This window comes from Neopelma chrysocephalum, unplaced genomic scaffold (genome assembly GCF_003984885.1).
Source record: "Neopelma chrysocephalum unplaced genomic scaffold, ASM398488v2 Primary Assembly neopelma1_63, whole genome shotgun sequence".
Taxonomy (NCBI): Eukaryota; Metazoa; Chordata; class Aves; order Passeriformes; family Pipridae; genus Neopelma; species Neopelma chrysocephalum.
In genome coordinates this window covers 3344343-3416431 of record NW_020897720.1, presented here as the reverse complement: position 1 = coordinate 3416431, position 72089 = coordinate 3344343, and positions in this window count along the sequence as shown.

Below are 72089 nucleotides of genomic sequence, written 5' to 3'. Positions count from 1 at the left end.
AGAAGTTTGCTTAATTGACACTTCTTTCTTTTCTTTTGCAAGAAAACTGCCTGTACATAAAGCACACTGTGAAGTGAGTGGATATGTAGGTATAAAGTCATTGATGCTCTCCCTCTGCTTCCACTGTGTGGGACTGAGTCTTCAGACTTGTGTCTGTGTGTCAGTTTAATTATTAAGGGTTTCTCAGTCCACAAAGCCAAATTATGCTCTTTGATATGCAAGGAGTCCCTCCTCTGAAGCTCTGAATCTCAAGCAACCATAGCTAGTCAACTGTATGTAGATGGCCTTCAGGGGCTGCAGTGTTCACAAGCCCAGGAGTGAAGGCAGCCCGTACCTTCAGAGTGGGTGGGCTTTGGGAATTGCAAGGCAACGTGTTCCTGCTAGAGGGAAGAGTGGCATTCCAAACCTGTCTGGAGAGCACAGGCGGCCAAGCCTTGCAGGCAGCTTTGAAAGGCACAGCCTCAAGCCCATGGATGTTGGGCATTGTCCGTGCTGGTCTCTGTGTGACTCAGGGCCAGAACACAGCACGTCACAGGAGGGACAGATGGTGAGAGGAGCCCTTTTCTCCTGCAGGATGTATGGAAGAGGGTTTGGGACCAGAGAGAGGAGATGCAGCTGCTGTCTTGCAGATCACTTATTTTGGTGTGATTCTGAATTTTATTCCTCTGTGTTTAAAAGTGGAAATAGATAATACTCAGTGTAAAAAGCAAGATATATATTGTCAGATAAGTGCATGAGCTGTGTGCAAGAGGAGGACAGGGAGCAGACATGCAGGTCAAGCATCTGAAGTAATATTCTCCATCACAGGAGTCTTTCTGATTTTTTTTTTAAACAAAATGGCACTTTTTGGACTCAAAGTTGAGTTAGAAACACTCAATTTATTGAAATTATGTTTAACAGGAAATATATACATATATATTTTAAAAGCTATTTTTCACTGGAACCAATTTGACAAGTGAGTACTGTGTGGAGAGAAAGGTTTCAGATCTGTATGGAAAGTAAAAATTGCTAGTGGAAAGAAATATTACTCATTCCATGAAAGGAGGTAGGAGATTTCTTTTCAACTTTAGGTAGAAAGCAAGTTGGCTTGGTAAAGTCATTATTTTCTTAAAAATGCATTCAAGATTAAATTATGAGTAAATGCTAGTTGAGTTTGTTGATTAGTTTCAGATTCATTAAGAAGGAACATTTTCAATGAATACAATGAAATTATGCTGCAAGCTGCATAAGGTCCCTTTATAGATCTTTCATTTCTAATGAAATATTTGAAAATTCTTAACCCTTTGCTGAAAATTTGCCTCCCAAACTGATTTTAGTTTGACTAAGAACAGTGTTTTTGTTATTTCATTTAAAAAAAAAAATCACGGTTTCAAATAAACAAATAAATAAAAGAAGGCCCTTTTCCCCTCCCCACCTCTAGAAGAAACCTGTGGTAGTTGTGTAGTTGATTGCATTAGCACACTCATACCCTTTTTTCCCACTATTTCTATGTCTGTACCTTCACATTTGCTCATGTCTGCTCTGGCTCGAGCTCCAATGTCGAGGTGGTTTCAGTACAGACAGTACTGTGAGCCCTTCTGCTGGAATTTCCAAAGAACAATTTCTCATGGAAGAGCTCTCAAGTAGCAGAGAGGGAATAGGGCAGATTAGTCCTGACAGTGTCACCACTATTTTATCACAGAAGAGCTAAGGACAGCGAGAGGGGTAACATGATGCCATGTGGAACAGCCCCACCACAATCCTGCAGCCTCTGCCATTCTTTCGAGGCAATTTGCAATGACACTGCTCTGGCCAGCACTTGCTGGATGTCTGCACATCCCACTCCCTGGAACAGCAGTTAGGGTTTGATCCCAGCTGGCTCACCCCGAGTGCCTGAGGTGTGTGCACATCACGACTCTGTTGTCTGAAGGCTGTGTGTTCTGTGCAGATCTGTTGGCAAAAGAGAAGTCTTTCTCATCTCATGCTAATTCCTACAGCTGCAACCACAGAGAAGCATCATGCTCTGAGCAGGCAAATCGATCTCTCAGAATGGAGGCAATTTCCTGTTTTCAAGAATCTGTAATAAGATTAAGAAAAAAAAGCCCCACACAAATTTAGTAAATTCGCAAAGGAGATTATTGAACTGAAGTCAGACAAGTTTGAAAGTGCCTTTCCTGTTTGCCACATAACTTTCAATTATTAGTTTGCCAGGCCTGACCTGGAGGAAGCTTTTCTGCATGTTTGGCACTTCCCTTCTTTAGACAAAAGGTACAAATGTTGACAAACGGAAAGTCATATAGAAATATACATACAGGTCAAATAGCTGTTTATCTCCTGGAGAAAACAAACTAATCTACTCAAGATAGACCAGATTCCTTAGGTGATGTAAAATATCCTGAATGTACCCAAGTCTGTGGAATTACACTCAGCTAAACCTCAACTGTGGCTTTGGTTCTGGCATACAGGCAAAGATTTTCCTATTAGAAGCCTGAAGTCTTCTGAGAAGTTGAGCTTCCCATTAGAGTGGCATCCATGGGGCTTTAATTTGAATTCTGAAAGGTTTTGAGGTTGTGGTGGAGCAACTCTGTACGGCATCACCTCATTCCCAGTTCTGAGCAACTCATAATTTCTTCCTTCAAAGCCAGTTCCTTTGTAGGTGACATTTTCAAACAACAGCTTTTGAATGATATTTGTATTTGCAGTTACCCAAGCTGAGAACGTGTAAAGAAGGAGTGAAGGTTTCAAAAATAATGTTGGAAATAGCTAAATAAATAAACAAAGTTCGGAAATAAAGTATTTGCATATGCTAAATGTTATGTCAAGTGAAATATATACTTTACATTTGGTTTTTTCACAAAGGAAAGCAAAAAAACCCCCCACAACACTATATATTGCATACATTTTTTTTCCTGTTAAATTATTTGTCCATTATAACATAAACCATACTTAAAATTGTGCACATGCTTATTCTTTTCTCCGTGGTTTGGTCAGAGCTGGTGTACAGTGAATCCATTCAGGTGTGGAAGCTTGTGGATAATGTGCCAGGTAAGTTGTTACCTGACACATATCATGGAGTTCACATGACACTTGGCCTTACATTCCACTGTGTTTCAGCTTCCTGAGAAAGCTGGAAGCACTCCTTCTGAGTGCTGAGAGGGCTTGGACTTTTCTGCCTGAGATGACCCTGCAGTACCTGTGGTCTACAGAAATGCTAAAGTCCCTTGAGATAAAAGCAGGCTGCTCACAAAACCTTGTCTTTCTTACAGATTTGTACTCAGCTTCTACTTTCTTTCTTGAAGTACTTGTAAGGCTTTTTTGCACTTTTCCAACTGCACTTGCAGAAGCTTTATGCTGCCTTGCTGGCAGGAATCTCAAAACAGCAGGTGCTTCCAGTGTGGGCTTTGCAGCGGGTGCTGACCTCTGTGCTCCTCTGCTCCTGGCTGAGCTGCCTTAAACCAAGTTTACAGCAAAATGTAAACCACAGAAGTAGATTTTAAATCCATCACACCCTTTCCAGCAAAGCAGTATTTGATTACAGCTTGCTGCAAGTGAGATGAGCCCAGAGCCCAAGTGGATTGGGAGTGTTTTTTCTGGCTCACTGTTTCTCTCCTGCGGTATGTGAGGGTTCTCCGAAGATGCTCGGATTGCTGCTGAACTCAACGGTGAATTCTAAGTCTAAAAAAAATCACCTCAGAAAGAGGCTACTGTTGTTTGGTTTTGTTTGTTTGAGTTTTTTTATTTTTTAATTTATTTCCTCTGGAATAAGGGAATCATTATATCTACTCAGCAGATGTATCCTGTTAGCTCTTATTTTCAACCTTCATTTTGCCATGCTGAAGCTAGGGAGAGTTTACCTTTGTCTTGAGAAGGTGGTGAGTTATTCATCAAACAATTATGCATTTCTACCAATACCAAGCATTCCAAGGTGCTAAAAGCCCTTTGGTACTAAGGACAAGCTCCTGTGTAAGGATGGCTGGGTAAATCGGTGGTAAGCCTTGTCTGCAGGTGCATCACTGCCTCACTCGACCCAATTTCTCACAATATCCAAGAATCTGTGATGGATCAGAATAATTGTTTAACATTATCTCGAGGTTTCACTGACTGGTGTGTGGCTGAGTCTAAGAGAAACATTTTTAGTGAACAATGTGAGAGCAGAGGGCTACTATTTCAATTTTGTTTACTGAGTTAGTACCCCAGCAAGTCAAAGTACTGTCAAGCCCCAACAAAGATCCAGCTGCTGAGCTCGCCTGGTAGGTTTTCTGTCTGTCACACAACTGTCAGTGTGTTCATTAGGCTTGTTTCAAAGAAAGGCTCTAAATGTAGAAAGAAAACCACACCACTGGGCTCAGTCAGTGTGAAAGGTTGGCTGTACTTTTACTAGCTACATGTTTTATTGTGTTACTGACCTACTTTAGTTTTCAGATTTTTTTTTTAATAGTAATTTTTAGTTGCCATTAATGCTGCAACTATCTTCCATGGGAGCATTTAACCATGAAAAATGCACATAGAAAATTGCTGGAATTTAAATGAAAGATACAGCATGCAGAAAAGTAATTTGATCAGGAAAATTTTTCATATCCTTTCATGGGTGAAGAATACTGAGTGCCAATTGGTATTTCAAAGTTCAGGTTAAATTCACATCACGATGGCAGAGGAATACAGTATATCACTTGAAAGGGAAGATGAGTTATAGCTCAAATGGTGATTGTGTCAGATAAATGGACAGTATCTTGAAGGTTGCTTATAAGTATTTGTAAGTATTTATTGCTATACTTTATCATTAAGAGAAAGTCTGAGTGAATATAGATCCATCTTTACATACTGTGCTCCAGTACCTTCCTATACATAGTACAGGCTGTAAGAAGATTTATTGGCAATAATGACTGGTCTGTTCATGGGAACAGGGGGAACTCTGAGAGATGAATGACTGAAAAAAATGTAAAAGGGGTATACTGCAGTCTGTCCAGTTATTAGCAAATGCATGCAGAGTTGCTCCATTTAATTCACTTTGCTCTAAGGGGGAGTCACTTCCAAGAAACAGCCCAAAACCTTGTTATAAACCCTTTTGGAACAGCTGCTCAGCCCCTGCAGAGCACGACGAGGCAGCCTCCCCTATTTACAGAGAACAGAGTCCTGCTAGACTCCAATTTGCTCTGCGGTAAGCGCTGACCTCAACACCCACTGGGAGAAGGGAATTTGAAACTCAGAGTCACTCAGCACTGTGGAGGATTAAAGGTTCCAGTTTCACTCCATTTAAATGCGTGCTCAAACTTTTTTTGGTACCTTGAATTAGATTATCAAAATGGAATTAAATTTGAGAACACCAAAATTTAATGTGCAACGGAACTCTTTTTTTCTTGCCTGCCTCAATTATACCAAAAAGACCCCTGTGCTTTTTGTACTTTCATGGCAAGTGCCCAATGTGAAGAAGAAAAGACTATAAGGAAAATTAAGAGCTTCCCTTTGCTGGACTCCCCAGTAGCTCTCTAACTTTGAACAAATTGGTATCCAGAGCTTCAGCTTCAAACCCTGAAAGAAAGTGGCTTTGTCTGATAGTTTTATTATATGTTTTTAAACTACGTGCAATGAAAGAAGTGGTGATTTAGTGGTTCTGCAGTGCTTTACTGACTCAAGTTCAGATTATAACAGACTGCTAACCCCTATTTCTCACCTGTAACTCCAACCTATAAATTATAAACACGTTGGCACAATCGTTAGATTATTATTTTTTTATAGCTCTCAATTTACAACTCGGGCTGTCCTTGAGCTGGTTCTTTGTATTTGTTACAGTCTCCTGAGGGAGGATTCATTGACTGGTGACTCCACATTTTAGCTCAGAGAAAATTCAGTCTCATTGCAGTGTCTTCAATTTTTCACAAGACCCTACTGTTCCTCATTGATTATGTACTGAGGATTAATTATGCTGTCACTTAATGTATTTACATGCTTGGACAATGTATTGGCTCACTTATTCTAGTATGGTCAGCATTTTCCCCTGGTTTGGGGCATGCTTGTGCTATTAATTGCTGGAGGAGCAACATGTTGCCATTAGAATGAATGGAAGGGGTTGGTTAGCAAAGTTGTATTTATTCCCTTCATAAATCTGTGAAGATATTTTTCTCTTATGACTCTGAGAACTGGGCTGCCTACATCTTTTGCCTTGAAGGCATCAGAAATATTGGAGTTTCATGAAAGAAGATTACTCTCCAGTAGATTGTTTTGCACAGGTCAATGCACTGTCCAGAGAAATGTGATATTGTGCAAATCTACTTTTTCAAATACACAATGAATGAAGTGGGATCAAATATGGGAAATGTGTGACATGGATTCTTACTTTTACTGGTTGGAAATCTCTATCCGTTCATCTGGCAGATCTTTAAAGATGGCAAGATAGGTGGATGTTAAATATATAGTTTAAAATGTTTGTCAAAGAAGTTCAGGAAGAGAAAGGAAGATTTAAAATAGTAAAGAACTAGGCATTTTGGTGTACTGAGAATACAGTTCAGAGTCTAACCATTCACTCTTCCAAGAAACCACAGAAGAGCTAAAAGAGAGGACATGCCAAGAGGTTTTCTCCATAAAATGCTGTGCCTTTGGAGGGAACAGAATTATTATTGTAGTTTCCTTCACTTGCTTCTCCAGAGGCTGTTTAGGATTAGCCCCAAAATTGGTGGGAAAATGCTTGAAAGCCAGTGGCATTTTGAAAGCCAGTGGCATTTACAGAAAAGGTGTCAATCCAGTTCCCCCCCAAAATGTGACATTTCCATACTCAGATGCATAAACTTCTTGCTGTTTATGCAGGATGCACCTTCTGTGAAAAAATGGTTCCTATCCATGATTGGAACCAGGAGGGAAGTGCTGGGATAAAATGTCATTGAGACATCACCTGACGTGATATATTGCCACCTGAAATCACAGAGGCACCTCGAGAGCCATATGGCCCAGAGGGCTGAGTAGCAATGTCAAGTTTTAACATTTATTTCTCTCAGTCCTTCCAGCTGGTCCCCTTTTGGGCCTCTGGACTTTTGAGATCCTAGGAAAAGGGAATTCTGCTACATGAAAAGTGTGAGCATGTGAGCAGATATTGCACAAATGTGTTCTGAACGTTGGCTTGTTAGCTTGGTAATAAATAAACATTGTATAGAGGCTGAAGTTAGAGGTCAGGAGGAGGCAGGCACAGCTTTTCTTCTACTGCAAAAAGCAGAAAATCCACCACTTATGGGTTTTTTCCTGATTTGGGTATATAATAGTTTCTTCTTGGGTGCTGCAGCAGATGGTTTCCATGTGTTTAAATTCCTTGTAGCCATAAATCCCAGACTAACAGAATCCCTAATCCTCCTCTTTGGTTCACCTAGTAAAAGATGAAGTTATGAGAGGAGAAAGCACTCTGAATTATCAAAATAATCCTAAAAGCTTCTAGGTCTGTGACATGCAGAAAGAGAAAAGGTTTTAATGTTATTCTTCCACTTCTTTTTTTTACACAGGTCTAGGGGAGTATTTTTAACTGACTCTATTGTTTGTTTTCTTGGTGTGATGCTGCTTGTGTCCAGTGGTGGCTGTGTTAGATATTTGAATGTTACAGGTGTCATGTTTCACACAGCATCAGTCAGTGAACAAGAGAAAATAGTCAGGGCTCCATTAAACAGTGAAAATAGTGCAGCTTGGGCTGGGTGTGCTCAGAATTGGCTGGTGTAGTCATTCCCACACTGATCTCATTTTCACAGGAATTCACTTTGAATGAGGTATTTCTTCTCATCCAATATTTGTTAAATATTTGAATCATTCCAAGACTGCGTTTTACAGTTAGAAATTACATGTGTTTAGCAGTGGTGTCTGCCAGCTGATTTTCTCCCACTTGTGGACAAACCTGTGGCTGGAGGCCTGGGGCAGTGTGTCTGTGCAGTGAAATAAAGCACAACTCCTCTGCACTCACATTTGGATTGTTCCCTTGGCTGTGGAGACCTAGTGTGCAAATACAGATCTCCAGGGACTTCTTATTTCCAGGTGTCAGTGATCTGATGGGTGTCTCAAACACACATTCTGTGAACTGAATGAGTTTTTCTAGGATCTAAGGCTGATGTCAAGGCATATAGTGCCAGACCAGATGATTAATTAATATTAGCCTAAATTTGGTATTCTTATTTTAAGGCACACATCTCTGTAACAACTGAGTAGCTTTTGCATGAAGATGTCATATCTGAGACTCTCACAGTGTGTTTGATACTGGACTCTCTCTGTGTTCAGTAGCTGCTCAGCTGTAGCTGGGTGGGTGCAGTGCCAACACTGTGGCTGTGAGCTCTGAGACACAGCACTCCAACCTGACTTCTTGTCTAGGCCATACTGTGCTGTGCTGCTCCTGGCTGGACATCTCTGGTTTGTGAGTCTTATACCAATAGACAGATCTGAGGTCAGTGTTCAGAACCTTTAAATTGCTGGCCTGATATCAAGGCAGAAATTTCCTGTGCTTGTATGAGGACACACCCTATTTTGACATCACGAAATTAAGATTTCTTATATTCAGAGAAATTCAGGATTTACGTCAAGGCACAGTTCTTTGAGAGCATTCTCCACCCTGTTACATGACTCCTGTGAACCATTGGACTTCTGAGGTCTCTGCCTCGCAATCTTTCATCCTAATTTGATATCGAGGTGCAAGCCACTTTTTGTTGTCATTTCTGTAGTAACTTTAGGACACTGTGCTGATATTAAACCACCAGCTTCAGTAAGAGTTACTGCTCTGTCTCTCCTGTTGCTGTGTGAGTATGAAGGCAGAAAACTGAGTCATCCTCTCATATAAGATGGGTTGGTGGCACAGTGTGAGTGCAGTGCCAGTCTGTCTCACATGAAAACACAAGTGTGTGTGAGGGAACAGCTTCAACAAAAAATTAACTATGTGATGGTACTAGTCTTACATAATTCCTGAGCTAGACCTAATGTGTGATCACACCAGTCACTTGAAGGGGACATTGCTGAAAAGGAGGATCTTGAATGAACTGCAAGAAAAATTCTTTTTCTTCTTATTTCTAGTGATGGCATTGTCACTGAATATGAGAGAATTCTGGTAGGTGAACAAGTTTTAAGGAGACATTATCATTTTACCAAGAGCGATACAGTCCAGTTAGAATAGTTCAGAACACTATGATACCTTAAGTATCACATGTGACAGTGTTCAAGAAAGAATTGATCTGGAAGAGGAAATGTTTATCCCCTGGAGAGACCTGAAAAAGGAGGAGGGGCAATCACTGTGAGTAAAAGAGGGAAACCCAGGGACACTGCATGCCTTAGAAGTTTGGGAGAAAGGTGAGAATGGGAAGAGTATTTAGATCTTTGTGTAGGAAAAGCAAAGGACAACTGCAGGAAGACAGCTGTAGCATTCTGAAAACTTATTCCACACAGTAGGATTAGCTCCATGCAGTTCACTGAACAAGAGCAATGCATTGACTGCACGACAAAAGCAGCCTGTGGTTATTCACTGTCTCATGTTTTTTATTCGTTCTTCCCTTTTCTTTTCCTTTTTTTCTTCTTTTTTTTTTTCTTCTTTTTTAGTACTTTTTCCCCCTTCGTGGCTTACATTATTTTACTTATCATGTGTGTCCTAAGGGATTTTTAAGGAGGATTGAGAGCTGTGTTTGTGTCAGATGGAGCCTGAATGCTAATTACCAGCTTGACAGGGTATAATAACAATACAAGAGCATCAGTGACAGAAAAAAAATGAGCAGAATATACAATTATTTTATAAAAGAGTTTCTTTCCTTGAGGGAAAAATCTGCACATTTACCATCTGTGACAAAGGAGATGTTGAACTGTGTAAGTGAATTACCCATAGCTCTGCGTACATGTGTGTATGGAACAGGATGAACTTGAAATGACATTAAGCAATTTTGTTATTGCAAGAAAAGACTAGAAAAGGTACTGAACTGCAAAGCTGCATTTTCCTCTTTCAAAAGCCTAATTCAGGTTGATAAATGAAACATGATGTAAAGCAGAAATACTATATAGACTATGGAAATGTTTATTAGACTGCACAAAGCTTTCATTTTTCTTCATGCCATGTTCTAGATGGAAACCTACAGTATGTTGGAAGAAAACTGTAGAAGACCTAAGTTGTGTCGCTATTAATGATATGTTTAGATGGAGTTTATTCATGTACAACAAAGGGCATTTTAGCAATAATAAGGAATGACTCCCAGCAACAAAATGCTCTTACTCTCAAATAAGTGTATTATCTAAAATTCTTCTCTCAGCTACCTTATAATATGTACTGCTCTCTGGTTTTCAGTCTGGTCTTCAGTTTTCACTTAAGTAGCATCAGAAAATTAGGCCATGTGACATTGCACAAAATAAATTCTGGATTTCCTCAGTTAACTTTTTCATGTCCAAGAGAAGGCTTCTTCTTACCTTTGTACCCCTTGTGTATTTGATTAGAAATAGTCCTTCAAAAAACTCTTAGCTCAAGCCCTGTATTATCAAATATGTTATCAAATGACAGCTGAATCTGGACCTTTCACTTGTGATGTTCTTCAGCTTGCAAAAGAAGGTACTTGGGTATGTTTGATGTCTAAACTGAGAGTCAGGAGGCATGTCACAGGCATACTTAGTACAGGCTCTGGAAAGCAGCAAAGGGTTGGGGTCTGGAGTGCATGAGAAAATAACTTCCCTTGGGAGCCTTCCAATAGGGAAGCACCTTTCCTCTTATTATTCTCAGGCCACAGGTAACAGCAGAGTCATGACTGTAGTACTAAACACTGATTTGTAATCAAAGGACATGAATCAGCCAAAAAAGAGTCTAATTTTAGAAGAAACCTGGAAGAAAACCTGGAGAAAAGAATCAAAGAAGAAGCTGTAGCCAGATGGTCTAACTATCAGTCCTGTGGCAAAACCATTCTAAAACAGAGTGGAAGATTTGAGACAACCATATACAAGAAGGCAGATGAAATTTCTGTGGATCAAAGGAGTGTGTGTACACTGCAGACTCAAGCACATTGATAATATCTAAATTTGTATGTAACTAGATATATAAAATAACATCTATGTGTTCACTTGTGTTATTTTCTGTTCTTCCTCAAGAAGAACATCATCAGAACTTTCCTGTACTTCTTGGAATAATTTAGGCAGCTTACAGACTTTAATCAGTAACAAGAACTTGATCATTACAGGAGAAGGAAAATGCTGTTATCACCAGTTCACCACAAAATGATGCCCATGCAAAAATATTTTGATTCTGCCTGTAAGGAGCACCTTGTTGCATAGAACAGCAGGTGAGGTGGGATGTGCTTGGCATTACAAAGCCTTCATTTGGCCAGTGGTTAGTTTTCTTCTCATCATATATGTACAAGCACATTTTCTATATATGTTACTAAACCAGTGAGGATTTTAACTGAGCTAAATAGTGACAACCATGAAAAGCAGGTCTTTGATCTATAGCAGAAGTACCTACAGACAGAGCTGTCATGGCACTAAATTACTGTATTCTTTTTGCTGTATTGAAGGAATATCATATGATACCACTAGAAAGGCCAGTTGACACAAGGCAGAGAAGTTTAGTGTGGGTCAGCAGTCATCATTGACTATTTGAATACTGAGTCAAATATTTTAATAATGCTTGTCAAATATTTAGTTAATGTAATCTGTTTTTTAACTTATACGTCCTTGCAGTTTGTTGTCAGGGAAAATAGAGGGTATGTTATTTGTCTTCCTACATTTCATTCTGCAGTCAGTTTGCCAGTAACAGTACTTGCATGATCTAAAGGCTAAAAATGTAAATAATATATATTTCCTATATCTATGGCAGATATGTGACAAGCTGGCAGACCATGAATGAAGTACTTCAAATATTTTTCCCTAGGAAAGAGGCATTACATAGCTCATGTAGCCAGTTGCAGAGACAACTGGTAAAATCTTGGCTCCAAGTTGACAGGAAAACTCTCACTGGCTGCACTGATGCATTGTTTTACACAATTATTAGAGAAATGCACATAACCAGATTCCTTCTTTATCATGAATCTAAGCAGTGTAGCATCAAGCCTCAGTGGTTAAATCCATCTTACACCATAACTTTCTGCTTTTTAGGAAAATCATCCTTTCTAAATTGTAATTTCTGTGTATTGCTCTTTCTCTTTCCAAGGGAAACTATAAACTGTTTTTAAAATTGCTCTTTTAACAATAGATAGCACTTCAATTAAATACTCTAATACAATTAGAAAACTCTTTTGATTTAGCTTTATTAGGTAGGTTTATGTGTTCTACAAAAGTGTGTATTTCATGCAGGTTGTGATATCAGCTGTACGTGAATATGGCAATTTGCAGGGATTTTTGGTCCTTGTGTGGACCAAATTAAAGCATAGTTCTAAGAATTCCATACCCATGCAATGTTATTTGCAGCTAAATTTGATGAAATACTAATGCCCTGAGCCAGACTGTACATTTATTAATAAATACCAGCCATTCAGACAATAGCAAAGTGTGAACTGTGCCTTGATTCATACTGTTGCCCTCTGGTAGTTAAAAAGTTAAAAGGATGATACAAGTTTGAACAAATGGACAGTTAATCTGATCAGTAGTCAAGAGCCCAAACCTGTATCAATTTGAAATGTATGTGATTTCTCAAAGTTGCTGTCACCGTGTCCTTGCAAAACAGTAATTCCTTTATGCATCCCCACAGAGCAACATGTTCCAGCAGTGTAGGCTGTTCTACTATTAGGCAATGATTCCATTGAAATGAGCACTTATTTGAGAAATTAGACAGTAAATGGTAAATTCTCAGATTCCCTCAATGTGGAATGTAGTTGTTAAAATACTGGCCTGACAAGGAGTAGGCTGAGCCTCAGCAAGGGCCCCCAGTTCTCTGTGTGAGCTCCGCAATGGAAATGCTGCTTTTTCCAGTTTTCAGTGCTCATCTATAATTTGGAGACTCTAAGCTATCAAAATAGATACCTTATCTCAAAGCTACAAAGTTGACAATTGGCCATGTACCTTTTACAAGCAAATATTTGGGCTTCAGCTTTCAAATTAAGTCCATTATTTTCCTGTTAAAGATGACCTTGCGGATTTGTTGCTAAACAGCTCTTAGTAAGAAGCTCTTGCACGAAGATGGGGAAAAAAATCAGTTCCCAGTGTTTGAAGATGTGATCATCAGCAAGCACATGACTGATTAGGGACAACATTGTGAACATCTCTCCTGTTTGGGATTGGCTCTTGCTGGAAAGGGCAGGTGCCCCATGTGGAGTGTTCTCCACTGACTGGGAATGATGGTCAGTGTAACATCTGCTCAGTGCAGCACTGGCTGCACTTGTTGGAAAACTGCAGTGAGCAGCTCAGGAGAAAGTTGCTCTCTTTGTCTTCTCCACAACTTCTACAGAGTTCTAAAGCAAAACAGGAGGAGTCTTCTTAAACTTTTATGTGAGATGCTTTTTCTCTTGGTTCTCAGCATTTTATGAATCTGATTGCTTTGTAGATCAAGGAGAGGAAAAAAACCCTGCAAGTTAAAATAATACTATTAACAATAGCATTAGTAATAAAAACAAAACCAATTGTCTAGTATTCCAATTTGATTTCTAATATGGTAAATTTAAGAAGTTATTTCATAATTAAAAGACAAAATATTCTTTCATTCTCTGCAAATTTAATTGTCTCTTTTTAATTTTTTTCTTATATTCGGAGCATATTTTGTTATATTACATTTCATATGCACATAAATAAAATTTAAAGAAAATTATTTGGTTTACAAAATCACACAGTTTAAATTGGAAAATGTCATAATGGAAGTTGCTCATGCAAGTTAAGTTCATCTGTCCTGTACTTTCATGTTTATACAACCTTTAATTGCATAACAAATAGGTATGTATTATTAATAAATCAAAATTACATAATGGCATCATCCTATTTTCTACGTGACACTGTCCTTTTCCCTGCAGTCTCATGCTGTGTTTGACAACACAAAGCATGATGGTGCAGCACTGTAGAGCTTACGTTAATGTAATTTAATTTTGGTGTCTGAAATATCTAAATTCAAAGTTTAAATAATCTTTTGTGAAATGCGTATGTACCCACCTTGAAATTTGGAACTGGTTTCACTCCACAGCTATACGAGTGTGCTTGTACTTATTGCCAGAGTTTTATGCTTTATTATAGAGTTTTACCCTAGTCAAATGCTAGGATTACTGTTTAATTTCTTGTTTCAAAAGCAGTCACACTTAACAGTGCCCCAGATTTCACATCCCTGTTGTATTGCATCTGACAAAGAACATAATGACACACGTCAGAGCTTGCACTGTCCAGTGGTGGAATTCCTGAGGTTGGACGTTTGGCAGTGGTTGTGTGTGTGTAGTTTGACTCATTCTCAAATAATCTGTCTACTCTGGGTGGATAAAAGAGCCTGTGACACATTATATAAGAGCAGTGGTTTGCTGTGCTCCATATTGGCTGGCATGTTCACAGACTCCTCAGGGGGCTGTTACAGTCTAATATTGTTAAAAGCTTCAAAACCTCTCAAGCAGAACTCCCACTGGAGCTGCAGGGAGTTCTTCATGCCCAGCGCTTGCAGGATCCTGCCCATGAATGCAGAGCACTTTAGGATTCCCTGGGAAGAAACTACAACCCTCACAGGAGAAATGCCTTTCCCATTACTGCAGTATTCCAAACCTCTATGTATGCTTAAAGTTTACAAAATACGGCTGGGAAAATATAAATGGAAGACTTTTTTTCCTTCATTTTGTTCAGATTAGCTGTAGAATTAATAAGCAAAATCCTTTCTGATCCTGGGCAGACCCTAGTAGCCTGAGCAACACCAGGCAAGATGTGCAGAGCTAATGATGTGACACTGAAGTAGATGAGCGAGGTACTGCCTGGTTGAGCTTTTGTAGCATGAGGGAGGTGACTTGTCCTTCTCCTCCCTTCTTGGAAGAACAGCAGGTACTTTTGAGCATGAATCTTTCCTGTTCAGATGCTGGTTAGTGGCCACAGGCTAACAGCACACCTAAGGCAGGCAAAGATAATCTTGTAGAACTCCTTAGATCCTGTCTCGACCATGAGCTGTGTGGGTGCTGAGCGTCCCCCGTGGCAGAGTGTCCTGGGCAAAGGTGTGTGGGCAGTGCAGGAGCTGCTCTGACAGGCAGGGCTGCCCTGGCTGAGCACGGTGTGACAGCCACACCCACTGTCCTCTTGCTTTCCCAAACAGCCTGTCGCACTGCTTGAGCCCGTTTCCCTCCGTGTACAGTGTCAGCCTCACCTGTAAAATGTTTAGATAATATTTACCTTCTCCTCAAGGGTGTTGGGAGAGTTAATCATGCTTTTAAAAAGCACTTTGGGAGCTTGAGATTACTGCTAGCAATATCTATAATGCACAAAATAACACAGCAATGGAAGCTCATTTGGTTTTTTTTCCTCATTTGTATTTGATTGCCATTTCTGGTTTTCAACTGATAAATGACTTGCAAACTTACTAGCATAAAACCCTGCAAATGTGTGCCATTTATGGTCTTAAATACATATGAAACTTTGTCTTCCCAATGATAAGTACTGCACTTGAAAAGGGAGCATCCCAATCACATTTGACCTGTTACACAAAGTCAATAGTGTCTGCAATTACTCTGCGATCCAACAATTCAAACCAATCTGTTTTTAAAGACAAATCATGCATAAACTCAAGCTAAGTAGTGGTCTCCAATGATTCTGATTCATGCTGTGCTGACAAACCCTCATGAAAGCAGATAAGCTGTATCAAGAACTAATTAAGAGCAGAGTGTTTTATGCCTCCTTTGCATGAAATTAAATAGCAGCATTCTGGGAAGAACTAAAGCAACAAAATCCAGCCTGTTTTTCTTATTCATACTTAGGACTTTAAAACACATTTCAGATTTTTCTGAAGCTTCAATTACTGTTTGAATCTCTGGGAAGTGAATGTCAAAAATGAGCCACAGGCAGCACAAAAATATTTCTCATTTCACCAAGTGTTTTGGTCTTGGTGGGACTATTTGGAAAAATAAGCCTAAATTATTCCTTATGGAATTAAGAGTAAAATTCTTGGCTTTCCTAAGCATTATGCTTATTTCACTTTATTGATTTTTCAGTAGCAGCCTCTTGTTCCTTCTTTGGGGAAGAACATAGTACCCGATGGATTAATCAAGTAACTTTAGGCTTTACAAACTGTCAAAAAGAGACTGGAAAATAACTTTGTATTTACTTGCTGCTTGATACCTCTACTGATTTAGTCTTTGTCCCAAGTATATATTGCCCTAGCACTCCATGTCATTTCTTGGGAAAGTAGTTTAGAGACACAGTATGATGCCTGGAGTGAAAATTTGCATAGTGCCAGTAGTTACAGTGATTTGAACAAGTTGAACGTGTCCCAGTATTTCAGCACTTTCTCCTATAAATTTGGTTAACAACAGAAATATCTTCCATTCCTGGGAACATTACCATATTCTCTGAAAATAAAGTTGTCAGAAGATGTTGTAAGAGCATGAAAGTCTGTATAAATTAGCTTTGGTCAGAATCAACCTCCATCTAATTAACACAATGATCTACATTGCACAATAGTACATTTTAATATTTTGTGAAGTCGAGGTAAATAAAACAACAACAGTGGTTCTACCATTTCTGGAAATCACAATTTGAAGATCACACAACACTTTCCAAACCTGAGGCTTAACAATACCCTCATGTATTAAAGTTGTGCCTATTTACAGAAAGGAAAGAAAGGCAAATGAACTGAGAATTGCTCTGGTGGCTTCGTATTCAGAATGCAACTAAATGAGCTTCCACATAGACAGACAGACATATTTTTGTTTATTTTTCCCATATTTTATATTGTAATATGTTTTTTTGAAAATACACTTTACATTTTATGCCGATTCTTTAAAAATGTTTTCCAACTTCTTTGCACTTGAAACAGATATTTGCCATGTGTCATGGAAAATAGCTTTTTGCAAAGGAGTACTGCTGTCTTCTTTCTACTTTCATGCCTTCTGTCTCTTTTTTGACATTTATCTAAAATGACTCCAGTGCATCCTACAGATTTCAGTGTGACAGTTCATGGGGCAAGCAGTGGTCTCGGAGTAGTTTGGCTGCACTCCCAGAGGAGAAATAGGAAGTGGTGGCAGTTCTGAACCAGCCCATTTTAACTGCAGGCACCTGTAACCTCAGCCCGCTGAGAGCAGGAGAGCAGGGAGCTCCCTTGAAAAGGATAATTCTGTAGGAAAGTCTCTGTTGAAAGGGGTTAGTTGTCAGCTACTGGTGAGATTCATTAGACTAGAAAGTCAAAGCATCTGAATCACCCCAGCCTGAAAAACGTTTGTGGAAGATGTATTGCCAGTGGATCCAGTTATTCATCTTCATTCGGATTGAGTAATTTCTTTGTAGATTTTCATTCATTACTGTTTGAATATCTGCTATTTTAGAAACATAGTTAAACATCAAAGTATTTTAGTCTAACCAGAGATTCCATAAAACTGTCCACTCCATGAAACTGTCCATTCCATAAAACTCTCCATTAAGGACAGTTTTTCTCTAAATACTTTTTTTCCAAATTGTTCTGATAATCTGCTTTGAGCCTTTCATGTGAACACAGGTGATTCTTTTGCCATTATTAAAATTTCCATGAACAGGCAGCCCTTTTCTAGAATGTTCCTTAAACCTTTGAGACACTTTTTTTCAGATTAGCATCTGAAATTCAAATACATATGTGTGCACAACTTAGAAATGAGTAGTCATATCATTTGATTGGTGTTTTTCTTGTTCCCTGACTGGTATGAATGTTCACAGAAGGCCATATTTAAATGATCTCATCCTGAGATTAAAATGTATTTTCCCTGAACATCTGTGCCTCTAAACTGAATGCTCACGAGAAGTGACTATAAATGGGCTGCTCACATGTGCAATTCAAATGTGGCTCAGTCTAATTCAATTGAAGATTTAAACCAGCATTATTTTTGTTTGTTTTTATTTATTTCTTTTGGTTGTATTTATTCAGCTTCAGTAGATCCCAGTTGTAACTAGTAAACCCAACCGCCTGCTCCAAAGACTCGTGTTTCTGGTGCATATAGAAGCAGTGGGAATGTTCTGTGACAGCTGGAGAAAGGTGGTAGGAAGATGGTCCTATAGGCAGAAGTAGACATTGCTAACAAAAAACCTGCTGAAGGAAGAGGTGATGATTTCATCTTCAATTATTTTTACACCTGTGACTGGATCAATACATAATTTGTTCAATATATGTCTCCTGCATGATATGGGTTTGTGGCGTGCTAATGCTCTGTACATTCCTGTACATATATAGGTTATGTTCCAGGGATTGTCTTCCATTGTAGAGGGGAAAATGCTGATTGCTTTTTTTTGGCAAATTCAGAGGAGTTCCCAGTGTTTTGAAAGGCAAAATGACTGACTCTCATTGCTCAAAGACTGATTTCTGTTAGTTATGCAGGTGGAAAGATGTAGATTTTTTTTCAGTAAATGTCAACACCACACAGCCGTTCAGGTGGAAACCACCTTTCCTAAAATATTTTTGCTGCTTAAGCAGATCTTGTCTCCCTACACTTGCTTTGCAATCTTTATAGAGGCAATCACCAAATAAAATTGTAATGTGTTGATAGGAAAAAGGATATTCCAGTATTCCTTGCCTGGAAGCATTCAATAATGTCACATACATCTCCAAACAACTGGCTTAAGGAAAACTACCATGGTAGGGTAAAAGCAGTCCATGGACCTGAAGGTAATAGTTTACAGCTCAGTAGGTGTTACATATGACATATATTTCAGATTGTTATGTATATTTATTTTATGTTAGTCTTTAGCTGTGATATATTTGATAATGAAAGTTTTAAGCTACAAAATGTATGTACATATTGGCAGTTGTTACAGGATGAGAAAGGGGACATTGATCCTCAAAAATAATAAATAGTCATTGTATGGTTAGATACAATAACAGTGATATAAAAAACCAAGCCTTTCCAGCTCTGCTTGGCTTTCACATTCTTCATAATTCCCCTTGACACCATCTCTAACTCACTTAACTGTTGTTAAGGTGTGTGTATGTAAAGGGTTTTCGTGTATGTGCAGTAATGCACGTCTGAGGAAATGTGAATTTCAATAAACGTGGATGTGTTTCTGTGTGGTTTTACACATGTAAAAATATAGTCCTACTGCTTTCATTGTTCTCAAATTCCAAATCCCAGGCACTGAGCTTTGAGCACAGATGCTGTTTTCACTAAGATAGTACTTGTCTATTCTTTGAATGTCACGGCAGATGTTTTACCTCGAGGTTAATATCTGACTTGCTTTAAATTCATGTGGGAAATCTGAAAGTTCCATTTCCTATCTCAAAAATCAATAGAAACTTAATCAGAGCTGCTAAAAACAAGTCCCAGTTCTTTTGTAAGAGCGAAAGTAAACAAGATACAAAATTAAAAGTGACAGAATATTTTACATGAAGGACATGAAGTGCACCACCAACTAAGCTTCAGCTCTACAAGGCTTGTGTCTTTCAAGCTGAGGTTTGACTAGAGAAAACTCCATCTGGTTTTTTCCTATACCAAGGCACTATAGCACATTCAAGGTACATTTCAATGTTTAGTATCATGTAAACACTTTTTTTTTATCGACATTAACTTTATATTGAACAGCTTGTATGGTGACCTGAAAGATATTCTTTGTCAGAATCTGGGTGTTTAAGACTCCTCACGTGTGGTTGTTATTCACATGCATATGAAACCAGATCCCAGATGCTTTATTGGTGCTCCTGCCCCAACAGATTTTGTGCATTGGCTTCATTTAGCTAAAAACTTGTTTTCTCTTTAGCCTAAACTGATTTATACTCTGTTGCTTCCGTTTTCTTTTATCTGTAAGTGTTGTACTGACAAGAAGTGTTGCTTCATGTCATTTGTCCTAAGTCTGGAAGGAAATCGGGGGCATATAATTTTAATCTCAGAAACAAAGGGAAGCTGAGATGGCTGTGTTCAGTTTTTGTTATCCGCTCAAGCTGGCTGATTGTGGGACATCCTGGTCACTACATTCTGCAAGTAGCTTCAGTCTAGAAACAAGGATTATTCTGTCAAGTAAGATTGCATAGGTAAATAGAGGAAATAGTGTAAACTAAGAAACAATTAGAAAGAAAAATAAAAATATGTCTGTGGGCATTTACAGCATCCTTTGTCCTCATTGTTAGAACTTCAAGGGGTGCAGGTATGTCTTGAGAGGAACTGTAGCAGTTTCTGAAGTAACCAAACAATTGTAAAGCTGCCAGCAGGGATTTCTGGGCAGTTGAGCCCCCAAGATTTTGATACATGCTTATTAATGTACGTGGTTTTTAAAGGTGGAAGGTGGTACAGTGGTTGGCAGCCAATAGAGAGATACAAAGTCTGGGCAGGTCACAGTCAAACAACAAGGAAGAATAAAATTATAAAGATAATGCTTACTGCAGATGGCTACAAGATAGTACAAGTGATAAGGAGACTGGTGGCAGGGTTGGATTCCAGTAGCCATCTTTAGGATTATTGCTACTGTTCCAGTGAAGGACCACAGCTGGATACAACACCATAAAGATTTACTGTTTTGAGTCTGTGCTTTAAACCTTTTGTATGATTAAACCAAAAAGTGACAATTTCTGTTGGATAAAGAATTCCAAAGGAACCAGCGAAGAAAGAGCTTAGTTTGTCAAGTGGATTTAATTTTAAAAATAGAAACATTGTCATTGCTATCTTTCCCATCTTACTTCTTAAAAACCTCAGAAACTTTAGTGTGTATATGAATTAATAGAATGAAAAAAGCTGTTAACATTCTTGTCTCATTACTTAATTTGAAAAGTTCTTTTGCTTTCTTTAAAGTTAAATTTAAGAAAACAGAGCATTTATATGTTAATTAATAAGAAATTCAATAGAGAACTAGAAAGTAAGTAGTTAGACTACTTTTTTCTCCAGTAACTCTGTGAAGCTCATTAAAAGCTTCTTGGAACACATATGCATAGGAAATAAGTACAGAGAAATCTTCTTAAGATGAGCTTGTGAGGAAACCTCCTGTCTTAAGAGACATTGGTATTCTCAAATGTATTGAGTCTACTCTTCTTAGAAAATCACATTAATTATACAAGTGATTTTGTTTAGTCCTTTGGGCAAATACTTGAGACAGTTCTCTTTGGGTCCTAGAGCTGAGTGAAATATTGACTTTTAGATCAGTGGCTGAACTAAAAAGTGCTTTTAAATAAGTATGTATTAGACCAAGACTTTTAATTTGCCTTTTTTTTTTCATCAAAATAAGATTGTTTAAAAGTGGGCTTGAAATTGCTCATATGGAGATAATTTTATTAATTCAATAAAACTTTAATTTTCTTCTCTTCAGTTTTTAAAATTAAATAAATTTCATCTTGTAAAAAGGTTCAGAGACAAGCTTTGAAACATTATTAATTTTGAAATATGTTTCCAAATGCTCCTGTTTTATTTCCTGTTCATTGCTGGAAGGGAAGTATTTCTGGATTTCAGCACAGACATCAAAGTCTGCATCAAGATGAGGCTCCATTTTTTTGTGTAACAAACTCTTGAGCAAAAGATCAGCGTCGTTGATTCTACACTAAAAAAGAGCTGTGTTCTTGTTCAGAGTGTCAGGATTTGGTGTCTTCTTTCTTTCCTCCTATAAATATATGAATAAGCTATAGGGCATAATGACTTTGGTACCATAATGATGGTGTCATTTTTGTGCAGCTCTTCTTTGCCTTTATCATTTTCTGGTATCAAGTATGACTGTACATATTCAGTCTCTCAAAAGGAGTGTCCTTCCTGCATCACAGTCTCAGTGTGTAGGAACACCTGGATTCAGGTGGGGCCCTAGTGACCCCAGTTGTCTTCATCCTCTCTGAAAACTATTTGTGCTGGGGGCACTGGGGTTGCTATGCTGTCTCCAAGCCATCTCCATGTCTCACGAGCAGGAGGGGCTATTCTATTACCAGCTCTGTTGCCCACAGCATTAGCTGGAAAATCCTGTCTTCTGAAAACACACTTTTGTTGCGAAAGTAAGTGCAAGGCCAGCCCTTGACACCAGTGATGGCAGCAGATGCTTTTAGAGAGGGCTCGTGCATTGTTCAGACCTCTTTTGCAGCAATTACTGGTAACATGAATTATTTCACTGTGGTTATGAATGTATAACTTTTGGAAGAGCCTGATGTTAAAAGCTCCTTCGGGTCCCTGCAGTCACTGGGGGCACACTGAACTCCCCAGTACGTCAGTGCACACAAAGGCAGAGCAGGCTCCCTGCAGCTCCCGCTGTCCTTGGCTGCCGGCTGGGAAGTGTGGGAAAGGTTTGCAGCTTTGCCTGTTCCCTGAAGAGAGGCTGAGCCAGAGCTGTCCTCTTGTGAGAGCCTGGAATCACCCTGCCAAATGGGAAAAATATATTAGAAGTATTAACACTGTATTAGCTGCCCCCTCTCTGTCCTCTCAGAGCCTGGATGGGGCTGTGGTGATGTGATCCCTCACAAGTATTTATCGACACTAGAAAATGTTAAAATGAAATGTTTCAGTGCAGGCTGACAAGGTTTCGATTTATTAAGAGCACAAGAAGAGAGGCTGCACTTCAGCATTTACCCAAACCTGCTATTGAGGAATAAACCACCTCTCTCTTAGGGGGATGAATAAGGCTGAGGATGTCTGAATCTCGTTTGGTTCAGTAGTGATAGCTGAGAAAAATGGAATGATTTGGGAGAAACCTGTCTGCTACTGCATGGGAGTCCCAAATTAGGCTGTGCAGAGAACACAAGGAAAATAGGTAAAAAATGGGGATTCAGGGGGAAAATAAACTGTCCTTCACCCCCCAGTGGATGACATACTGGTCAAGTACTGGGATCAGGGTCAGTGATTTGAAATTATTTTTTCAGAAGTCAGGAGAAAATAGCAGAAAACAGTGTTGTTTCTGAACTGTCTCTTGTCATTCCCTGACATATCCCATATCATGACTGCTTTTGTTTTTAAGGAAGAAAGAATAATGAAAAATTATAAATAGGAAGAAAGAATAATGAAATATTATAAATAAAATAATACTCAAATTTGTTAAATAATATTCAGATATATTAAACTGAGTTCTAACTACTCATCTTAAATAGGAACATAAGACTAGAAAGTGATTGTTCTTTCCTTTTGACTTGAATAAAGTCCTTAAATTTCCTGCAATTTTTTTTTTTTCAGTTTGAACAAAAAGAGGGTGGTTTGGTTGTTTTGCAAGTTTACTCCTCACTGGTTTTAATTCACTTCCTCATTACAAGACAGGCTTGGCTTTAATAAGATTTCAGGTTACTTGCCCAGTTTGTGGTCTTACACATCAGTATTGTTTCCTGTTTCTTGTGTGCACTGATCCTCTCTGTTGTACTTCTAATCATCTTTTCTTTGAGACTTTACCTTTCTCAACTACACTGTTATTGTGCACAACAGTGCCCGTTCCCTTGTTATTATTGTAATAAAACCAAGTTTATTTAAGGTTGAATTTTTTCCTGCTGGGGTGATCAGAACTGTGCAGAGTACTCAGATGACATGCCATGAGTGTCTTGCTCTATCCCTACTGGGAATAACTTTCAGAATCAAATTTCTTGTCACAGACACCTTCTTTGCAGTTACCTTAAAATTAACCAAGACATCTATATCTTATATTGCTAACCCCTTTCTCTAATGAAAAATCTACATAGAATCATAGAATCAACCGGGTTGGAAAAGACCTCCGAGATCATCAAGTCCAACCCTTGATGGATAGAATATTCTTTAAATGAATATTTAGAAAATGTCTATTACTGTTGTCAGTTCTGTCACACTGGAGAAGAGATCTTGCTGTCTATGTGAGATTGTCTGTTAGCACGTTTTGTGTAAAGTATTTGGTATTCATCTTTGTTCATTTCCTGTTCCCAACGTTTGCAGTTCTGTCAAGTACCATGTCACAGTCAGTCAAACTTTCCTGACTTTCAGCATTAACAATTCCTGTAGTCATGTACAATTCACACAAACTGCTCGCTACTGAGAGCATAATTAGCCTTCTCTATTGTGTGGGACACGGCGTGACACACCGAGATTAACAAACAGGGAATGATGAATAGTTGGAGCAAACTCCAAAGTAGTGTGACAGGAGAAATGAGTGCTCCCCTGGCTCTGCCCTGTGCTGAGTACCTGTCTTCTAGGACAGCCAGAAGAGAAATAACATTCCATTTTGTGAGTTTGGATGAATTATTTCAGGAGGTGAGACTGTTTCAACTTTACAGGAGAGGCTTAAAATTTGATTTATGTCACACTTCCGTCAGTCATATTTTGCTGTAACCTTATGGATTTCAGCAAAGCTATTTTGGGTTTATTCTACTGTAAATGATACCAGTGTCATGTTCTTAGCTCTAAATACGGAATTTTTATGAACTTCACAAATTAATGTTTCTGGCCTGGGATAGAACTGAGATGTAGCTTGCAAATACAAGCGTCTGACAAATCAAGATCTCAAAAAAGAATGAGTTTTGCTGGCAGAGTTTTTGTCTTTTGTTCTCCCAAAGGGGTGATTAGTGTAACATGCAAAATAGTTCCAATTAAACTCAGAAAAAAGAAAAATGCCAGCTTTTCATAGAAGCTTTCCCCTGAGGACTCAGACCAATTCTAAGATTTACTAAGGTTAAGAAATATTTCATTTGGATCTGGTTGCTCAGTGAAGTCACAGTGAGACCACATGTGAGTGAGCACAAACCTTGAATCTAAAGATCTCTAAAAGCTACATAAAAACAAAGGCTGGTCTCAGCTTAGATACACCCTGACCTGTACCTGCCTTGGTCTTGCGTTGCTTTTCATCTAATTTCACATTTCTAAATGTGTGTATACATATAAAAACACATATATGAACACACAAAGCAGGATTTTAATCTTTGCACCATGTTGTCATAGTCAAAACAGGACAAAGGTTAAGAAAAAATCCCTGTTAAATTTTCTCTCTGTTTGTAATGTCATATTTTATTTCAAGTATTTCCTGCTGGCATTGAAGACTTCCAGAAATAACAGATAGCCCTAGTTTTCAGAAGATTGACTTATGTAGTGTTCACAAACAACTGTTTGTAAGCAAAATGGATGGTGAGTGAGAGGAAAACAGACCACAGCAGCTTGAAGCTCTTTGTATTTGAAAAGTCAGTTTCTGGGAAGGATCAGGGCTGTGTTCTGAGCGACATTCCGAGCAATGCCTTCTTTCAGCACAAGTTATTGGGAACGTGCAGTATTACCAAACACTCAAGATGGGCCCACAGTGGCTACGTGGTCATAGAGACAAGTGAGGAATAATATTATGTGATTCCCAACTTCCCAAGAGGTTCTGTCAACAGGCTGAAGAAAAAAAATCCCCATAGCCCTGGGCTGCATTATAATTGTTGAGGTTTTTCTTTTAAGTAGCCATTTTAATTATCTTACTTCTGTCACCTTTCTTTCCTTTCCCACTGTCTTTCATATGGCCTTATACTACAAAGTGCAGGGAATCATGTGAGTTGAGGGCTTCAGCTCACAGAGTTAAGTTATACCCATGGTCATGTACCTTGCTGGTCTGTGGCCACAAAGGTTGAATCTCCTAGAATTCTGCTGTTTCTTAATAATACTTATATGCTGAGTTCTTTCTTTTAGTATGCAGTCTAAACTCTTTCAGGTGAAAGCAGGTTTTTTCCTTATTACCCATTTCTTAAAAAGAGCTTTTGGTAGTAATTGTTATTACTTAGTGCTACTCTAATATTGCAACTTAATTATAATAATAATTACCTATTAACTATATAACTATAGCTAGTTCGAAAATGGAAAGTTGGTCTTTTTTTATTAGCAAGGCACAAAGAACAAAGGTTTTAATGAAAAACTTTGATTGTCTTACTTGACTTCCTCTTTGAACACTGGCCAATTGGCCAGCTAGTCTAAAGGAATATCAGCATATCTTGATTATAGAAAAGGACACATTTTTTTCACTCTATTTGTAAGTTGATGGCCCTGTTGTATAGAAATGCTGTTCAATATTCCAGGAAATCTAACTAAATAATACCCTTCAATGAAACAAAAAGGAAAGCAAACCCTTCATCTTGTGCAATGAAGATTGTGTGGTTGATAGAGGCGCTTTGTTCACAGATAACGGCGCTGAGGACAATGAGATCCTTGTCCCTTCCTTGGGTTCCCAAGGGACTGTGCTGATAAAAATAATAACAAATCAAAATACAGCTTATATTAAAAAGCACAGCAGAAATGAACAGTCTCACAATAGGTGCCTATCAGATTGGTGTTCCTCAGCTACAGAGCTAACCCTGACAGGATATGGAGGAGGAAGATCAAAATGAAGGGAAGGTGAGCTCCTCCATGAGGAAGTGTCACAGTCAACACACCTGAAATGCAAATGACTGGCAAATAAAGTGCATTTCTCCCATATGGCCATAATTTGGAACGATATATGAAGGGAAATTAAGACCAAAATGTTACAAAAAAGCAACATAACACTTGGAAATAATTACTTAGTGGTAGTAACACAGGATTGTGTTTTTAAAGGGTCTTAATTTTCAAAGGTTTACGCTGAAAGATGAACCTCTGTTTTTATGAGATCCACCCCTCTCTGAATTCCTTTGTGAACCCATGTTGGCAGTTTATTGGGGTCAAACACTGCTAAACATTATATTCATCAACCCTTTACAGAGTGCAGAACATTCATTTTCCTGATAAGTGATATTTGCCAAATAATTCTTTATAAGTTAAAAGGGATGATAAGGGTGTTACTTCATTGAGATCTAACAGAAAACAAAATAGGAACAGAAATGCAGTTGTGTTGCAATGCCTCTGTCCAAAAATCTAAGAGGTCTTCCCTGGTACACCCACACATCTGTGCAGAGTCCATACCTGCCCCTTTGGGGCACATCTGGTGGTGTCCAGACTCTCTGATGTTCTTCTGATGCCCTGCTAGCAGTCAAATGTGGCCTTTCTAAGGGAGGCCTTGCCTTGTTGTGATGTTGTGTGTATATATGAAAAAAATTATTATGGCAATTATTTTTGCACGTGATATGGTTTCAAGTGTTTGGAATCTGATTTGAGCAAGGCTGGGACTAGCAAATGGTCCAGTTGTGGGATTAGAAGGTATGTGCTTGGAGCTGTGAGATTAAACACTGAGTGGAGGTCTGATACCTCAGTTTTTGTGGACACATTCCTCCTCTGCTGAGCACAAAGCCCAGCTCTGCCTCTCTGCAGAAATGGAAAACTTCATAGGAAAGCTTGAGTTTAATATTGACATTATCAGTGGCTTTGTACAAGAGATTGTGTCAGCTCTCTGTAGGAGAAGCCACCTTTACCTGGTTGCATATTGGATGTACTCTGCTTCTAGTAATATCAGTCTTTAGTTTATTTTATGAGGAGAGATTGTAATAAATCTGTTACACCTTAGACCCCAATTACAGGGGGTATCTAAAATTTGCTGCAATACGTGTAAGTACGAAGTCTAAATTAAGAGAGATTAATTCCATCCACTACTTCCACTAACAGGTTTAAGGGCTTGACTTTGCATAGTAACAAGATTATAGAAATGCCTGAAGGACAATTCTTGTATAAAACTAAATGTCCCCAAGTGATTTCAAGTTGCAAAAAAATTTGCCTTTCATCTTATTATTAATTGTATAATTAATGCATCCTGTGTACTGATAACAATAATGCCATGTAATTAATTTTTAAGAATTAAAACCTTGCCTTTATCCGGTCTCATGGTCCACTTTCATGTTTATAGCTGAGAATATAAATCCTCTTATCTAATTATAACATGACTGGTTTCATTGTTCAAAAGGAACTGCTCTTTATTATTTATTATTTCATTATGTTATATTTTACTTTATTATATTAATTATATGCTTTTCTATGTTCTTTAAAGAGACCAAAGACACAAAATTTTAAGACTTCTAAAGCTCATCAGTGCAATTTTGTGCTGGTTTGGATAAGGTGCGATATTTCATTTGTTTTCTGTGTCTGTTTTTGTCTTCCGTGATTACCCATTCTGTTTACAAAAAGGCTCAATTAGCATTTGAATAGTAAGCCAGAGAGCAGACAGGTTGAGAATTCTTATAGAACTAATTTGGCAGGCCTTCTTATCCCCCCCACCTCTCTCTCATAGCTTTTTCTTCCTCTCTAATCAAGCTGCAGTTATTAAAGCTGGAATAAAAGAACTGATTTTTCCATTGCATTGACGCATGCTGAACACTGCCTTGCTTTGCTTTTTCTTTCAGCTATGCTAATTGGGCTCAAAGGAAATATTTAGTTTATAATAGCAAATGAAGAATTCATTAAATTCTAGCAAGGAAAAAAGTCAAGCAATGGAACTGGACTTTTTTTTTTAACACATCCTCCCTTTCAAGGTGCTTGTCTTAATACTTACAAATGGCAACAATATTATTTAATTTTCAAACATAATTACTTTGGGAAAAGAAAAGTCAGAATCTGGGAAAGGAGGGAGAGATTTCTTTACAGTAATAGATATCCTGCAAAATCAAAAATCACAGAGGACAGTTGACTTCAAGGCAGCTCCTAAGGAAAAAAATGTACTGCTGTGTCTCCAGCTTCTGTCTTACTGCCCCTGGGGTAAATCAGGAGTGACTTCATAGAAATCAAAAGGCTTCCATTGACAAGAAAAGTCTGCAAAGCCTGGAATCGCACAAGAACAATGTTTTACACTAGATTGCCAGAATTTTTGCCTCTGGTCATACCTGAATGTCTCATAAGAATTGTCTTGCTCAGATTCAGACTCACATACAGTAAATTGGGGAAAGTGATTCAGTGTCTTGTGATTCTATTGTTGGTCTTGTGATTTGAAAATGGAAACAGAACTTCTCAATGTGAGTTAGTTAAATTCAAGATTCTCATGCTAAACAAAATAAAAGTCCTCTCAGTTATGAAAAAGTAGTCTAAAGCAAGGGTTCTAAAGTAATGGTTTAAGCAATGTCTTGATTTAGTACCAGTTTAGTAAAATCTAGAAGAACTGGAGTCCTTAGTAGGAAGTAGTGGTTATCTGAATATAACAGAGTCCTTAGAACCTGATCCAGTAAATGCCTCGATACCTGAGTAAACTGGATGAAACTGGGACTACTTGTAAGTAAAGGTTAAACCCAAATTTAGGTTATTTGCTGAACTGAGTTTTTAAAATCATTTGCGACTTCGAGGAATTGGCAGAAAGAGATTTCTGTCTGGATTTCTTTCTTCCAAATGGTATTTAGACAAAATATTTTCTAGGCAACTGGAAAGCTAAAAGTCTGCATTATCTTACAGTAGCTGAGTGTTGCTGTGATGTCACTGCCTTCACTAGAGGCAGATCTAAATTATAGGGGTGTCAGAGTACTCTGAATGATCTTCAAGGTCTGAAGCCTCTGGTTGTTTCTGTGACTGCAGAACTGAGCAGATCATCCTCACTGAACTGGTGATTCATCAGTGTGTTACAGGTTACACATATTGAAACGTTTTTGCAGACAATGTATTACCTGAATCATGCTCGGTTAAACTCCAGTTATCCTGTAATTCTCCCAAGAACTCCTCCCAAGGCTACTTTGATTCCGTGAAATCCTTAGTTTTGCTGACAGAACTTTCCAGTCCCAGCTGCTGTCGTTGCAAGGCTGCTGGACTGCAGGCAGGCAGTTTGTGTTGCTCACGGAGGTAGATTTCCTTAAGCAGTGGAAAGCCTGAGTTGTACCAATTTTCAGCAAATCTGTGCCTTTTGCTCGCATAATGTGGGGGCATAGACTAGACCTCAGATCTGCCTGTTCACTCTGAAGCTGAAAGGTCAAGTTTAACAAAAGACTGGTTTGTGTGCAGAGGTGTCTCCCACACAGAGATTACTGTCTTTGCCCTAGGGAATATCAAGAGCTACAGCTGGAGTAATGAATTGCAAAACTAAGTGAACTGTGTGCTCCGTTGCATTGGAACGTCTAGTATGGGGCAGAATCATCTACCTTTTTCTTTTCCTCACTTTTTTTTTTTTTATTTTCATTCTTCTTTTGCCAGTGGATATTCCTTCCCTTCAAGTGTTTCCTTAATATGCTCACACTGTGTTCAGTTCCCAGCCTGGTTCTGGTAACATTCAAGAAAAGGTGCTGCAGGTATTTAGCACCCATAAAATTACATTTGCTTCATTTAGGCAGCTACATCGTAGATATTCAAATCATGGTCACTGTCTCAGAAAGAGATTTATTTATCTCTCATGGAGACACAGCTCTGATGAGTCCAATTTCTCTCATAATGTATGGATGCCTCACAGAGGTTTAAGATATACTGGTATCCCCTTGCTCGGTCAGGAAAGTTTTTTTTCTGTGTGTTGAAATCTGAGGCAGACAGGGGTTTAAGTGGCTTGCTGAAGGTCTGTCTGTTTGTTTGTGACATGGTTCAGAATCAAAGATCTCTGCAGTCCTGAGAAGAAGCCTTGTTTGTGTGGCAGTATTGGCACTTGACAGCCAAAATCAATTAAGTCTGAGTATTCTCACATTGCTGCTGTGAGCAGGGTAAGTCCAGGAGGGAAAGGTCTCTTCTCTTGTGATACAACATGTCTGTATGTTGCTGGTGCTAGCACATGCACCATGATACTGTAATAACAATAAAAGATGGAAGAGGATTGTGGACAGCTGGCCTAAACACTGATATTAAAAAAAGACATTGGAAGCTTGGAGCTGAGGAATTTTTGAGCCTCCATAGTCACTTTTTTCTTTGTTTTTCCTTTGGTTTGAACTTAGCTGCTTGTGAACTTCATTTCAACAAACTCTGCTATTTCAGGCTCTCAGTGCCAGCCTTGCATTGGTTTGAGAAGTGTGAGTGTGAGGTGTCTGGGAGGGCATCACAGCCCACGTGGCATTGGGCTTGACTCAGGCTCATTTTACAGCCTGGAATTGCTGGTAAACAGGAGCACACTGATGCAATATCCATGTTTCACTACATAGAAAATAGTGAAAATGGTCCTTTTTCTGCCATGGGGCTGTTTTATAGGACGGGTTGTCCCTTGTAAGGGATGTGTAATTTCATCCCCTCCAACCTGGATCTTTACATTGCTACCTTTTATTAACAAACCAGCAAACAGATCAAAGCTTTAATAATTGTGTAAATAAATGAACAGGCAGATCCCAGCAATGATAAGACAGATCAGACTGGGCACATCCAAACAGGCTGCCAAAATGTCCACAGCAATGAGCCCTAATGCCTTAGAACAGGAGCACCACTCCCCCTTGCCCTGTGCCTGGCTCTGCAGTGGTGTGTGGCTGCAGCCCCCAGGGGCCTGGGACAGTGCCAGCAGTGCCAGGGCTGTCCCACTGCCCTTCCAACGGCTCCCCAGGAGCTCAGGGCCCGTCCAGCCTCCAGCTCCTCTCTGCTGTGCTCCCTCAGCTTTCCCTTTGCTCTTGTGCTCTGATGTTCCAGCTCTCTGTGTTCCTCCTCTGACCCGTTCTCCTTTTCCCTTGTGCCACTTATTGCTTTCCTGCCGTTCCCTGAGCTCCCCACACCTTCCAGCCCCAGGCTGCTCATTGTGTCCTCAAAGCTGCCCTGGCACAGGCAGATCATGCCCCAAGCTCTTTTGGAGCCCCTCACATCCCCTGCATCCCTCTGCTGCTGTGCACAGTCCTCATTCCACACACACTGCAGGTGTTGGACAGCATCTGAGACCAAAAGGCACCAGCTTCTTGTCAGAGGGAGATGCTGGACAATAAATGAAATTAATAAGAAACTCTCCACTGTTTCCAGTTTCAAATATTCCAAATATTTCCATTTCCTGCCTGAGTCAGTAATTACTAATCCCCATAATGAAAATACTTATAAGTTAAAAAAACATAATATTTTTATTTACTTTAGCGCATATATTGGTAAATATTATAGTATATATATTTTGTATTTAGCATGTATTCTGTATAATTACAGTGGTTATATATAAAAATATATAATAGAAGTTATATATTTTATATTACATTCACAGGCAATATGAGGGCTTTACAGAACTGGTCCCAGTCCAGCATCCCTTTCATTTAGATCAATTGATATTTTTTAATGTTTAAATGCCATTTCCTAATATGACAGCATTTTATTTTTGCCTGATTCTGCAGCAGGCAACAGAAAACATAGATGTTTAATACAAATAGATTAATTTAGGAGATGTAGCTGGTCTGTCACTGCTGAAGGTAACCAGCTGCCTGCAAGCAGCACTGTAGCCTGTGTGAGCTTCAGCACAAGAAATAAAGCAACTTCTTTATGGCTGAAGTGTAGCTGTGTAATAGGGTCACTGGTCCACCTTTTGGGATTGAGGTTGTGCACATTTTTAAATCAGAGCAGGAAAAGAATAAATCCACCTGCAAACCAGTTTTCAGCCATTGCCCTTCAGGGAGGAATTCAGTCCCACACGACCAGATTTTAAGAAATGTTTAGGAACCTACAAAATGTCTGCAGGGTTGTGAAATGTGTCTCAGCCCCAGCAATAGGCATCCAAATGACCTTCAGAGACTGGACGGGAGGAGGGGACCTGTGTCCTTGTGGAGGAGCAGCTGGAGCTGTCTGGAGTGGCACTTGAGCTCTGAAATTTGTCAGAGACACCCAAATCTCTTCAGGCTATTTTTGAACAGTGGTTTTTTTGCATTACGTTGCAGGGAAAGTTGTTCTAAATAGATATATAATTATTCTGATTGCAATTTGCAATCCACTCCATTAAACAGCTTGAACATGCAGACTCTGCCCACAGTTAGCAGAGATGCCACCAGCTGGTCTTCCTGTGCAGTAGGTACAACTCTTACTTTTTAAGCTTAAGAATTTATTTGTACTGCCTGGAATCCCTTGCAGGGTAACCATGATGATAATCATTCTGTGTTTCTCCATAAATGCATACAAAAATTGACTACTTTTATTTGTTGTGTGAAAATGACCTCTGGCTTTATTTAGTTGTCTCCTAAACAAGGGGTGCATTTGCACACTGAAAATGAAAACAAACCCAAATAAACAAAGTGAAGTCTTCCCAGATGTATTTTCTTGAATTTTTATTCAGGATGAAAATAAGAGATAGAATAATGATATAGCTAAAGAACAGATCCTCTGAAGACTTTATTAAGAATTCAGACCAAACTCAGGTTGGCACCTAAAAATGCTGCATCAAAAATGGGAGGTCGACTTTCTCATTAGCAGTTATTCCTTACTGCTGTGCACACCTAAAAACTGCAAAAAGGCTCGAAAATTCCCCCTTTTCAAAGAAAGTGGAATTTTTGGCTTTATTTCTGCTCTCTTGAGTGCTAGAAGCAGCTGGAAAACTCATGGCAGCGTGTGTTCATACAGGAATTTTATACGGGTTTCAGTTCAGTGAAGACATTCATGAATTGCAATTTTTTAAAAATCATGCCAGCCAGATACAAACACCTGTACTATGAACAGCCTTTGAGGAGGGATGGAAAACTATATCAGCTGAAGCCTCTGTTTTTCATATCTAGTCCCATCTAATTACCATCCAGATGACAGTAGTTCCTTAGATCTGTCGTTAATTAACTTGAGCTGAGTTGGACTGAGAGAGTGAGACTTATGCTGTAAATACCCAGCCCAGATTTTTGAATCCTTTTCGTATTCAAATACAACTGATAGAGAGAAATAACCAGAGTCACTTCAGCTTAAGCTGTGAACATGCAATAACATGGTAAATTGATGAAAAACATGGCATTCTCGTCCTGTTAAGGTATAAGGGGGAGGAGGATTCCTCTTGAAGCAGAGTTTTCAAGATACAGACCAAACTGAAATGTAAGGGGAAGGTATAGTCTAGTATATGCTATAATGAGATCTCCAGAAGAATTTTGCTGAACAATTCAAAATTGCTTTCATTAGAAACCAGCTTTTCAAAATGTAGGGTTTCTTTCTGCAATGAAACATGTGAAATCAGTGCTATGTAGATGAGGAAATGTGCTAAATTTGAGAGTAAAACTTGCATTTATAGAGTTGTTCACATGCCTGTACCTGTGACAGGTTTCATCATGACACTGGCACCTCATGCACGTGGTTTATCTGACTGATGAAGGTGGAGCTAATTGCAGTAGTAACATTAAACATGTGAAATCTTGGCAGTGCTGTGAACTCTGTAACTGAGTTTGTCTCAAAACTTTCATGAGGGATAGAAAATGCAATCCTTGGCACACAGAACTCCTTTACCAACAGCCAGTAACAGAAGAAAACAAAAATTTTGATTATTTAAGGGGAAAGTGTGTTTAAGTTACATCTGATCGCAAATAGAAGTTTCATTTCCATCAAGTTTGCTTTAGCCTGGGAGGTTTTGTGATTGCTTGTACAAAAATGTTGATTAATGATCATCATTTACAAATAAATGTTTTTTCTGCAGTGCCAGTGGGAAAAATGCTAATATTTATTGCTTTCCAGCAAACGGTTTTCAGCAGGCCTGTCAGCATAACTAAAAATGCTTTACAGTGTTAAGGAAGATTAAGCTGACAGCAAGCCATTTTCTGTTGTCACATGAACAACCTTACATGAGGTTTATTTATTGAGTCGAGTGAAAATTAATTACATATATCAAAGGGGAAAAAAAAAGTGTTGATTTAATTTGAAGATTTGTTTACCTTTATTTGAACAGCCTGAAAGCTCTTTTCAAGATTAAGTATTTTAATTAAGTGAATTAATAAATTAAAGTGATTCAGGGTCATTTTCTAAGCCAGAGTTGTTATAACTTCAGAATAAATATTATTAAAGTGTGTAATTAAGTGACAATTAATTATCAATCCCAAAGCTGACTGTATCACATAAATCTTAACATTGTTTGTTAAAGGGAAACACCACTGAAATAGTACAGGCAGTAGTCATTATTTTAAAATTTGTGTTCTCTTGAAGTTTGTGAAGAGGGAAGGAGTTATTTTCAATTTTAATGCAGGCAGTGTTTCAGCTGCTTCTGCAAACTCTGGCAGATGGTAATTTATTAATATTCAATAGACCATAATAGAAAAGATAAAAGCTAGTAAAAGTTTGTTATAGCAGCTTCTTCTCCTGCAATAGGTATAAAAAGATGCTGGCACTTCATCACAAGCACATAGGAAGGTTTGGTGGCATTGTTCTAAAGAAATTAGCTCTTCTGTCTTAGAGTGAGAAAACAAAATTATTTCTGGCTCTAATTCCTTGTTTTTCAGATAGAAATTCCCAGCTGTACAGGCCAATATTGAATTTGTTTTGGAGATCTCCTTCATCAGGACTCTGCATTCCAATGTCCTTGAATTCTTTGAGATGGTCCTACTACTTGAAAAAATGTGGCTTCTAGACTTGCAGTAGTGTACGTGTGACACAAGCAGTAAAACCAAGGTAAAATCAGACAAGGTTTTCACAGTCAGAGACATAAGTCACGTTGCCTCACTCTGCCCAGACTGCTGAACCTGAAATTTTTTTTTTCAGCTCTTTCAAAGCTGAGGAAATACATCCTGCCTCTCCTCCTCAGCCTGTGACTGTGGAACTGCACCCAAATTTCCCTTATCGTGGGTGACTTTTATATAAAAATGAGAGGAGGAATGCCTGTAGGCATAAGAAAGACAGATCTGTGCTCAGCTGTAGGAGTGTCTCTCTTCTAAACAGGGCTTGTAGTAACACTTTCTGAATACACCCTAGTGTGGTACTGAGAGCTCAGAACACAAGTACAGGTTTAGCAGTTGTTTTGGAGAAGGTTATTCTCATTTTTTCTGAGTCTGTGGGTGACTCCACGCTCAGGATTCAGATTGTCCCAAATCTCATTTTGAGGAGCTGATGAATGATCCCCAGGTACTACAAAAAGAGCAGAGGGAAGGGTTGGAATTTCACTCTAGATGTTAGATACCTAAAAATCTCTGTGTGCTTTGATTCTCTTTTAGTAATTGATATCATAAAAATTGCCTGCATCTAAGGTGTTGTGAGAGCAAAGATAGTGAAAGCTTGTAAGGTGCTCAGGTGCCAAAGTAATGGAGGCTGTAGAGAGGCTGCAGATTGATGTATATTCTGAAAGAAATACTTAAAGGAGCCTGGGGATAACCCGGCTCCATTCAATCTCAAGAAGGAAAAAGAAATAAAAGCTGTAATACAAAGCTGTAAATAACAGAATTGCAATAGTCATATTCTTTTGTCCTCTAGGCTCTCCATATACTGGTACCATTGTTTGCTTATACAAGGCAGAGTTTTTCTCTTGCTGTCAAGTCTGATGGTATCTACTTCAGTAAACTTCACAGCTACTCACTGAGTTAAGTGTATGGTGAAGAGACAGAGAAAAACAGGTCAACATCGAGTCAGCAACTATTTTACAGACCTCTCAGAAAGACAGGGCAGAAAAAATAGTGGGAAAAAAAAGCAGTTTAGAGAAAATCTAGCATAAGATGTCCTGAGATGATGCAAACCGTCTATGAAATGCATAGATAGCCTGAAATAATGCTTCAGGTTGTGTTATTTATTAATGGCCATGTGCTAATTTTCAAGAATGAAAAGGTCAGATGGATAGCCAGAAATCCATTGTGCATTACTGCAGTTAGGAGGAGAAAATACTGATAGAATTGGGTGTATTGCAATCTTTTAAATCAGAATTGACTCGTGTGTGAATTATATATACAAACCAACTACCAGGAATATGTTTTTTCATTAATCCAGCTACAAGTCTTGTTCAGCTGCCAACACCCCCAGGTTCCATGACCCCAACCTTCATCTTTGCAAGTGCTGTCTGTCTGTGACTTCTTCCATCCTCTCTCCTCCTAAGTACCTTACCTTCCTTCTACCTCCATAGGATCTCCAAGTGTCTGAAATAGGAAAGTTTTTTGCTTTGCTCAGCCAGGAGAGGAGAGGGAAGGACCTATTTTGACTTCTGGTTTGGTATGCACCATGGGTAGTGTTCCTGCTGTCAGCAGTGTACTTTTCTCATCTTGTTTAATAGTAAGTGCTGATAAACTTCAAATACATAGAAGTAAAAACAATCTGAACAAATATTGCAGGAATTTCCTTACCTGTTATTTCCTTTTTCCTAAACATAGAGATTTCCAAGTAATAGAGCATAATACTGTTATGTACAGTGATATTTTAACGCTAGAAAACTGTGTTTTGTAACTTGTGGGAGAGGGGAAAGAACAGGCTAAAATTCAGAGATTTCCATGGTAAATACACATAGTAATTGTTTTTAAAACACTGTGTGTACCAGGAACATGGGGGAGTATGAATATTTTGTACGAATTTTATTAACTGTATTGATAGTCAGAAGCTGGAGATTGCAGTGGGGAGCAGAGTGAGAGATTACAGATCAGATGAAAGAGAGTGATATGGTGAAAATAATCCATTTCAGAGAAAGGCTGGTGTTATTTTAACACAGGATTTGTTCTTTGGGCTTCAGAACAGGGGTATGACATAGGATTCCGCAGAGGGAAGGGCGAGCAATGATTTTTAACTTTCCCTTTTGCAATATAGCAAGCTCCCCTTTCAATATAGATTCATAATGGGAACTTCTCTTAGCTTCTATTATATAAAGATTTGCAAAGACAAATGAGACAGGAAATTAAAGGATTGAAAAGAAAGCCAAGGTAAGTTACTTACTGAATTCATATTGGAGGGAAGAATAAGAGGCAAGAGGGTGAAGAAGGTGCTTTCCAACTTCTGCAGTGCTATCAGAAACTTATTACTCTGCAAAGATAATAGAGGAATCTTATTTTCCTCTGGGATATTTTCTGGTATTCAGTTTAGAATAGTTCTGTGATAACAAATTCCACTTCTGCTTATGGACAGAGTCACTAATTAGAGAAAGGTTGTTACAGGTATCCATTTATATGTAGAAGCTATCTTCCCAACAGGAACATTTTCTAGACAGAATGGGGGCAGTGGATTTGAGAGGAGACAATCAGGGTATCTTTTCCTTATTCAAATGTGTAAGAAATTCAAACAATAGAGGAAAGATGCAATATGGAATCTTCCGAAGAGTTTGGCTACTTCATGCCTTTGTTGCTTATAAAACATGTGTCTCCTGTTTTCCAGGGTTTAATTGAAGCAGAAAGCCCATTTCTGTGACTGAAAGTTCATGTGCACAGCTAATCTGGGTCTGACTGCTTCTGAATATTGTGGTGATGAGGACACACAGTCTTCTAAGTGAGCTGTTTCCATACTGTGACCTTTATAGCATTACAGTGTTTCTGAATTTTTAATGCCTGAGACAAAAAAAATAAAAATTATAGACTAGGCCTCAGATCAGCCTTTCTTCATACTTTATAAAATCTTTCATACTATCCATTGTATCTCTTCAGTAAGACAATTCCAGACTCTATTTCCAGTCTGGAAATACATATTTCCTTGAGGTGAGCCATGAAAGTTATTTAGCCAAATGACATATTTTCTCTCATTTAAGATTTAAAAGCACAGGAAGCCGCTTCCTATTAGATTGGTGCTGAATTTAATTGGAACTTTCGTATGGACTTTAGGGACCAAGCAAAATAAAATGTCATAGTCACTTTCTGAGCTCATAGATTCCCTCATTCATTTTGTGCTCATAGAATGAACTTCCATAAAAGCTTTCAAGAAATTAGTGCTCATGTGCATCCTTCAGTTCTCTGTCTAATGGTTACTGATATTCATATTGGGAGCGTAAACTGCTTCATATATCCCTTTGAAGTGTTGGATGAGAGCAACCATAGCTGCATTTTTCCACAGTTGGGCAAGCCTTAATCTCTTTAACTGATATTGCCACCCATACTGTAAGCTGAGGTCATGTGTTCTGTAATATGAAATAGTGATTCATTAGTAGCTAGACAAACAACTCATTTCATATAGTCATGCAGCAAATGTCAGTACAATGTTATTTAAATGTTATGAAGCTTCTGTAAGTAACCATAGCATGTGTAACTTTAGAAAGAAAAAAGCAAGAAAAAATACCAATATCCAAGTGTTTAAAATTCCCTTTTTTTACGTGAACATGGAAATAAAATATATTTTTAATTTTTTTGCATCCCTTAAAAAGTTGCGAGCATATATTTTTTTGCTGATTTTTTAACCAGAGAATTATATATGAGTTTTTTCTTTTTACTGTGCTCAAATCTGCTGAACATCTGTTAACATTTAAACCAGCTAAGATATGTGAGAATCTTCAAGAAAAGCAAAACCAAACCAAAACACAGAAAGACTTTCTTTTTCTCCTATAACATAGGGAGTAGGGTTTTCTGCCTTCTCTACTCTTTTAAATGTCAGCACATACTCCTCAAAATAGGATAAATAAAATGTTATTGTGCCTATAAGTGAGAGATATTTTTATGTCAGAAACTACAGCTGTCACACCTTCTTTTTAGGCTTTCCTTTAGTAAGCACACTCAGGGACTCTCCAAGGTGACATCAAAAGCTTTTTAAATAGAGAATTAAGAAGGTGTCATCATGTAGAATATTCCTCTGTCTGAGCACAAATGAAAAATCTTTGTACAGTCCCTTGGAAAATAATCCATTTTCCTTCAGAGTGTAAGTCCTAAAATTTGAAATAATGTGCACAAGTTCAAGCAACATTTTACCATTGTCCTTGCTGTACTAAAACCAGAAATTTTGGCATTATTACCTTAAAAGCAAAGCTAAATCACTTACAACTTTAATATCCTGTTTGCATTTTCATGGATGTTCACCATTTGTATGCATATATGCACGTCTTGAAAATCAAATTATGCCTTGTGGAAGTAGTATAGTGTGTGGGCATCAGTATAGTTTATTCTGTGTGCTATATAGAGTGTGAGGTCATAAATAAGCAGTTTAAAGGATTTTTAACATTGATAGTAGTAAGCACCTAAAGGCCCAGGTACTGAACCAGCTGGATTCTAGGAAGCCCTGGTTTGCTGTGTGGCTTGTTCTTCTGACCTAGAATGAGAATGAAAGACATTAACAGTCAGTTCAACATAAGCAGTTTCCTTCAATTTTTCTGTTTAAAAATAATCAAGTGCTCACTAGCTTGGAGATGTCACACAGTAAATCCTCACTACAATGAATTTTAAAAAGCGGTAATTCAGTGTGAGCTGTAATCACTGTGTCCTGCAATAAGGTTAGCACTCATAGTGTGATATAAAATAGATTTATCTATACGTACAGCATGTCTGTAAAGTGCTTGCCAAGGTGTGTTTTTAAGCGAACACTGTCCTCATTCAAAAGTACTGGAAGTCACAACTGGTTAAGGTTCTTCTAAGATAGAGAGATTCCTTTGGCTGAGTTCTCTCACTTGTGTTTTCTTTTGTTTTTTCCTTTTTTAGAAATCCTCACCACTGTGGGATGTTTTAGTCTTTCTTTGGAAATTCAGTAGTTAAGTAGTTCTTTCTTGGGGACTGTAGCAGTGCTCTGAAAGTGTGGGGATATTAAGAAAGTACCAGCCCTTTAGTTGGTTTGAATTCACCTGATTTGTCTATGTAGAAATAGAACGATTACACAGTATAAGATTAATAACTTGTAAGAATAGTTCCTTGTTTTCATGGGTTCTGCAGTTCCCCAGGATTCAGTCATGCTTTTTTCCCTTTTTTGATGGTGTGATGTACTCTGTATTCTTGATGCCACCGTATGCTTCCCTTCTGTTTCTCAAGGAACATCTCCATGGTTAGTGCGAGTCCCGGTTGGGGCTTTGGAAGCTTTCCTGAGGATCTCTTCGAGTTAAAGAGTTGTGGGTTCCACAGCTGTATCTTCCCTGACAGGATTCGTAGAACAACTACCTCCAGAATATTTCTTTCTTCTTCTTTCATTATAAATGCCTTTTTAAAAATCCTATTCAAAGACTAAGAGAGTCCTCAATCTGTGCCAGTACTCTTTTGTTTGTTGAAAGACCATATGAGTTTATTTTCATCTCTTCTTTCATTATCCATTACCTGCAAACAAGAAGAAACTGCCCTTGCTGCTTTCTCTTTAACTACCATTTTTCAACTGTAAGAAATATACCACCAACCCAAACCACATATTTTTGAAGAACTGGGATCATAGAAAAATCAGAAACATCCTTTTCTTTCTCTCTTCCTTGTTACTGAATCAAGAGAAAATAGCAAGGTGCATCTAGCAATATGGACTGGGGGAAAAAAAGTCTAAAAAAACCTCTCTGAAATGAAGAAAAAAAGATTGAACTTTTTATTTATTGTCAAAGGTACTTTAGGAAAGTTTAATAGCCTTTTTAAAATTCATATTGTAAAAAATTCATTGATCAATAATTTACAAACAACTGTTACTGCAGGGGTTCTCATTTATGCAGTTTTTTCGACCTTACACTTTAACAAATTCATCTTGATTTCGTGGCAATGAACTTAAATCAAAGATAAAAGATCAGTCGCATTTACTGTAGAACTGAAAGTTTCTGTATTAGGAGCACTGGCTGGACTTGACTAGACCACCTCCAGAAGGGGATCTCTTCTGAAATAAGATGAAAAGTCAGACTACTTGCTCTTTCATGTGTCAAGGGGGGTAAAAATTCTAGTGAACTGTGCAGTAACTGTCTATTCCCTACTGTGCACCAAGATTAAAATATCATTTTGACTGTGATCGTTACCAATCTGAAACTTCAATAGTTGTTCCTTAGAACTGAAGATGCATTCATCTCTCATGCCACACATCATCCATCTCTTTTTCTGTGTTACTTTTAAAAAGATCACTTACAAAACCTGATGGGAGAAAAGTGTGTATTGGTTTGGATAAAGTTGTGTTTTACATGTCTCTAAATAACGTTTGCAAAAAATTCAGGTTTGTGAAGGAAGAAATATTACAGGCTGTTAATGGAGAAGCATTTTTGTAGCGTCTATAAATACTTAATGTAACTCAGGAATAGAAAGGAGGAACAGTTAAAGAAATGGAGGTAATCCAGAAATTGTGCTTTTTGGGAGTAGTATATTTAATTAAAAATTATAGACAAAAGACAGAGTGTTTTCACTCTATAAACCCAACAGTACTGGGCTGGATTTTACCACACTCATGTATTCACACAACTGGGGTAAAAAGGTGGCCACTGCATTATATCAACTTCATACACTAATTAGTTGGGTCAAAATAAGTGTCCAGTGAAGGTCCAAAACAGCAGAGAATCATCCTCTTCTTTCTTCAAAATGAAGGTTCCCAATAATTCCATTTAACATGGAGAGTAAACATTGTTTAGTGTATTAGTCTAAAGAGGCAAATTCTTCAAGATGCCTTTTCATATTTTAGAGAGGCATTTGCACAATAAAAAATAGGAGATGAAATGGGGTCATTGTTATGAGAGCCAAGGAAGGATATCCCACTAATACCTGAGCTGAACTCATCTCGTCAGGGCTACTGGTGTTAATCAGCAGGCATCGTAAACTAATGCCATCTTCAGTGTTTGTAATTTCTATTTAGAGAATAACACCATTCTCTACAAATTGAATATGTCTTTTTTTTATTCACACTATTTTTTTTAAATGTCACTGAAGTTATCTCAGAGGAGCAGATCTGACAGGTCAATCACTGCAGATGGTAAGTGCTTTGTTAATTATACAGAAATTTAGAAACAATTGTAGAATGTCTTGCCTCAGGAGGAATTTCTCTCTTGCTCTGTTTGAGAGTAGATTTCCTCTACTGAATTAATTTTGTGGTTTTGTGCAGATAACAATCTCTCTGCTGCTTTGTAGGAATAACTCCTTGCTCCTTGTTCAAATATGCAACTGTAAATAAGCAGAGGATATTGCAAATAAACAATGCTCTTCTTTTTAAATAATGCAACGTGTGTAATTAGGACAGCGCAATTACAACAGTATACAGCTCTCAGTGTAACAATTAGTTTTTTGGTAAAATGTAATTTGTTCTAATGTAAATGTTTTCCCTTAATTCAGAAGATTCCCTTGAGTTGTTACAATAATAAGCCTATTTCTACGAGTATATGCAGTTGCACTGTACATTCCAATACACAAATCAAAGAGGACAGCTACATTATAATAAGCTATGGGAATTATAAAGTCAGAGCAAAATGATATCAATCCTATTTTCTGAGGGGAAAATATGCCCAAATATCCTCTTTCCATTTCTATTTTAATCCCAGAGATGTCAAATGCTTTTTCCAGTTTGATTTGAATTTACTTGGAAAAAAATAGAACCGGTTCCTTGTGTTACACTGCTGCTGTGTTACCCTGTCCTCCTGGTGATGATATCTGACTTCTCTCCAGTCCTTCCACTGTTTATTCTTGGAGATAAGGAAGTGCTGTTATTGTCGTTTTGCAGACGAGTAACTCAGCTTCATAGAGCAAAAGAGATCTGCTTTAGATTTCACCAGAAGTTTGTTAGAAACAGGATTTCAAGTCTCGCCCTGTTCTGTTCCTGCCAGCCCTCAAAGCACGACGGCAGCACAGTGTGTTTGCAGTTCTTGGTCATACGCAACCGGTGCTCCATCCAGCTCCACACATTCAATCCCTGAAAAGTATCGGGAAGTCATTTTTTTCATGTTGTCTCCCAGTTTTCCGTGGCTAAATTTAAAGAAAGGGTGATGGTTTTGTCTCAAAAAGCAGAATATGCCACCAATGTATAAACAGGCAGTTTTAGATCAGCTGAATTATTGCTCCTGAAAGTGTCTGGGAGGTAAAAGAGACAGAACGAATGTAATTAGTCAGTACAGATGGATGGGAGTGCTCAACATGTTCTATGTAAAGTGAATTGTCTGAACCTGATTTTAGAATTGGCGTTTCATCCTCTTTGTACCAAAGTTTGCAAAATTTGGGTGGTTTTTCTTGCCAAACTGCCCTGTTGTCATTTTGAAGGCTGTAAGTTATTTAATCTAAGCCTGAGCCTGCATTTTCCCATTGTCAATATTGCAGAGTGCTCAGTGAACAATTGATAAAACCCCACACGACAGTAGTAATGTGCAATGATTATAGGGCTGGGGGCTGCGATAAGCATTGTCTGCTTTGGTTAAGTCATTGCTAATGAAACATCACAGCTGATTAAACTGGCAATGAGAGCAGTTCCCTATAAACAGGCTCCATTTTCTCATTGGATCTTCATCTCTCTTTCTTAAAATGCAAGATTTAAGCAAGACAAACAGAAATACTCAATTATAAATCACGCTAGAAATCACTTTATATGATCAGTGGCGTGTTCTAGAAAGACTTTGTCTTAATTATATGTACATCACTACATTTCTTCCCCTGCATTCTAATAATATAAAGAGTAGGAAGAAAACACAGGAAAAAAAGTACAACAGTCTCCGTAAGTGCAGTGAATCTGAATTGATATTTACATTCATCCTGTAACCAGACTTGGGCCTCTTCTTGAATAACAGTAATAGTGATCAAAGCAGAGAGATCTTTGAGCTCTGTGCTTTCAAACTGCTCACTAATCACTATAATTCAGCAGAAAATAGGAAGAAAACTATCCCAACGAACACCACAATCATTGCTCTCTGAATAAAAGGGACTCTCACCAAATAAAGCCGAAGCAAGGTAAAGATTGCTCTATTACACAGTATGTCAAAGTTAAATACAGGTCTAAATCCATTCAAAAATTTAGAGCAGTCAGTTCCCAGCATAGGGATGAGCAGAGAGAGGCTGCTTTGTTAAGTGGATAACCCTGCCCAGAGCCTGCTGGGGCATCACCACGAGTGACAGCAGTGTCTGTGTTTCTGCACAGTCTTGTTTCAGCCTTGACTCTGCTAACTGTGGTACTCAGGTGGTGTTTCATTTAATTAAATGCCACTCCTAAGAAGACCCGTGTACCTACAGCACGTGTACCTGGAGGAGCTCTTGGTTCTTCCTCCTCACCAGTTTGGTGTTTTTTCTGTTTATGCATGGAAATGAAGCTGCTTTCAGACACGAAGCTGAACGGTAGCCAGGTGCTTTATAACTGTGTTAGCCTGAAGCCCTCATGAGAAATAATTTTTCCTGGAAAATAAATTATAACACGGCTAAGTGGTGCCTGACAAAGCTAAACAGGAGCCATGCTGCTCTATTGCAAATTCATCTGCAGTCTCTCGGTAGAAAGACAAATAAAAGCACTTCATCAAAATCAGTCAGAGAAGCACAGGAATACTCATTGGAGACCACTAAACTCTAAATACCAATCAATTTCAGCAACTTTTTTGTCAAACCTGCAAGTCCCCTTAAGCACTGTCGTCTAGAACTGCCAGAAGATGCTGCATGATATGTTGTGGGAATGGAGCAGGCGAGTGGCAGCTGAAAGCCCCTCTCTGGCAGCCATAATTAGTGCATGTGATTAAGTGCTGGTGTGGGTCAGGATTTATTGGAGTCAGTGGGTGGGGCTTAGCTGACGTTAAGGTTTTGAAACCAGGCCTAAGGGCTCAGAAACCTTATGCTCCATTTGAGAATTGGGCTCACAATTTCTTCTTACTACATGGGCTATTTTTCAGTGACCTGGGCATGTCCCAGTGGCCAGCAGGCATTTTTGTTGCATTCACTGTGAGCGCAGACAGCAGTCTTTGCACTGCCTTTGAATTCAAAGTCAAGGAAATATATAACATTTAGGGATTTCTGTCAAGGAATTTGCACTGATACTTTTTCCTGCCCAAAGAGATCCCAAAATTGCTTTACAGCCAATGGGACATTAAATGTTATGACAGTGTTATGTCCCACTCGCCGCTGCCTTTGTCCTGCCATTCTTCTCTGTCAAACACAAAAGTAGTTCTGAGAAAAGTAAAACTTAAAAATGTAACCTCCTCACCCATTTCTCTAAGCTGTGGTTATATCTTTGCTATTTTAATGTTTACAGTTTTCTAGTCAGAAATGTACTTTAAAGTTTTGTTTAAACAACGTCAGGTCCTGCAAATGTGGCAAAATGGACAGAGATCAAAATAGCTTCTCTAACACCCCCCCCCACTCTGTCTGTGCCAGCTCCAGTTATTGTTTTACCTTGAATAAAAAGCAAAGGGAACTCATCAAATGGGCTATGAAGCAAAGCACAGTACAATACCAGTACATGGTGATTAAGTATAACTTGACTCTGAATTCTTTATAAAATAATCCAGCTCCCGCTGGGTTTTCTTCCCCCTCCTCCTGTAATTTTTTTGCTTTCCCCCCTATTTCCCCAGTACTCTACTGGTAGCTTCCTTTACTCTCAAGCCTTTTTCTCTGGGATTCATTCCTTTACCTCCATGTTTTTGCTTTCTTAACCAATCTCTATCCCTTTTTTTCCCCATCTCACTGTCTAGATATTTCTCCATTGCTTCATTTCATGGTTTCTTTATAGTTCCCATCCAAAAGAAGACCTTATTTGTTTCCGTCCAAAAGATATTTTTTACGTCCCCTCACCTCCCGCATTTTCTGGAATTTCAAATCAATGCGAGCTCCACGTTTGTCTTCTGGGACAAATCTTGACTCCAGACTTCTTGGAACAAATCTGATTTTACTTTTGGATATAGTTTTCTCAGAAAAACAAGATCAAGTCAACAGAGGTTTCCAGCTATTATCTGCTGAATTCCGAGCCTTCAGTCTCAAGGCTGTGCATTGTGCTTTGAATATCCTGTAGAGCACATTTTGTAAGAGGCTTGTGGTTTCTGTGTGTCAACTGAATCGTGAAAAGGTGAGGGAAGCAGGAGAGGAGAAGGTTGTCTTAAGTGTTGAAATACTCACCTGCAGTGCTCTGTAGCCCACAGTTGCTGCACATGCTTTTAAATGTTAGGCATGAGGAGAGATGTATCTTATTTATTTATGTACGTGCTTTGGTAAGAAAAGCAATACAAATGCAGTCACTGCAAAATAACAGTGCTTCTGTTTGTTGGACTTACAAAAGGAAAAGTGCTTGGATCGATGTTCTGCTGTTGTATAATCAACAATGCGTCACAATTCTGCATTGTTTTCTGTAGAAATTCTGTTGATCTCTATTACAGTTGTCCATAAAATTACAGGAAAAGATGCCCACATTTTCTGTCACTTCTAAAGGATAAAAACCATATGTAACCTCCTCTTAGAAACAAAGCCTTAGTAGATGGAATAGAAGGTTTGATGATAAGCTCTAATGACTTTAGTCCTTCAAATCCTGCTTCAGGTGAGAGTAGTGAGTCACCTGGTGCTGAATTCTCAGCAGTAAAGAAGTAGAGGAAAACAAATCAGTAGTCTTTTTGCAGAACAGTGGCCTAATCACATCTGACACCAATTAGCATCCTTGCTGATGGTCCTTATTAGGACACAGTTGATGCCTGAATTACATGTCTCAACAGTGCACTAGTCATTTTGCTGAGCAAAATTGAACTGGGTGGAAAGCCAAGGACAAAAAACCCCACCATCTTCAAAAACATCAGCTTAAAACTTGTCCCTGAAATGGGCCTGTATTTTTAAATGTCACCATACTTTCAGCTGAACCATAATCAACACCAATTCAGCTTCATCCTTTGTCAGCAGTGAGTCATTTTCAGAGAAGATGTGAAGTGTGAATCTGCACCACTCAGAATTGAACTCTTAACATCAAATGTGCTTACTAGGGTTAGTCATTGCAAAAGGAAGAACTCCTTGTAGCCGAACATTTCCACCTTGTTTTCGCTGGTTGTATAATCTATTAGAGGTATCCTTGTAAAAAAGATCCATGATTTTTAAAATGTGTTTAACTGGCAAAATGTGTATTAAAATCTGATAAATTTTATAAATATATCAGGACTTACGATGAAGTGGGATAAGGGAGAATACTCTAAGTATATTTTCACCATCTAAGAATGTTGCTGTGTATTTTCCATTTCCTGGAATTCACCGGGCAAAACCTGCTATGCTAAGAAAGATCTACTGGACCTTTTTCAAGAGTAGCTGACTTAAAACCCAAGAATTTCTTGGCCTGTCTTACCTCCTCAGGTCTTAAAACATATCTATGTACTGAAATGGTGTCAAGAGACACATATTGCTTAATTACAGAGAAGCATTTTAACAAAAAATACGTTTCCCATGCCTTCTTCAGCTCTTAATTGTTCCTGCCAATTCTCCACTACCATCTGTCATCAACTCCCATTTTTCTGTTCAGCTGAAATATGAGTGTAATACTGATTCCAAAATATCATAATAGAGTCTGTGTCCCCTTTGTACTGCATTTGCCTGCAGATAACTGCAGAGGCTTGCAAATCTTCTTCAAGGTTGCCAGTAGGTTTGTCAGTCTTCAGAGTCAAGAAGAAAAGCTCATCTGCTAGAATGGCTCATGACAACCTCATCTTTGATCACTGGGACAGTTTTCAAATAATGCATGTCCCCTCCAGTTCCAGGGCAATTTTAGATCTCCTGTTTTACAGTGGGATTTTAACATCTTTCATTTTTTAAAAATACTTTTAATTTTTTTCTGTTCCTGACCCAGGCGTCATCAAATGTGAGAGAAGGTAATTCTCTTTGTCTCAATTTTCTGTTAATGATAATGTTTCCTCAGTGGTTTTTGGTTGCTTATTTTTTCCAAACAATGAGCCAGAAACAAATGCTGGTGAGTAATAAGCCTAAAATTCAGGATACTTTCTGTAGAAATGGAAATTATATGGTTCACATTAGTTCACTTGTCCTTATAGGAATGTTTTTCCCCGTTTCTTCTTACTTGACATGAACTCTGTAATTTTTTTGCTATACAGGTTGACTTGGGAATAAGTGGGAGCTTCACTTGTACATTGTCTCTCTAGAGGAGGGCACATCAGGCACAAGTGCAGCTGGCTTGTAACCAAAGAGATCTCTTGGCCTGTCTTGGCTGATCAGAGATAACTAAATCAAAATGTCAGCTTAAAAGAAATGAGTGGCACATAGAAAACACAGCCCAGGTACATCTGGGACAAGATTTTGAAATGTGGCCAATCAGAAATGACTGAAGTTTGTTCCTGCTTGCTGGCTGCAGACAGTCTTTGGGGAAATAAGTCACATCTAGTCTTTCAATTAGTAGGACAAACTGTGCAGATGTCACACCAAACAAATTCAGCCACATTTCAGAAGAGGTCAGTAGAGTAAAAGAAATCAGTATGTCAATGGTTTAGCAAAATACCCAGGGAGTTTTCTTCTTTGGGTATCCCAAAGTGGTGTGTTCTGCCTGGAGTCACTAAGATGGCTTTTCTAAGAAAGCTGGACTGTCCTCCCCGGAGCCAAGTCTCTCCTCCCCATTCATGACATGCACTGGGTCTGCAGTAGAACAAAAAGTACAGTTTTAAGCTTTTTCATCCCCAGAATGTCCAGGCTCAGGTCTGTGAAGATGAGCAGCTCAGCCTGTGGCCCTTTGCCATCCCAGGTCACAGCAGTGGAACACTCAGGGGCCTGGAATGCTGTGGGTTTGTTTGCCTGCTAATGAGCAGCCCCACACTTTGCTGGTTATAAGGCCCAATTGTGGTTGCTACTAAGGTAGATTTGAAGTCAAACTGATGCAAAGAAATGAAATGATTGATATGTTATTTTTCTGAGCATAGCAGTGTGAACATTTGCTGTAAATTGTATTTGTTACAGACCCAGAGCTTTTTGGCAGTGACTCTGGGTTTGGATGGACTGGCTAAACAACTTGTTAAACAAATGGGTTTCAGTCTACATTTTGCAAATTATTTTGATTATTCAGTATAGTTTGCATGATTAGTGAGTTGCAGAGTTTGTTGTTTGTTTTCTGACTGGCCTTATTTATTCAGGGGAATAAGTAACTCATTCCATCAATACTATTGGATTTCAATGTAGAATAACATTGATATGATCTTGTTTTCTAGACAGAACTGTGAATTTCTACTTGCAAAGGTACCATGTTGTATTTAATGATTCAGACAAATTATTCCTTACAAGTACTGTTGAAAATTTAGTTGCTAATCAATGCTAACTTAGATAATATGCAATTGTTGGAACAAATATACATGTACATATGTGCTCACACACCCCTTCCTGTCCCTAGATACTGACTCTGATTAGTAAATCAAGCTGCTGACATATCATTATTATCAAAAACAGTGTTTCCATATAATTAGGCAGCAGCAAGTCAATCATAAAACCTGGCTTTTATTTTCATCTTCTGTAGAGTTTGCAATGAAATGGCAAAGACCAGCTATATCTATAGAAACTGGTGATATATATGCCAATAATTTAGCTGAAAAATATTTCAGGTAAACTGAAGACATCAAAGGAGAAAAAAAATATTCAGAATACACTGCAGCAAATATGTGCATAATGTGAAGGCAAATTCCTGGAATTTAGTTTTGTTAAAAATGAGCGAAATGAGTTTCTTTTCTTCTGTGCAGAATTTTTCTACCTGTCATTTGTGATCTGTGTCATTCTATGTGAGTGATTCTTTGGGCTGCAGCAAATAAATCTGCCTGCCAAATCTTAACTGAACCAGCAGCAGAACTGCTTTCCCTGCTCCTGGCCCACCTGATCTCTGCAGAGGTCACTGGCTGCACGTCACAAAGGCAAAACAGGGCAGGTGTTACCCTTCAGGTGCTGAGGTTCACAGTGCAGTGGAGCTTAGGGTGTGTACTCTGAATTACACACTTGAGGAGCCAGAATAAGCAGCTGCATAAGACGTGGTAACCCCCATCAGTGGGATACAGGAAACCTCTGCAGTTGTCCCAGGAGGATTCAGCAGAGCTGACTTAGGTGAGCCTGTATTTTTCAAGTCAGCTATTAGTGACCTGTTACATTCCATGTGTGAGCTTCTATCATTTGGTCATTTTATGTGAAGATGAGCTAAAATGAGGGTTGGGTTCTATTGTCATGTAGGGATGACAAAATGTGCTTTTCTCTCTGCATTCATGATTTGCCTCATGTTTATAATAAATCTATTTGTGCAAGGCATAAAGAGATGGGGTTGGGAGCATCACTTTGTCTTACTACCAGCTGGACAGAAAATGTAAAAAAGATTCATAAGCTACTAGAGGAGAGAGCCAGGTCAGGTCTTTAGCTAACTGTGGTGATCAGCAAAGGGGCACATGTTGAATTTCCCATATCAAACAGCCTTGACAACTGGGATCACACCCTAATTAGTGGGGTTAAGAGGAGAATCAAATAGAGGAGATGGTAGTGTAAAGGATTCTTTATTTGAATACAAACAGAATCATGCCTCTCTCTGACATGCTTTGTAAGCCTGGATTGTGCTGTGTGGTGTTCATGTACTGCACAAGCCTGGTTGTGGGTGAACCAGTCTCTAGATGGGTCTCTCTCTGCACTACAGGATGCCAGAACCACGCCCCTCACACACACATCCTCACTGTTGACTTGCAGGAACAGAAAGCTGTGAATGTTTCAGAATCTGGGGATGCTTCATCTTTCCATTTCTCCCGTTGCTGTTTGAGTCAGAGATCCCAGAACCAGCATTGCAAAGTGTCACTTCACAGTAGCAAATTGTCAGCAGCGGTTCCAGTGGGCCAGGTCGTGACTGAATGGTTTAAAATATTAAAGTCTCCTTGCAGTGCCAGCTATCTCATTGTTTGATACCAAAATATATGTGAAATACACAATACAAACAAGGGAAGGAATGAGGTGACTTTATTGTTAGTAATGGGAAATACCAATATCAAGATTTGGCTGGTAAGTTTATCCTCACTCTAATGTACATGTGAGGATACATAGGAAAAAATATATGGGAGGCAAACTGTGGATGGATAAAAAAAAGGAAGGAAGGAACAAAGTGGATGACAGGAAACTTTTGGAGGAAAATTAAAATAAGGGAGTAAAGTGGGAGATATAAAACAAATCGTAATGTATTAGATGCTTAGCTGTACACTGGGGGCATCACAATCATTACTGTGGTGGCTTCACAATTTTTTTGATGCAAAGGAAATAATTTCTCATTCTGCAGAACTGGAGCTGATACATAAACAGATTGAATGACTTGATGGATGTCAGTGACAGAGCTGGCATTCATGACTAATAATATGCTAAAACTCTCTAAATTCAAATGTGTGAGCTGGTAAATGCTGAAAGGAAGAACATGTAAAATTATTGTTTACTTTACTGTCTACTCTGATTTGGGCCTTGGATATTTCAGACCCTGTATCTCTTCTGCTAAATACCCACAAAAGGGAGATGAATACAATTCTTTAGTTCTATATATCTTGTATAACTTAACACTTGACTGTTGAGACCATATTTTCAAAATGACTCAGAACCCAAGATCTTTTGAATATCTTCTTAGGCATTTAATTTAATTAGGCTATATGAGAACTACATTCATTTGCATTCAAATGGGTGTCATACATTCAACCCATTTGGGAATTTTCTCTCTCAATTCTTTTGAAAACCTAGAGTGACTATCAAAAAGTTATGTTGACTCAAACATAAATAACACCAAGCATGAATCAGCAGTTGGCAGAGACAGCTCAGCTGAGTGCAGGATAATGCTGGAACCAAAATCATGGGTCACCACAGCAAACACCACTGCAAGTTATGCCTCACTATTGAATTTACCAGGTCATGTTTGCTTTGTTACAACGCATCAAACCGGAGTTCCATTGAGTGCTGTAAACATGCCTTTAGGCTCCTGTGAGCTAAAATCCCTTGAAAATGGGATCAAGAGACATAACTAGTGGGATTTGCAGCAGGAGGCATCATACATCACAAATTACAGTGACTCTCTACAGGCCCAGAAACATCTTTAACCTGTAAATATTTGATAATTTTACTCTAAGTAACTTCAACATTGACTTCTGTGCTTTAAGATAAAGACATTTATAAAGGATTCACACGTGAGCTTATTTGTTAGGAAAGTAACAGAAACCTTTCTTACGAGACTTTGTAAAGTCTTCAAAACCAAGGGAAGTCACTGATAACACTATCCTTTTTCATAGCTGCAAATACACATCTTCAGTAATAGGGCAACCTACAATTCACTCTCAACATTAAAAAAGGTTTCCTATTGTGATGACAAAACAAAGGTAACATCCCAGACTTCTTTCTGGAGATTTTAAACAAAGTAGAATATATGAAAAATGCTGAATAGTCACTAGTGGATGTTAAAATCAGGTATAAACTAAGTCTTTCTCAAAGAAGAATTTTCTCCAAGCATAAACATGAAATAACTTTTAATAAAAATATGGCATATGACAATCTCCCTTGTGCAAGGAGCAGCCAGCTTGAAAGTCTCTATTTCCCTTATCTGATAAGCAGACTCGATGACTTTTCAGTGAACAGGGAGGTTTCATACATAAATGACATTAAAAATAAATCAAACCAAATTATTAGAGGCCCTAATATATAGAAAGAGTTGGATTTTACTGATAAAGTGCTTAATATTATAAACTGGAGAATGATATAGAGTAATTTGTCAGTTTGAATACATAACAAAATGCACATAACAAAATCTTGCACCTTTAATGTGCTTGCAGATTTTTGAGTTCTGGGGCTGAACTAGACCACAGGAAGGGTAGTGAAGTTAATCATATTTTGGTTTGCTTAGGAAATTAGAGTGCAAAAATCTGGGGGTTTTGAGATCATTTCACACTAACCATATAGTTAAACATGGAAGTATTGTTTCAGAATATTTTTATGTCGTCTTCCTTTCTCTTATATGCTAAATTTAAAGAAAATCATAATCAGTTAGAGTTCACTTAAAATTTTGTTTCCATTTATCATATGAATCACTTTAATAAAAACCCCCAAACAAACAAAACCACCACCAACAAAAACCAAATCCTTCCCCAGCCTTAATTCTAATCTCATGGGAAGGGGCATTGCTCAGAGATCACCTGTCAGCATGTCCTGCAACAGGTACATTCTGTGTTTCCTCACGTCGAGCCCAGAGCCCTGCTACAGCTGTCAGGGCTGTTCCTGCAATCTCTGCTTTGTATGAAATGGAGTAGATTATACAAAGCAGGAGTTTTCATTTAAATGTTGTTAATTTAAATGGTCCAAGGGTTGCCAACCCTTTACCTCTTAGAAATGTTTTGATTTGGTGAGCACTCATGAAGCCTCTGTTGGCAGGACTTGGAAAGTCACTGGCCTCAACTCATCTTCTTGAAGAAGCATTGCTGTTAAGGAAAGCTACAGAGGAAAATTTTACAATTGTTTTCTCTGCCAATATGATAAGCAAGTGCCATAAAAAAATCTGGATTAAAACTTCCCAACAGCACACAAACAGAATTAGTTTCTGTCTTTGTGCAAAGCTTGACGTGAGAACAAAAGAGGCCTTTGCTCTTTCATGAAGCTGTAGAAAGGTGATTGTTTTTCTTTTAGTTGTCAGAGATTATTACTGAGTGGCTATAATGCTAATTCCATTTCTAGGGTGAAATCAACTGTATTTAAGATTTAGAGGGAAGAAAATAGCAAGGCAACAGTTGAATGAATAATTTCACAAATAATTTAATTCCCATTCATTTTGGGTTTTGTTTGTACTTTCAAATGTGAATGGATGCCAAATCCTCAAACATAATTGTTTTTTGGTTTTTTTTTTTACATATTTCTCCTGCAAATAATGTCTTGGATTGTTATTTTTTGAAAATATTGCAATTGGTAATGTGGTTAATTACATTTCATATTCCTTTTCTTTCCTGAGTGCCCTACACAAGGAACCAAAAGGGTGTAAGTTAAATCCAGAGCAAACAAGTAACAGTAACACTTGTATATTATTTTACTGCAACTAATTAAGCTTAAGCTTCATTTTCTCTCTGTTCCAAATGCAAAGCCCAACAAAAAGAGCAGAAATCCCATAACCCATAACAGGCATAGCACATGTCTGTGCTCCCTGGTTCACGCAGATTTCTTTCTGGCAAGATCACCTGGGTGAGATTCACAAATGCTGCAAGTTCCACGTGTCTCATTCGTACTCTAAACTTAACATCAAACATATTTATTTTGTAAATGTAAGCCTGATATTTTCTTTGGTAAATTGCAGTGTTGGAGTGTATCAGTCACACTGAACAGAATGAGTATTACAGACATATTTCCCATATTTCCATAAACAAAGAGAAGGAAGCTTGTGATGGCAGAAAAGCAGAGTTAAATAAAATCAGTCTCGACAAAGGAGAAACAACATCATGGAGATGTAGAAACTGAACTAACAGGCAAGAGCTGAAGCAGGGAAAGAATGGTAGCAGTGAAACAGGTTCATGCCCAGGTTCTCTTTCAAGTGCAGGTACAGCAACCCACCTCATAACTAGAGAAACAAATTATGTCCTTTTCACTGACAGAGGTGCAGTTAGTTGTATTGGTTTAGCTGTTTTTTGTTGTGGGTTTGGTTTTTTTTTTAATGATTAATGGGATGTATGTAGCTGCAAATTTTACACCTCAGTGTGTTAATAAACGTGGTTGCAGTAACACAGTAAGGTATAAAGCTGACCAGGTTTGTCACTGCAGTCCTAGCTTTCCTGAATTGGTTCTGACTAGGAAAATAGTCACATTTTTCTCAGGTTTTGGTTTTTTTCTTAATCCTGATCATTGCAATTAGGGCTCCAGCATAGTTCTCAGGTAAAATTGCTAAAGCACTTCCCTTCTAATGTTCCTTTTCATTTCTTTATTGTTATTTTTCTTTCCCCAGAAAGACTGGAAACAAAATCCTTTTTAACCTTTTGAGTGCGTGAAAAATAGGATCATTGTACTTTTCACTGCAATTTAAAATGGGGCAAAGCACAACTTGCTTAATCTGGAACTACAACAGCTGGGTTTGGGAAGCAGAAATAGACCATGATGGCACTCAGAGCTGAGCAAAGATCTGGAGAGTTCTGTTAAATACTGATCAGATTGTTCAGTGTTCTGAGCCTTGCAAGCATATGTGTATGCACAGTTGGAGTCAGTGTGACATTTCAGAGTATTATTTTTTAGTTTAATCAACCTTTGAAGAAAAACCCAAGTGTGAAAGAGAAGGGCCATGGGTCTGCTAAAGGAGAAGTTCTACCAGGTGCATTTCAAGTTGTGGGAAGACTATGCTGGATTATGAGAGTTGAAAATTTGAGGATTCTGCCTACATATCACAACTATGTCCTTATGTTTTGCAACCCCCTTGTTTTCTACTGCTTTATACTAAGGAACAGGATAGTGATGCTTTCAGAATAAATTTGGTGCTGCAGTTGAGCACAGGGGAAGATTTCTCCCTGTTTTTTTCTATTCCATATGGAAAGCTACTTTTCTATCAGATCTCCTTAAACCAAGTCTGAAAAAAAAATCTGGGATTAAAAAAATCCCCTACAAATAATGATTTTTAAACTGGGTTTAGTAATTTTCATTACACCAACTTGGAGGAGATGGCAGAGTGCACTCTCGGGTTTCTACATGACATCAAAATGAGGGAAAGGATTGATATGCTTGAGGAAGAGCTGCTGTGCAGCTAAATGGCCTGGAGGAATGGGCAGCTGAGACCTAAAGAAATTCAGCAAAATTCATCAAGGGCTTCTCAATATAGGAAAGGTGTTGATAGAGCAGAGCAAGTTCAGCAGAGGTCTGCCAAGATGGTCAGGAGGCTGGAGCACTTGCCCTGCAGTGAGGGGCTGAGGGAGCTGGGGGTCTGGACAAGACACAGCTTTGGAGGTGATCAATTATTGATTAGATTGCAGCCTATTGGTACCTTGGGGACATCAAGAATATGTCACCTTCACAGTGGTGTGTGGTTGGAAGGTCAACAGTGGGCATCCATTGAGACAGGAGAGGAAATTAAGACAACCTTTGTCATCCTGAGGCTGGCCAGGCACTGGAAGAGGCTGCACAGGGAGGTCGAGCAGTCTGTGTTCTTGGAGGTTTTTAAGATGAGACTGGATAAACCCAGGCTGACCTCAGAGCTGTCCCTGCTTTGAGCAAGAGGCTGGACTGCAAATCTCCTGAGGCCCCTTCCAGCCTGAAATATTTTGTGATCCTCTGATTTTGACCAAACTAAGCAACTGATCATATCTGTGAGGGGGGGGGGGGAAATCAAATCCAAATATGATATGGAAATGAGCACATAGGGGCAAAAGCTCATGAGGTTCACTGACCTGAAACCAGAGCATCATATTTGAGTGCAAGTAAAGTTATTAAGGATTTAATCTTAATAGTGGTGGTTGGACTCACAGAACAGCAATGTGATATGAAAAATTTATTCACTTTTGAAAGGTCTAGTTACAGGACTCTCTGGTATTGAACAATTGTAAAAATGTTAGAAACTTTAGAAACAATATCATGTTCTAGTATGCTTAATATGGTCTTAATTAAATTCAGTTATTGAATTCTGTAAGTAAGGGTTGATGGAATAGACTGAAATCCATCCATTAAAAATGAATTCAGCACATAGGGGGACTTTGAAATTTGTATGCTCCATGTAAATACTGATCTGTCACCCACAGACACTGAAAGATATGGTAAAATGGGCCCACTTGCCAGACTGAGGGCCAACAGACATGGCAGTCTGCTCCTACAGTGCATCCATGCTCTATTAGGGTATTAATATGCATATTAAATAGAGACCTTGTTTGAAAACTTCCAAAAATTCCATCTTTAATAATGGCAGAACTGTTATTTTCTTAACAGGACAGAGCCTAAATATTTAAACAATCCGTGACAGATGTATTTTAAAAATTTTGCTTAATATGATAGGAAAGAAAAAGATCAGATGGAGGTGGTGTGTGGTGTCTACTTTGTATTTGTAAGGGGCATTTAACTAAACCTGTAGGTTTGCCTTACACTGTGTATCAAAAATTACCAACTCATTTATACTCCTCATGCTCCCATAATACAACAAATATTTTCTAGTTGCTTGCATACGAAGTCAAAGGCAAGACTAATAAAAGCAACTTACTAGAGGTGGCAAAAGGGTTTTTAAATTTTTCCATTTTCTCCTCTTTTGACCACATGTCAAAATCCTGCCTAATGGCAACGAGAGCAATTGTTAACCTGTGTTTTGTTTGTTATGGGAATTTCTTGAGGCCACAGAGTAAAAGGTAAAATACTCATAAAACTACTTAGTGAACCTGGTAACTCACACACATCTCGTTGTTATTAAATAAAGAAAGACAGTAAAAAAGCAGGGAGAGACTCCCTACTGAAAAAAGTTGATTGGTTGCTTTATCTTGTGCCAGTACAAATATGACTTCAGCATATTTAACAAATCTTTTCTAAAAAGCAAATGCCAACCTTGAATTTACAGTTTTATCCTTTAACCTCTAATTGTATCAAGGATAGAGGCATATTTTACAATTTCTTCTCTGGTCCCGGATAAGTAATAATTGCCACCAGAATCATTAAACAAGTTAAAGCACTTAACTTCATTATAGTAATTCTTGTTAGTCAGGCACGTTGTGCCATTATCAGACCTTTTACATCAGTAGAAACAATTGATAAATCTGTAATAATTCTGTGTCTCTAAGATTGGATAATGATCCCTTGTAATTCTCTGACATGACACACACAAAGTACTACTTTTCAGTGTGTAATTTCTCATTTCAGAGAACGTTAACCAGACTGAAAAAAACCCCGCTTTCATACAATCTGTTCAGTGGAATGTAAATGAATGTGGGTAACAGTTTCTTAATAAATGAAACACCATTGTGATTATTTTCAGTAACATTTGCTGTACTTAATGGTCCTATCCATCTAAGGATTTCTACATTTATCCTGTTTATAGGATGGTTAAAACCTTTATGGAGGAATCATTAATTTCCTTGCAAATGTCACTGACTTTGAATGCTTTGATCACTCGAAGATTAGCCCAGCCCCTGTCATCAGTTGTCTCTGATGAGTTCAGGCTGATTTGCTTTGTACATCAAAGGCATAAAAGGACCACTCTGAGTCTCAGTCTTTTTGGTTGCCCTTTTGAAGTCTCCTGAATACACATGAGCCATTTTGTTACAGGAGAATGAAAAGCTGAGGACCATTGCACATATGGTGGACAATGTGCATCTGGATTTATATGGCCTTTCATCAGAGACACGGACACCTCTGGGATGTCCCCCTGGGTGAAGTTAATGGTTCATAACCATAATGATACTCATCAATATTGAAAAAGGAACAGGCTCCTCAGACATCCCAGTACAGAATAGTCAGAATTGTACAAGGTAACAAAATACACATGGCTGCAAAGTTGGTATTTTTCACTTGTTGAAGTCTGTGAAGAAATTGTATGTCACACAGAGCTGAAAAGAGTCAACCTCTTCATCCTGGGGATTTGTATCTAAGTTTTTCATCTTGTTTCATCTTTCAAATTTAACTGTATTTGTATTTTGAAAATATGTATAGAGCAAAAAATAACAAATGAAACCCTGAGTATTTCATTGCATTTAAAATAATAGCTATCTTTATGTGAAATGTGTATTGCAAACCTCTTTCAATTACCTGTTTTATCCTTCAAGCCAGCCTATAAATTAGGTACAGTTTTGCTCTAGGTTTTTTCACACAGTATTTATTAAAAAGTTTTTTAAAAGCTTCCTTTCTCAGCATTACTGTGTATATTGTTCTGCAATTGTAATCTCATGTGTTTATAAAACAAGTGTCTGAGTCAAGATTTTCAGAAGCGAGGCTTAAAATTGGCATCTTGAAGGCCTATTAGAGGCCCTAATAGGCAGTTTGATTTTCTAGAATTGCTGAGCAGTTTCCTTTAAAGAGGCTTTATTCAATAATGAAGTAATTAAATGGGAGCTTAAAAGGTTTTAAGACACATAAAAAACCAATGACATATTTTGTGTGGTTGATATGTCATAAGGCAACAATAGTAAGACCATGGTAAGCTTCACAGAACTAATCCTAATGGTGACCAGTGAAGGAAAAATATAAAGGGAGGTGCAGAAAAATCAGAACTCTCTAACACTAGAATCTGTAGAAGGCTGAAAGGTTCTGATGGCAGTGGACAAGGATTTTAAAAAGCAGTGTATCTGAGAAATTTGCTCTGATATTTGTGTGGGTATGTGGAGACGTGAAGTGCCAGGCAGGTGAAGCGCCTTCTCTTACACACTACGGTTTGCACTTGGGATGCTCTGCAAAGAGCTGCTGAAAAATTAACATCAGTGTGACTCCAGTACTGTGCATGGGCTATTTAACAGGTCTTTAGAGAACCAAAAAACAAGGTAGAGGATTACTGAAAATTGTTAAAAGAGTGTTAATTGGAGTCAATGAGATGAAAGTGAGAAAACAATGCGCACAGTGAATGTGAAATTCCGATAAGGATTACAGCAGGGAATAAACTGTCACAGTGTTTGAGACCTCCAGAATCAGGTTTCCACGGGCCTGGTCAATGTGATTATTGTATTTGTCACTATTATTATCATCATCCCTGGAGAGCCTATGTGACAGTCAGCCTAAATTTTCAGGCATAGTACAAACATAGACGGCCATGGGTATCTGTAACCATGAAGATTTTATGCTTCATGTAAAATGAGCAAACCTTTGGAGAGAAAGAAGGAAGGAAGGAAGGAAGGACAGAAAGAGAGGGTGTGATGGGACTAGTACTGTAGAAGGTGTGGAAGGTAAATCTGGCAAGAGCAGACAGTCTCTCTAGCTGCTGTCATTTACTGCTTACTGAAGATCATCTTGTACTGACAAAAAGGTGGATGAAGTTACCTGTTTGGCCACTGCCAGCTCTCATTTTAATATTATTTTCACATTCTCATTTTTACACCATTTTCATTTCCAAACGAAAATAGGGGGCTATGAAGAGAGCAATAAATGGGCTCTTTTTTCCCGCAGTAACTAAAGTCTTTTCAGCCAGAGCACAGATGGCCTTCTAGCAGCTTCCTCACAGTGCTCCATGCTCCCACGGGCCAAACGTGCTGCTGGAAAAGACCATTTTCAAAAGGGAGCACAAGCATTAGGGTGTAATAGCTCTCTGGAGTGCCAATACATGTGTTGGATGCTTCATAATAGAGAATTTTTAGGACAATTCCTTTTTTTATTGGTCAAGAATTAAAGTGAACTTTGTGCTGCATTTACTGTTCAGTGAGACACTACTCTAAATGCTACAGATGGTTTGGTAATTTTAAGTGCAGTACCTGCCTTTCCCTTTCAGGACCTCTTAATAGCCATTATTCTCTCACATCGTGAAACATTTACATTTAAGGGAAGTATTTTTTAATCCATATTTTCTTTTTCTTTAATTTTTTTGACAAAAAGACATGGCAACTTTGTTTTGTCCACATTCTCTCACTGCTGGGTCAAAGGAGATGCACATGCATGGATAGACACACACAACTTTCATGCCTGATTTGTGTGAAAAAAATCAATGAGAATCCCATCCTAGAAGTATGGTGGGTTAATTTTATAGCAGCAGACATAAATATCAACTGCTACTAAAGAGTTAATGGATTCAAAGCAAAATTATTACTATTTTTCACCCCAAAATAGGTTTTGTCTTATGTGTCATAGAGACTTTTATAAATCCCTTTGGAATAAAGGTTTGGGAAACTACTTTTGAGTTCTTAAATTTTTTACTTTTAAATATCTAAAGAAGACAAGTGCAGGAAGATTTTGAGAGGGAAAATGCCTTTTCTGTCTCTGAGTGCTGTGTTTGTGTTGGCATCTTTTGTTGTGCCCTGTTGTCACAGCTGAAGTCACACCACGATGCTGAGAGAGTTCTGTCTACTCACAGGAAAGTGGCTGCTCTTCACTGTTATTTTAATTTACATCTTTGCCCTGTTACGTAGGTGATTTCCATCATTATTTTTTGTGTCTCTGTGCATGTGTGTGTGATCTCTACAGGATGAAAAATGTAAAGCTATGGGGTTTTCTGGCACAGATGCATTTAGATAGTGGGTTGCTCTGCATTGTTTAAAGCAAGACAGTTTTTGATTGTTTCCATGATGACTGGATGCATCGTTAACCCCTTTATTGTTGATGTCCTACAGAGACCTGATATGTAGTCTTAATTATTTTAAAAGACATTTCTTTGTTACTTAGCTGGTGATTAAAAGTAAATTAAAAGATGGCAATGGCAGACTATTGTTGTTCATTAGCAGATCTAAAACCCTAATCATCTAGTAAGGGACTAATTTTCACATAATTTTAAAAACAATAAGTACACTGGTGTAGAAATTATTTGTGCTGCTCCTAACAGTTAATTAACCAAATCACCAGAGAGAGAGAGTGTGAAAGTGATTATTTTCTATTAATCGAACTGAGAAATCTAAAGCAGGAATCCCGGTCAAAGCTCTTAATAACGTTCCTTATAACAATAAGATGAGTTTGAACTTCAAGTGCTGAACGATATTGAAGATTCTCACAGGGGAGTATGGGAAGGGCAAAGGCAAGAGCAAGGTGACCAAAACACTCATTCATTATTTTGCAGAGACAAAAGATGAATTATGCTGCAGGAAGCAGTGATGGAGTATATACAAGAACCCAGGCATAATTTGCAGAGCTTCTGAAAAGAAACAATTTCTATAGAAATACTAATTACACTTGTTTGAAAATTGGCCTTTAAAACCAACCTTTCATGAAAATTTCTTGAGTTTAGGAAGAGAAAAAAATCTCAAATTTGTTGATTGAAATAATGTTTCAGTTCTCAGCATTAACTATTGTTGGTACTAATGGACCCCTTTTTTCCTCCATTTTCAGGCTTTTAACTGGCAAATGGTTGTTCATTTGGTGAAGTACAACAGTGATTGTTGAGGTTGAAGTCCTGCACTCTCTCAGACATTTTCAGAGTGGCAGGTAGGACTGATTATTGTTGAAGGTATCAGAGAACTCTCACTTGTAAGGAGTAAATATCTTCTCCTTGAAGGACCTGGTATTATTGCAGAAGTGATGGAATAAGGGCATAACAAGACAAGTTTTTAATACACTTTTAAAACTGTGACTAAAATATTTCATTTTTGATACATTATATGGACATTTTGAGAAAAGCAAAGGCACTTTGAATTTTTTAATGGGAAAGCACAGCTATAAAAGAGGTTGTTTAGCTGCAGTGACACCTGTGACTCTCTGTATCACAAAAATTCTAATACTTCCAATCATGGCCCCATGATTAAATTCATTAAATCCTTTCTCAACCCTTATAAAAATATTGTATGACTCAGCACTTCACTCAACTTTCTGTATCAGTTTACACAAGATACAGGTATGTTAAAACTTGAAAGCCAGATGCACAAATACACTTCTGTGCTCCTAGGGCTGAACACAAGGCAATGTGATGGGGGTTCTCTCATGAATAGTAGCTTTTATAAAGAAGAGAAAGGCCCTTTTTGAGCTCAGTATCGTCTATTTTCCTGCTTGGGAATGTTCCCTTATTAGCAATGTTTCTGTTTCTTCCACGATCCTGGTTTACTAGCCCTTCCTGCCAGCAGATACCTAGAAAGTTGCTAAAAGAAATGAACCAAAAGGGGCAGAAATGCAGTGAGAGCAAATAGATTCCTCCAGTCAAGTGAATAATAACTGATAGTGTTGGCCCAGTTCTGCTGCTGTGGATGAGGTGAGAGGAAAAAAAAAACAAAAAGAAAAAGTAAGCTGAGTATTTTACCTGGAGCAGTGAAAAGGAATCTCTAGTGTGGTCCTCCCTTGTGTGCAATTCCCTAGATGATGCTGCTGACAGTGGATTTAAGTTATAAATATTGTATCATCTGTTCTACATTGCTGTCTCAAATAACTGGATCAGTTTAGTTTCGTGTCATTTGTTCTTTATAATTTTCTTGGCTAATGATTTGTTCATCTTTGTGTAGGTTAAAGTTTGCATATGTAGATTTATCTGTATTTTCATATGTCTTATTACTGGATCTCATTTTTTCTTTGTTTGTTATGAGCATCAAAAATTAATGTGAAGATGTATTAAAGAAAAAAATACTGATTATATTAACCTTGGCTTCTTTCTAACACTACTGTAGGGTCTTTACATGTCTACCAATTTATTTTCCTTTGTAATCACAGTTTATTTATTTTTATTTATTGAAGCTATTTGAAAGAATTAATTAGTGCTTGGCTTTAAATGACTTTTATATAAAGGTAGCAGCCTGAGTCAGTAAAGAAAAAAATGACCAGATGGTAACCTCAGTATGGGATAGAGATGAATGTGAATCTAAAATGAGGAATGTCCCAAATAATGAGGGTCATTTGAGAGTAAGATGGTGTGTGCACTTTGTGGCCATGAATAATACATCGATGTACCTCCTTCAGTAATCATGATGCATGAGTTCTCTATAGAAACTAGATCAGTTTTACATGGGAATCAAGTGCTTTAGGTACTTTAATTATTTAGATTATGTATCTGAGAGAAGAAAAATGTTTGAATTTCATATTCCTCCTTTTAGTCTTTGTGTCAAAGAAGGAGAAAGGTGAACTGGGGATAAAATCCTGTGTGACCTTCCCAAGCAAAGATTATTCTCTTGATTCTTCTTTTCCTTTCTACCTGTCTAGATGTCAAACTCTTCAACTCTGCAAATGAGTGAACTCAAAATCGAATTCATAAGAACATCCTATCCCACCTCAAAGAAATTGTGAAAGTCAGTTATTCACTGTGTGAAAAGTTACACATGGCATTGACACTGGAGAGTCTCTCTCTCTCTAAAAGGACAAATCACAGCATTTCCCCTTCTGTGGTTCCCCACTTCTTTTGCCCAGAAAGAAAGCCAAGGCAAGAGATGTTCCTGTCCTTGGTTTTAATTTGTAGCCCAGGTAACAGGGAGAGGTGCTGAAACACAAGGCAGCTGAATCGATGAAAAAGGAAATGCTGGTGCTATCCAAGTGATTTGCCATGGGAGATTTGCTGCAACATGAATGCTGCTCAGAGCTCAGCTTGTGAGGTTGTTGATTCTGCACAAATTTTAGGTACAAGCCTTCCCTGATTGTCCCTCTTACGCTTACTTAAGCCAAACAGCTGAAACTCAGGCCCTGCTGGTAACAGAAATCAAGCACTTGCCAACTTTGGTACTTGAAACAATAACTGTCTCAGAGGCACCTTTGCCCCCACGGTCCCCTGTGATCTCTGCACTCTTGTCTTTCCTTTTTTTTGCAGGCAGTTGCAGAAGCAATTGTTTTGTTCTGTTTTCTTATGACGTGCAGAAGGGTAGGAACTGGAGTGGTTTGTAGAATCCTTTGCAGACTGAGAAAATTATGTCTTTATTATCAAAAATGAATGCTCTCATCTTGCTGGGAAGACTCATTCCAAAAGATCTTCACTAAACAAGTCTTTTCTCTGAGGATAATCTTCCACATAGCACCTTAGCAGCATGCTCGGTCTAGGGCTGGTTTTGCCCAAATTATCCAATAAATTTTGTACTGATAGTTACTTCTAACCCGCCAAATATCTTCTCTCAAGATTTGTGTAGTTCTGTTACCTCCAGTATTTCAGTCTGCTGGATTACAGAATTCAGCTGGGGTTAATTCTACTCCACTGAAATCACAAGTCTTTATTTTTGGTAGTGGTCTTAACAGGTAATTAGGGAAGAGCTCTATCTGGCAATATTTTTCTGGGATTTGAGACCAGACAGTGTGGTGGTGCTGGACAGTGAACGAATTTGCCTCTTTTGAGGATACTTTGATTCCTCTTGGTGTTGCAATGAGTTCAGGCTTATCAGTGGACAGGCCCTGACAATAAAAGCACAGTTACTCACAACACAAATTTACATAATGGAATACAGTTACAAAAGTTAAAGAACAAATTGCAGCATTAAGATTAAAGTGAGCCATACCAGTGGTATTTGTTGCTATAAAACCCCGGTTAAATTGCAAGGTTGGCTAATTGCCTTGTGCAGCCTCCCCTTTGGCTGGCTCTGCACGGAGAGTTACAGCTTCCCTGATCTGACCATTAGCCACGGCTGTTAAACTGTCTGAGGGTTAAATATGGGACCAGCTCAGAGAATCTGCTGTAGGCAGCTTCTTTTTTTTCTGGCACAGTAGGGCGTGAGGTTTTCCCCCTTCTCTTATGCCCTTCAATGCCTCAGATTGAGCGTGTGACGTAGAATGTTAAAGTGGGAACTACAGCGTTTCCTCTTCTCTTCTGTCCTATTACCATTTCTATTATATGTAATAATTAACACTTTCTTTGCTTCAGGCTTCAAACTGTGTTAGTCTGTTGCAGCTTTTGAAGACGCATTTTGGTAAAGCTTTATATCTCATATCATAAGAAATATTAAATATATGCTCTGCTTAATAGATTCTTTTCCTTTCTCTTTGAGCATCATGTCGAAACAAAACAGATGGCAAAACTGGGAACAGGATGTTTCTCTTCAAATTCACTGTTAATAGTAGGGTCCCTAGTGATGATCCTGCCTTTTTAGAGTACAAGGACAAGTTATCCTTAGAAATAAGAGCAGGAAAATTACAAAGAGTCTAAGAGGAAAAATTTCTCTGTACATTTTATTTAAAGCCTGTTGGATTTGTGCCAGGGGGGAATAAGTTGCGACTGAAATTTTAAAAAGCCTGGATCATTTCAGGATACTTGCAGTTCCTACTAAAATAACAGTAATAAAATTTCATGGTTCAGAGCCTTCACCGACCACAAAAGGAGTCAGGAAAGCATTTTCCTCTTATCTACACAATAGCATAATTGGCCCAGGGCATTGGTGGAGATGCATCATCCCCACACAAGACAACAGGTAGCAAACTATTTGCTGAGATGGGACTGAAGGGACCAGTGGGCTGGCCTGACATAGCAGTGTTTGCAGACTTCGTGCTGATGTAGGAATATATTTCTGAAACTCAGATTTCCTATGCTCTGGAAAACTCAGGACTTCATTCATCTGTCAGGGAGCAGGAGCAGGAGCAGGGCAGTGCCACTGGCTGTGACACACTCCAGGGGCACACACACCTGAGAGTGCACCTAAAGCAAGCCCTGCAGGTAGAATCATCTCAGATAAAGCAACATTTTGCAAGAAACACTGCAGAGACAAAGCTCCCACATTAAAATTAGCTGGCATCTGAATTAAAATGATTCTGAGCACCCACTGTCTTATCCATGCATTCTGTATGGTGGAGAAGTAGGACATTAGAACCTCAGGCTTTTGGGAACATCAGTTACTAGGAAGCTCCCAACTGACTGCTTAGGCAATACTCTTAGGTGTTCCAGGGGAAAGATTTTTTTTTTAATATGGCTGGGGGTGTAAATAAACAAGTAAATCTGCTACATCACCTAATTAAATTCTCTAGATAACATGCAGCTCCATCAAGGAAGCTATATAATGTATGCAGTAATGCTTTTATGCAAAAAACACCCCAGACATTTTCCTCACATATCTTGGGCTTATTTCCACCTTATATTACACATTCTTCTTTCTACTACTCTCAGTTGTTTTGATTTTAGAAGATGTAGTCACCCAGACAGAAATGCCAAACTCCTGTAAGTACAAATGGCTGTGCTGCTTAGCCCTGAAGGTACCACCTGGCACAGAACACCTTCCAGCTGCCCAGAGTGAGCCAGAGCCTCTTGCATCTCCTCTGACTGCCGTCATTCCTCATGTTGGTTCCAAGAGTCACCCCGCCAGCTGTCCCACTGCTGCCTGCGTTCAGGAGCCTGACAGGCAACTGAACTGGTGCACATTTTATGAATGAGCATAAACTTGGACTTGATGGCGCTTGCAAAAGAATTCAAAGGACAGGGAAGACTTTGTTCAAGTGCTGATATGTCTTTGAAAGGGCAGCAAAGCAATTTTCCCTCCCTGTAATGCCATCAACCAAAAAACAATCAAACTAGAACTATAAAACAAACCCACATGTGAAATAAATGTTCCATGGCTTACATACCAATATTTATTTGCTTTTAATTCCAGAGCATGCTTTCAATTAAGTAGGTTGATATTTTTAAAATATATTTTCAAGACATATTTTTGATAGTCCAGCATTATCATACAGTAATTTAGAAAAATCCAAAGGGGGGGGACGTATTAATGGTTTTAAGGTTAATGACAATAGGGCTGTGTCACACTGCTGTTAGGACTTTGTCCAGCAGCAGTTGAACACATCCTTCATGCTAAGGACCAAATTCCCAGCCCACTACTGCTTCTCTTGATACTGACAGGTAAAAGGCTTTGCTCAAGATCATGCCAGGCTGGTGTGGGAGGCACAACGAGATGAAAGTGTGACTCGAGGTATATATCACCCAAAGTAATACAGGGAGCAAAGAAAAGTTTCAAAAATTCCTGTATTGACCTTGGTTTATAGAGTACACCATAGACACAGGGTTTCTGTTTCACAGGGATAATGAGTATTGCAGTGGGATTAATTTTGCATCACCATGCATTTTTTGAAAGTGCAGACTGATGTTTTAATATATATATAAACTGCCATATCTTCATTTTCTTTTTATCTTCATTCTTAATCTTCTTAACACAATAAGAAATATCAGGAGTTTCTAATTTAAAATTAAAAATGGGTGTGAAACGTCAGAGGTTGAGAATCTGGTAAATTTGCTTGACTGAGATGGGTTTATATGAACCTGTATTAGGTGCTAATGGCACACATCACTTGAGACATTTAGGCATCTGAACCACTTTAATACATCTATTTGTATATCTTTAAAGTACTGAGCATAGATCTCATTAGATTAAGTGACGCCATCCAAATAGTGGTTAATTGCCTGTTATTCAGTGCATTCTTAGGGTAGGGTTATTCCGACAATTAGGCTTTAATATAAACTTTTCACCAGCCTCCATAACAGATCTGTTAATTTGTAATGTCATTTCTCCTCTCCTTCTGTCAACTTTTTGGCTGTAAAGAAAAACTTCAGTGGTACTGTCAGTCTTCCTGTCTGCAGCTGACTTCCTTGAATATCCCTGAATCTCTAATACCAGTAACATTTCCCATGTCATAAGCTCATCTTGGTTTTAATTTAAGGCGTATGTCGATAGCAATTCAAAGATTCCTAATTAATTGTTCTTGAGATAAATCTGGAGAGACTATGAAATCTCCATTGTTTTTGCAATTCTTTGGTTTTGAGAATGTCATAATAGCTGGCAGTATAATTAAAAGAGCTGGATTGTTATCCTGTGAGTCTCCTGAGATCAGTTACACTTGTCACGCAATAGAGTCAACCCACATATAGTGGAATTGAGCTTTGGACTGTGACTTGCAGCTCTATAACATGATGGTTTCTCAAATCATGAGCCTTGGGTATCGGTTACAAAATAATAAAGTAGCTTCTTATAGTTGCTCTTTATAAAAAAAACACCTGTGATCTTTCAGGCTTAATCTCATGTCCAAAAACTTTACTGCCTTTTTATCAGCAATTTTCTCTGATTTTAATGATCAGAAGAAATGAATAGAAGATTTGCACTAACTTCTCCAAAACACATGTGGTTACCTAATAAGCTATTCTGTTCCTCTTAAGGGATGTATAGTTATTATGGTGCTGAGGAGAGAGGATAAATAAGCCAATAAAAGGCATAAGGAAAGATGATATTTCCCCTTAGAGGCTAAAGTTGGTCAGGTTCAAATTTGCAAGCAAATGTGCAAGGTTCTGTTCACTAAACCCCTCTGGAGTAGGACTGCAGCTTTCTATTTTGTCACGCCAGAATAGATGTTAGGAAGACTTGCCTGAATACAATGCATGTGTCCTTTCAGATATTCCATCTATCTGTCATTTCAGTTCGAGTTTGGATGGCTGACTTTTGATTATTGTACAGGTCTGATGTGTGCTTGTAAGAACTACACAAATAGCCCTTATTCCACCACGTATCGATTGTCAGCTCCCTGTCCAATCCATGCTGGTGGGATTCCTGGAGTCAGCGGGCTCCTTTCTTTCATGAGACAGCAAAGAGCTCGTTAGGAGTTTTGTAAACTACTGCTGCAAGTTTTAACTCCCAAAATCATGACTAATAACGTGACCTGATTATTATTCTGACATAGCTTTCTGCTGCTGGAGAGTGTCTGGTTTCCCAGGCCCCGGGCAATGGGGGGTGACATATGATATGATGCAGCGAGTCCAGACTGCAAAATGCTTCAGCAAAACTTAGTGGGTGATCTATGGAGTGGGACATCTGTGGCAGCTACACTGGAAGCTGCTCATCCATCTTTTCATGTGGCGATAGTGAGCCCAGATAACTAAATCTATGATAAAGAGTCACTGAGGACGTTATGGAAGACAGAGCGATGAGGCCTCGGGCCGTTGTTCAAATGTCTTGGGACTCATTCTGCTAAGGGGAAAAGAACACTTTTCAGGTTTGCAGCACAAAAATACAGTATGTTACAGATTAAAAAACATATCAGCTTTCTTACAATAGCTGAAACCTTCACCAAAATTTCTGAGATGCAGGTAGATCCCAAACGAAAATGGAGTTAGGTGTTTAGATGTCAGAGGAGTTGCATACTTTTGCCTAGAATTTCCATGGTGTTGGAGATAATAGGAAGTCTTTTATTATTATCTAGGATCAGATAACAATTCTCTCTAGCCTGTCAGGTAGACTGGAAGGCAGCATGTGTTTTTGCTCTCCCTTCTCCCAGTCAGTCCCTTTTCATTTTCATTTTAGCATCCTGGCATCTTCTATGCATCCAAAATGCATTTTGGCATCCTCTAAGCATCCAAAATGCAAAATGGCATCCTGGCATCCAAAATGCATTTTGGCATCCTCTAGGATGGTACAATTCCCCAAGACTGTTGGATTTCCCTCTGTTCATATCCACAAACTATTTGACCTTTTGACTTATTAAAAATATCTAAATAGTTCTCATGCATTTAGTATTATTTGAGGTATTTAGATGGAAGAACAACAGAGCAAAGGATCAGTGATATTTCTGAATGAACAGGACTGCATTTGATATGTACACTGTTAATTCACAGGATTACTTTTAGTAACACTATACACTGATGGAATAATTCATACACTATAGTTGTGTAGAATTCTGAGAAAAGTAATACAATAACTTTATGTTTGTTATTTGGAAAACCTTGTCCATGAAAAATTTAGGCAGAATTCAGCACTCTGGCTGTAAAGCTGATGTGAGTGTGTCCTTCAAGATTCTCAGTTCAAAACCCTGAAATGCAAACCATCCGAGAACAGTGTTGCAATAAAGGGAGACATTACAGCAATATCACTGGATTTTGTGCCTTCATAGGTTTGCATGAATGTTTTGGGTTAACTTTGGTTGTAATTGTTCACTATACACTCAGATTTTCATGCTAAGATATGTTTAGTTTAGTCACTATGTTTAGTGAGTGATCATTTGATGGGTGCTCAGTAATTTTAAATACTTTGGTGAAGGGGAGGGCAGGTAAATAGCCAAAGGGATGAGAAAAAAAAAAGTAATAGGTAGTGAGATGGTGAGAGGTACATGACCTCAGAAATAGCATTGTTCAGAAAGTATTTTCACTAGGATGGGTCCTCACAGCTGGGCAGCTGCTCATATTGCTTTTCTGCTCTGGCACAGCAGGGGCTTGTAATTGCACAATAGCCTTCCCTTCCACTGGCCTTTGCTTCTTCCAGATTTGGGCTGGTTTGGGCTGAGGTAGAATTAATTTTCTTCACAGTGGCTGGCATGGGCTGTGTTTCTATTTGGGCTGGAAATAGTTCTGATAACACAGGGATGTTTTCAGTGTTGCTGAGCAGTGTTCATACGGTCAAGGCCTGTTCTCTCCCCACCCAGCAGTGAGATGGCTGGGGGTGCACAAGGAACTGGGAGGGGATTGACCCAAGGGATGTTCCAGATGGGAAGCAGTGAATGAATTCCTTGTTTTGCTTTGCCTGTGTGTGCAGCTTTTGCTTCACCTGTTAAACTGTCTTTATTTCAATCCATGACCCTTCTGATTCTCTCCCCAGTCCTGCCAGTGAGGAGAGTGAGCAAGGAACTGAGCTGATGGCTGGGGCTGAACAGTGACTTTATTGCACTAAAATAAGCCAGTGGGCAGGTTTCTGCAAGGAAATGCCAAAAGAAAGAGAAGCCTGATGTTGGGTGGGAAAAGGCAGGTGTAGTGATGAGGTATCCAAAACTTTGGCTAATCCAGTGGCATTTTGATGAAAGTAACCTGCTGTCCAGAGGTCATAAGAGCAAGAATACTGAATATCCAGGGTTTTGCTGCTTTCTTTGCAATCATCAGAACTTAAAAACTTAGAGACAGTTAACAAATTTGTTCCTATTATCTGCAGGATTTTTAACATTAGTTATTTTCATGAAATTAAATTCTGATATAATAAATGTTTTCCTCAGAAAACTACTACATTTAGTGGGAAAATACCTCTTATGTTTATGGATTTTTTTTATGTGATAAGGAATCTTGCCACATACTTTCTTTTCCTATGGGAAGAAAGGTAAAAAGAAAGCTGTTCCAAATATTCCACTCTTTCCATCCTACTGAAATATCAGGTATTTTAAGCTTTGTTTTCAATAACAAAAATCAAAACTGTAAAAGTTATTATTATAATTGAATGAAAAATTCCAAGATTGCTTCATTGAAAGCATTATAAATTTTCTAGTTAAAGACACTAATCTTTGCAGTTAGTTGGATATAGAATAATTTAATGTCCTCATTTTTTCTATGGACTCAGTGAGG